General features: G+C 46.0%; 2 protein-coding genes across 2 annotated transcripts in view; one reads left to right on the forward strand and one right to left on the reverse strand.

The window, feature by feature from the left end:
• The first annotated feature begins 1,250 nt into the window (after positions 1–1,250).
• On the forward strand, positions 1,251–47,128 carry SUSD5 (sushi domain containing 5). The gene is made up of 5 exons (XM_040246309.1): positions 1,251–1,662; positions 10,722–10,899; positions 20,882–21,000; positions 32,304–32,492; positions 45,178–47,128. Exons 1-5 carry the CDS (start codon positions 1,572–1,574, stop codon positions 46,473–46,475), a joined length of 1,875 nt encoding a protein of 624 aa, XP_040102243.1. The 5' UTR covers positions 1,251–1,571; the 3' UTR covers positions 46,476–47,128.
• A 3,471-nt stretch (positions 47,129–50,599) lies between these two features.
• LOC120867860 (cartilage associated protein) overlaps positions 50,600–72,089 on the reverse strand; it is a 39,583-nt gene continuing 18,093 nt past the window's right edge. Inside the window, exons 5-7 of the mRNA XM_040246310.1 lie at positions 62,947–63,092; positions 61,946–62,029; positions 50,600–55,196 (exon numbers count right to left, since the gene is read on the reverse strand). Of these exons, the coding sequence (XP_040102244.1) occupies positions 55,143–55,196; positions 61,946–62,029; positions 62,947–63,092 (284 nt within the window). The 3' untranslated portion in view covers positions 50,600–55,142. The remainder of the gene's footprint in view (positions 55,197–61,945; positions 62,030–62,946; positions 63,093–72,089) is intronic.

Here is a 72,089-nt window from a genome sequence, read left to right on the forward strand (position 1 = left end):
AACTCGTTATTTTTGAAATAGTTATTAAGGTAAAAATAACACGCAACACAATGCACAGAGTTTAAGTGTACGGTTTACACTTAAACTGACCATCATCCCCATCGTACAGAATGCTCTCATTTCTTCAGAAGCTCTGTATGCTCCCACCTCCTCAAAGCGGGGACACCATTGTTTCCACCAGAGATTAGTCCTGCCCCTTTGTGAACTTCATATAAAAATGGAATCATGCAGGGACTCGCCTGGTGGTCCCCTGTACAGTGTGAACTCTGTTGCTAAACCTTCTTTCACTCATCATATCTTCGAGACTCATCCATGTGGTTGAGTGCATCAATATTTACTTCCTCTAACTGATGAAGGGTATTCTATTGCATAAACGTGATACAGTTTGTTTTTCTATTCAGTCAATGGATGACATGTGGGTTGCTCCCAGTTTTTACTTATTGCGACTAAAGCTGCTAAGCTGCTATGAAATTTGAGTATAAATCTTTTTGTGGACATTCACTTTTTTTTTTTTGGCTATACACACAGGAGTGGAATTCTCTGTCTTTGGGGAGGTGTATTTTCACTTTATATGAAATAACCAAACAGTTCTCTAAAACAATAGTACCAATTAAACCTTTAGAGCATGCTATGTCTCCAAATCAGGCCAGGCCAAGACAGGGCCTGAATAAACACAAACTTGAAAATGTCATTCGGATTCGCTAGTAATATCCAATGGACTATTCTAAAAAACGGTGGTAGGCACAGTTTCTGAAGCAAGCAAAGCGCAGCTCCTCCTACAGGCGCCTCCTGTCCCCTCCCCACCGTTCTCAGCGATCACCAGGCGTCAGAAGGTCCCCTCCAGCCCAGACGTGTGAATTCTCACTCCTCAGCTTACCAGCTAGCTGTTAGAAGATGAACAGTTCAGTAAATTCATTTACCCTTACACGTGAATGACTGTCAGGCCTTTTAGGGGAAAAGGAGTCTCATTAGTCGGTGTGTGTCACTCCTCGGAATGAGGTTGGCCAGTTAGTTTTCTTAAAAAAAAAAAAGTCTTCCACTCCAGGAGGACTCCAGCTGCAAAGTCAAGAAGCAGAGGACAGAGTTAGGCATCCGATTTTTCCCGGTCCTCCTGGAGGGGCTAGGCCTCTCAAGGCTGCGTCCCCCTTTCTCAGCGGGTCCCCAGGCAGGCGGGGATTCCCTGAAGCCGGTGCTCCGGTCTCCCGCCTCCTCAAGCCCTTCCCCTTCGTCCGGAAGGCGCCCTGGGAGCCTGCCGTCCGTCCGGCGCAGCCTCCTTTGGCACCGAGACCTCCAGGTGCCCAGCGCGAAGGCGGAGCCGGGCTGCCGCCGCCTCCCCGGCGCCGCGGACGAGACCCCCGGGAGTTTGGGCCCCGCGCTGCGGCTCCGGCGTCCCCAGCCTCCCAGGCCCGCCGCGCTCCCCCCTCTCTGCGTGCGCGGGGCTAAGCCTGCGACGCGCGAACACAGCGCAGCGCGCGGAGCCGAGGGGCGCGCGCCGGGCAGCGGCGCCGGCAGCGGGATCTCAGCACGGTCGGAGCCCGCGCTCCAGCTGCGGGCCCACGGACGCCCGCACCATGGCTGCCGAGGGACCCGGCCCCGGCGCCCGGCTGTGGGCGGCGGCGCTGCTCCTTCTCGGCCTGCCGCGCCTCTCCACGCCGGCGAATGGTGAGTGTCCGTGGATGTCCACGAGGCGGCGGGCCCCGGGTGGCTCATGGGGTCTCGGTGGGGAAAGCGAAGCTCGCTTGGGCTGCCCCCTGGGACGAGCCCAGATCACGGCCATCTGGGCGAGAACGAGGCGAGCTGCCGTCCTGCCACCCTGCGTCCCCTCTCCCGGCTCCTCGAGTAGCCTCGAGCCGGAACGCGCCCCGGAGCCCCTCAACCACCCCTTCCTGCGGGGCGCGCACCGGAGAAAGCCTGTGCTTTGATCTCACAGCCCTGCCTCTAGCTTTCCAAGATCTCCTTGAAAAGTCTGCAAAATGACATCACGTCTAGGGCGCCTGGAACCTCTGCTGCAGAGATACGATTTCCCACGTCTATCAAATGTGCTCCTAATTGCACCGCCGGTGATTACAAGACTCCCTCATGGTTTTGGCTTGGTCCAGGGAGAGCTGAAAGATGAGGGGCAATCAGCTAGGCGAAAGAGAGAGGAGAATATACTGGGGAGAGACGATGGCACGTGCAAAGGCCCTGTGAGTGGCAGGGGAAATGGGATAAATGATAGAGTGGCTAGAGTGCAAAGTTCAAGGTGAGGCGATCCTTCCACAAGAAGCTGGAGAAATAGGTAAGAACCAGATTATTGCAGATTTTTGAGAATTGACCCATCTTTTTGTTCGTTTGTTGAACCTGAATTCAGCTTTCAGTACTTCTCTTAAATTAGCAGAACCACAACCTTAGATTAGTTCAGTTTCAAAAAGCTAATTTAGCTGTCTTTTGATTTTGGAACAAAATCCCTATTGATTTGTGCAGAAGGATATGATGAAAAAGAAGCCATGAGTTCTCACATCCATGAGGGGTTTTTAGTAAATCAAGCTTGGGACAAGTTAGGTTGATGAAGTAAAAAAACCCTTGGCTGATTCAGGATGCTTTGTATATCTTAAAATGTCATCACTATTTTAGTAAACAATATTGGGTGAAAGGAGAAGCTTTGACAAAAAAGAAGCACAGTGGTTAGGGAAAGGAGAAAGCCAGAGGAAAACCTCCAGGTATTATCTTAGAAGTTTTGTCTTAAGTGCCAGTTTGTAGGACTCTTTCTCATAATTAAGGTCAGTGTCTTATTTCTCCATATTCTCAGAGAGAGTGTGTGAGAAAAAAAACCACTGTTAACTTTGAAAGCTTCTAGTGAACACGGTTAATTTTTAATTAAGATAAAATTCATGTACAATTTACCATTTTAAAATGCACAATTCAAGTGTTTTTTAATATAGTCATTTTGTTTTACAACCATCACTACTCTCTAATTTCTGAGTATTTTCATCACCCCCAAAGAAATCCCATTCCTATAAGCAGCCAAGCCACTCTTTGTTCTTTGCTGTAGTAGTTTTTGGCCTGACATTGAGTCATGAAAAATTAAGCTGATTTTAAAGAATGCAACTAGAATAAATTGGAGCTAGTACTAACTTTTGAACAATGTATACTATTGTACCCATTTTATTTCCTTTTAAAGAAATATCCTGCAATCCATGAGACTTTCATTTCACCCCATTATAAGTGCTTAAGTGGAATGCCAGATGGATATGGAGCCATATGGATATGGATATGGCTTGATTTGGATCATAGAAAATTTAAGACAGAAATATCATCAGACAAGGAGAAAGTATCAAGCCTGGCTGTTGTTCAGTTGCTAAGTTGTGTCCGACTCGCTGCCACCCCATGGACTGAAGCACACCAGGCTCCTCTGTCCTTCCCTATCCCCCTTTTCTTGTTAACACTTGCCAGAAATGCCTCCCTTTCTCCCTTTCTCCTTTTCTTCTCTCTTCTTCCCCGATGGCGAACTATAGGTACCTTTGCTTTCAAGAAACTCCAATTGCTGAGCTCCAACTTTTATAACAGAGCCATTGAAGAAATTAGAATCTATTTATGAAAGGAATCTTTTCTTTACTAAATATATGCTTAACTACCACCACTTTTCACACTTAGGGATTTGTGTTCTACAGTGATGGAAGCAGGAAGATGAAATGTGCAGCTAACCTGATGTGTTAGGACTTTTGAAGAGAGAAGTTGGTGTTATTAAAAATTCCATAGACCTATTAAAAAATAAGTCAGACTCAAATGACAAATATTTAGTTTTCCATTGGACTAATTAGATATGTATCTTATACATAAAAGAGACCTGCTACTGTAATTTTAAAATACTTTTGAAACTGAAAAAAATCTTCTCATTAACTGGATGCAAATTAACTGTGTTTGGGTAATGATTGCAGGAAAAGATCATTAATTCAACAAGTAATTTGAGTGTCTATCTTATGCTAGGTTACTACCCTTGCTGTTGAGGATAAAATGGCAAGGAGAAAAAGGTCCTTGTTATCAGGGAGCTTAAAATCCAACAGGGGAGGGACTTCCCTGGTGGCTAAGACTCCATGCTCCCATCGCAGGGTCCCAGGTTCAATCCCTAGATCCCACGTGGTGCAACTAAAGATCCTTTGTGCTGCAACGAAAAGATTCCACATGCTTCAGCTAAGCTGTGGCCCAGCAAAAGAAAAAAAAATCCAGTGAGGGGAAGAGACTCATTAAGCAATAATTATGTGAACAAAATGTGAAACTGCAGTTCTGATAAGATTAAAAGACAGAAGTACTATGACAGCATGTATTAGGAGATTTTTTTCATTTGGTGTAGGAGGATCTGAAAGATGAGCAAGAACTGACCAGGCAAAGGCGGGAAGAAAAGGGATCTGAATAGAAAATGATGTACAAAGAAACTGTGAGTCACAGAGAAAATGGGACATGTGATAAGAAACGGAGTTCTAGAGTCCAGAGTCCAAGGTGGAAGTAGTTTGAGATGATGCTAGGAGAATTGACAAGGGGCCAAGTTTTGTTCAATCCGCAAACGGAAAGGAAACCATTGAGTGGCTTCCAATAGCAGAGTGACTGATCAGGTTTGCATTTTTAGAAGCCCATCCTGAGAGTAGGAAGAATGGATAGGACCAGGGCAAGACTGGATGTGGAGAGACCATACAGGATGGTATTTCACTTGTCCAGGTGAGAGAGGCTGGAGGTGGAGAGAAGGCTGGGGTGAACAGAACGGGTCTGGACTGAAGAGAAAAATGTGAGTCATCATCTCAAGATGGTGTGTGAAATGATGTGTGTAAATGGAATCCTAGGGAAAGATTTTATAGCAAGATGACCTATTTTAGTTTCTCCACATATTCACTGAAGTATAAATACTGAACTAATTCTAGTAGTTTTTTAGTGGATTCCTTAGGATTTTCTACATTCCAAGGTTATGTCGTTTGCAGATATATTTTTCTTTTTTCCAGTCTGGATGCTTTTTATTTCATTTTCTTGCCTAATTGCCTTGGAGAGAACTGCCAGTACAATGCTGAATAGACGTGGCAAGAGTGGATAATCCTTGTAGACAAGGATCGTAGCAGAAGGCACTCAGCAGTTCACCATCAAGTGTAATGTCAGCTATGGGATTTTTGTAGCTGCTTCTATCAGGTTGAAGAAATTCCTCTTCATTTCTAGTTTGTTGAAAGGGTATTGAATTTTGTCAAGTACCTTTCTGTATCTATTGAGATGATCGTGTAGTTTTTGTCCTTTATTCTACTGATAAATTGTATTGCATTAATTGATTTGGGGGTATAAGTCAACCTTCCTGGGATAGATCCCACATAGTCATAGTGTATAATTCTTTTTTTTTTTTTTTAATTCTGCTGGACTTGGTTTTCTGGCATTTTTGTTGAGGATTTTTGTGTCTCTATTTATGAGAGATAATGACCTATGATTTTCTTTTCTTGTGTCTTTTGTCTGGGTTTGGCATTAGGGCAATGGTGGCCTCCTAGATCAAGTTGGGAGGTGTTGCTCTCTGCTATTCTATTTGTTAGTTTTTATATTCTAACCGTTTTTTAAATTGAAGTCTAGTTCATTTACAGTGTTGTATTAGTTTCAGATATAGAGCAAATGATTCACTTTTTAATAGTCTTTTCTATGATAGGTTATTACACTATATTAAGTATAGCTCCCTGTGTTACACAGTAGGTCCTTGCTGTTAATCTGTTTTATATATAATAGTGCATATATATTAATCCCAAACTCCTAATTTGTCTCCTCCCTCAAAAAGGATGGGGGCATCCTTCTCGGTAACCATATAAGTTTGTTTTCTGTGTCTGTGAGTCTATTTTTGTTTTGTGAATAAGTTCCTAGCACCAAGAGGACTCCTCCAGCAGTCATCAGAATGAGGGGAGGGGATATAGTTTACCCTTGTCCACTCTTTCATCTCGAGAGTTGAACGTCTCAGACTCTCAGATTCACGTGTGCATGTAGCAGTGCTGGAGCAGGGAAGAGAGGTCTATCAGATTTCTTGCATCATGTGAACCCTTGGCTTTCACGTTTATCTCCGGGGTTTGACCATCAAACCCTGTGTCTAATTTCACAGCCCTCTTTTTTCCAGATACACAAATGCTATTGATACAAAAGTGTCTTGAGGGTGCATGCTTGCTTCTTCAGGTAGGACTACCAAGGATTAATAGAGTTATTCAGGTCGTTTCCCGCACACTGGTACCATGTCTGAGGGAACTCCAGTCACCTACAGGTATGTTTACTGTGAGAAGTTTTTGCATTTCTTTTATTAAAGCTTTTGGTTCCAAAGCTGGGAAGATTACTGTGTTTGTGGTAATAATTTTGCAGTAGATGACAGCTAAGTTTCTTATTTGATTAAGATCAATATTTTATGGTAATTTTGCTAACGGAAGTGAAATGTGACGTTTTAGGTGGGCTTTTTCTCCCTGCCTTTACCTTAGATTTGACAGGGTCTCGACTTGGTCCCTTCAAGAGGTTGCTGGGGGCCCCAGCACTCCCTCCTGCACCATGGTTTTCTTGCCTAAAGCTGTCCTTTGCTTTTAGACTCAGCTTTCACCTCTCCTGAGTTCACGTCCTATTCTACCCATCTCCCTATGTTTCTTGAGGCTTCTTGCGCATAGATTGATGTAGTGCCGGCAGCCAGGGTGCAAGAGACGAGGCTACTGCTCTCTTGGCCGGGGGGGAGAAATGCAGCAAACACGAGCACACTCATTGTGGGAAGTGACGATGTCCTGAGACAGGAGGGAAGCAACCCGCTGGGTGTGAGGTCACCCTCCAGGGCAGGGCAGCAGAGGAAGGCAGAGCTGAGGCTGAATCAGGGCCTTGGACACCAAGTGACCCTACCCAGGGGAACCTAGGACACTTAGCCTTAGCATATGCTGTTTGTAAAATGCCTTTTTATTTATTTTTATTCAGTATTTTGATTTTTATACAATTTTGAAGGTTACTTTCCATTTACAGGTGAGTGATCACACCATCATGATTATCTGGGTCGTGAAGATCTTTTTGTATAGTCCTCTGGGTATTCTTGCCACCTCTTCTTAATATCTTCTGCTTCTGTTAGGTCCATACCACTTCTGTCCTTTATTGAGCCCATCTTTGCATGAAATGTTCTCTTGGTATCTCTGATTTCCTTGAGAGATCTCTAGTCTTTCCCATCCTAGGGTTTTCCTGTATTTCTCTGTACTGATCACTGAGGAAGGCTTTCTTACCTCTCCTTGCTATTCTTTGGAACTCTGCATTCAGATGAGTATATCTTTCCTTTTCTTCTTTGCCTTTAGCTTCTCTTTCTTTTCTCAGCTATTTGTAAGACCTCCTCAGACAACCATTTTGCTTTTTTGCATTTTTTCTTTTTCGTGGGGATGGTCTTGATCACTGCCTCCTGTACAAACACGAACCTCCGTCCATAGTTCTTCAAGCACTCTATCAGATCCAGTCCCTTGAATCTGTCACTTCCACCATATAATCGTAAGGGATTTAATTAAGGTCATTCCTGAATGATCCACTGATTTCCCCTACTTTCTTCAATTTAAGTCTGAATTTGGCAATAAGGAGTTCATGATCTGAGCCACAGTCAGCTCCCGGTCTTGTTTTTGCTGACTGTATAGAGCTTCCCCACCTTCGGCTGCAAAGAATATAATCAATCTGATTTTGGTATTGACCATCTAGTGATGTCCATGTACAGAGTCTTCTCTTGTGTTGTTGGAAGGTTTTCTGCTATGACCAGTGCGTTCTCCTGGCAAAACTCTATTAGCCTCTGTCCAGCTTCATTCTGTACTCCAAGGCCAAACTTGCCTGTTACTCCAGGTATTTCTAAACTTCCTACTTTTGCATTCTAGTCCCCTATAATGAAAAGGACATCTTTTTGGGGTGTTAGTTCTAGAACGTCTTGTAGGTCTTCATAGAACCATTCAGCTTCAGCTTCTTCAGCATTACTGGTTGGGGCATATACTTGGATAACTGTAATATTGAATGGTTTGCCTTGGAAACGAACAGAGATCATTCTGTTGTTTTCGAGATTGCATCCAAGTACTGCATTTCGGACTCTTTTGTTGACTATGAGAGCTACTTCGTTTCTTCTAAGGGATTCTTGCCCACAGTAGTATATATAATGGCCATCTGAGTTAAATTCACCCATTCCGGTCCATTTTAGTTCAGAACCATTTTTAGTTCACTGATTCCTAAAATGTCAATGTTCACTCTTGCCATCTCCTGTGTGACCACTTCCAATTTACCTTGATTCATGGACTTAACTTTCCAGGTTCCTATGCAGTATTATTCTTTACAGCATTGAACTTTACTTCCATCACCAGTCACAGCCACAACTGGGTGCTGTTTTCACTTTGGCTGTGTCTCTTCATTCTTTCTGGAGTTAGTTCTCCACTGATCTCCAGTAGCATACTGGGCACCTACTGACCTGGGAGTTCATCTTTCAGTGTCATATCTTCTTGCCTGCCCATATGTTCATGGGGTTCTCAAGGCAATAATACTGAAATGGTTTGCATTCCCTTCTCCAGTAGACCATGTTTTGTCAGAAATGTTTTGTCCAGACATCCTGGAATGTGAAATCAAGTGGACCTTAGGAAGCACTACTACAAACATAGCTATTGAAGGTGATGGAATTTCAGCTGAGCTATTTCAAATCCTAAAATATGATGCTGTTAAAGTGCTGCACTCAATATACCAGCAAAGATAACTCTGCAGTGGCCACAGGATTGGAAAAGGTCAGTTTTCATTCCAATCCCAAAGAATGGCGATGCCAAAGAATGTTCAAACTCCCGCACATATTGCACTCATCTCACACGGTAGCAAATTAATCCTCGAAATCCTTCAAGTGAGGCTTCAGCAGTACGTGAACCGAGAACTTCCAGGTCTTCAAGCTGGATTTAGAAAATGCAGAGGAACCAGAGATCAAATTGCCAACATCCATTGGATCATAGAAAAAACAAGAGAGTTCCAGAAAAACATCTACTTCTGCTTTATTGACTACACCATAGCCTTTAACTGTGTGGATCACAACAAACTGTGGAAAATTCTTCAAGAGATGAATACCAGACCACCTGATCTGCCTCCTGAGAAATCTGTATGCAGGTCAAGAAGCAACAGTTAGAACCAGATATGGAACAACAGACTGGTTCCAAATTGGAAAAGGAGAACGTCAAGGCTGTATATTGTTACCCTGCTTATTTCACTTCTATGCAGAGTACGTCATGCAAAACGCCAGTCTGGATGAAGCATAAGCTGGAATCAAGATTTCAGGGAGAAATATCAATAACCTCAGATACGCAGAAGACACTACCATTATGGCAGAAAGTGAAGATGAACTAAAGAGCTTCTTGATGAAAGTGAAAGAGGAAAGTGAAAAAGTTGGCTTAAAACTCAACATTCAAAAAATTAAGATCATGGCATTTGGTTCCATCACTTCATGGCAAATAGATGGGGAAACAGTGAGAGACTTTATTTTCTTGGGCTCCAAAATCACTGAAGGTGGTGGCTGCAGCCATGAAATTAAAAGATGCTTGCTTTTTGGAAGAAACACTATGACCAACCTAAACAGCATATTAAAAACCAGTGATGTTACTATGCTGACAAAGATCCTCCTAGTCAAAGCTATGGTTTTTCCCATAGTCACGTATGGATGTGAGAGTTGGACTGTATAGAAAGGTGAGTGCTGAAGAGTTGATGCTTTTGAACTGTGGTGTTGGAGAAGACTCTTGAGAGTCCCTTGGACTGCAGGGAGATCCAACCAGTCCATCCTAAAGGAGATCAGTCCTGGGTGTTCATTGGAAGGACTGATGCTAAAGCTGAAACTCCAATACTTTGGCCACCTGATGTGAAGAACTGACTCATTGGAGAAGACCCTGATGCTGGGAAAGATTGAAGGTGGGAGGAGAAGGGGACGACAGAGGATGAGATGGTTGAGTGGCATCACTGACTGGAGGGACGTGAGTTTGAGCAAACTCCGGGAGCTGGTGATGGACAAGAAGCCTGGAGAGCTGCAGTCCCTGGTCTTACATTTATAAATGTTACAAAATACTGGCTGTACTCTCTGTGTTGTGCAACACATGCTTGAGCCTGCCTGACACTCAGTGGTTTGTGCCTCCCCACCCCCGCACCTCCCCTCCCCCTTTCATCCCCCCACTGCTTTGCTCTCTGTATCTGCGAGTCTGCTTCTTTGTTGTTATATTCACCAGTTTGTTGTATTTTTTAGATGCCACATTTAAGTGATACTGTACAGTGATATTGTCTTTGTCTGACATGTTTCCCTTAGCATAATGCATTTGGATTCCACCCATGTTGCTGCAAATGACAAAATTTTGTTCTTTTTTATGGATGAATAGTATTCCGTTGTGTATATCTCTCTATCCATTCATCTACTGATATACAGTTAGGATGTTTCCTTGTCTTGGCAAGGAGATTGCCAAGCATTGTAAATAATGCCTCTAAGCATCTTTTTAAATGGAAGATTTAAAGGACTTATCCAGATAAACATGCCAGCGCACTTAGTTAATTTTTTTTTAAGAGTAAAAAATTGTGATTGTCATCACTTGGTCCCAGGGATGAGTGCACTGTGGTAGTTGCTGTGCTTCAGTCTTTAAGCAAGTGGGAGAGACTACAGTCCTGACAGGTGTTTGCCCAGGGGGTGTCTGCTGAGGTTAAATTCCCTTGGATCCTGGAATCAGCCTGTGTCCGTGCTTGTCCTCACACAGGGAAGCTCTTCGTGCTGGAGTCTCAGAACGGCTCTCAGGGCCTGGCACTGGAGGCCGCCCGGCTTTCCTGCAGGAGCAGAGGTGCTCACCTGGTGTCTGCAGATGAGCTGCGGAGGGTGGTCCAGGACTGCGCCTTAGCGGTGTGCACCACAGGCTGGCTGGCGGATGGCACCTTAGGGTAAGTCAGGCCAGCTGGGGGCACTCTCCTTCCAACTTATCCCACTACCCGATCAGGGCTGATTTGGTGGCTCAATAATTGTTCTATTGAGGCACCAGGATAGACAGAGTGCAGTGGGCTATGGCTTGCAGTTTATTTTTTGTTTTGAGTTCTCATATAAAAACATATCTCTGGAGTTCTGTTGCAGTCTTTTCCCCCTTGCTTTGTTATTTTGAATTGCCTTTCAGGTTACAAAAATAATACATGCTCATAAAAATTTCAGATAATTCATATATATAAAGCACAAAGTGAGTTTCTCTCTTCTTCCCTACCTCTGAGTTAATGACCCTTAACTGTCTGACATATGTTCTTTATCTCTTTTTCTCTGTGGATGTTCATCTGCATCCATGAGAAAAGAGGAACACGGCATGGAAGTTTTAAAATATAATTACAAATTCTTTCACGTTACTCCCATTGAGAAGTGGGGTCAGTGTTCCTTCCCTTTGTATTTTGTTTGTTTTTATATCACTCCTTATTTTTTTGGCCTCACCGTGTGACCTGCGGGATCTTCATTCCCCACCCAGAGATCAACCCTTGCCTCCTGCAGGAGAAGCACAGGGTCGTAACCACTGGACTGCCCGGAAAGTCTCAGTGTCCTCTGCCTTGGAATGAGGGACAGCATAGAATTGCCTCGACCAGTAGAACACAGCAGGAGTGATACTCTGAGGCTAGGTCAGAAAAAGCCACTCTCTGATTTCTGGAGACATTTACTTTTGAGATGCTACCACTAAGCCCTAGGAAGCCCAGGCCACATGGAAATGCCCTGTGTATGTACTCTCGCCAATAGCCCCAACTGATTTCCCAACCACTAGCGAGCATTAACTGCCTCTGGGTGATTCCAACCCCCTGCTATTGAGTGAGCCAGCCCAGCTCAGCCTTAGACATTGTATAGCAGAGACAAGCCTTTCCCATCGTGCCCTATCTGAATTCCTGACCCTTGGAATCCTTGTGGAGAAATGTCTGTGGCTGACTCGGAGAAAACATCCCATTAGTGCTGCTAACTGCTCTGTTTATTAGTCATAAACAGAGAGGGCAGGAACCACCCCACTTTCTCCTTCATGCCACAGGAATGTGAGAGAACAGATGGGCTCCAAGAACTGCTTGACCCTGAAGATGTCTGGCTGGGAATTAGCCATAGAAAACACACACAGCCATGCTGATTCACATCCCCAAAGGTGAAGCAGCAACTGGATAAAGAGAAAAATGAAACCACCTCCAGAACTGTTCAGTGAGTCTGGAACTGTGACTCTGCCTCGTATTTTACCTCCAACGTCCTACATCAACAAAATATGACCAGTGAAAATACATGTTTCCCTAGTGTAGTTAAGTATGGATACTTTTAATAACTCTGTTACTATCATTGAATCAGATAATCAAGGTATTCAGAGATTCTAAAGAGCCAGCTTGGAGCCAGACTTAGGTCTCCTAGGCATTACAAATAGAAACAAAGTCATTGGAAAGGTTTATCTTCTCTGGGTTTGCTGTAATGTGTTAAAACATATTACACAGTGGATCTCTACCTTGCTTAGATGATATTTCTTTATACAGTAAACATGCTTATTTGAAATATTTACTAAATGACATATTAAAATAGTTTTCCATGTTAATATTTCTGGAACCATGAAGTATCTGACCATTAGTAGTACATTTCACTGTGGGTCCATCTCTCCTCCCCACCAAAACCTATTAAATGCACAGTGCAAGGACTTCCCTGGAGGTCCAAAGGCTAGGATTCCAAGCTCCCAATGTGGGGCCCTCAGGTTTGATCCCTGATCAAAGAACTAGATCCCAGATGCTGCAACTAATAAAATAAAAAATCCTGCATGCCACAATGAAGATCAGAGATCTCACATGTTACAGTTAAGAGTTGGTGCAGCCAAATAAAATAAATAAATACATATTTTAAAAAAACTTCTCTAGAGGAAAATAACATTATCCTAGACAATTTATTTCTACAAACTATGTTAGCAAATAAAAGACTTGTCACCTAGTATAAAATAACCAGTCACATGGGGAGGCACCAGTCACATGAGGCCAGTTTCCATTCCAATCCCAAAGAAAGGCAAGGCTGAAGAATGCTCAAACTCCCACACAGTTGCACTCATCTCACACCCTAGCAAAGTAATGCTCAAAATCCTCCAAGCCAGGCTTCAACAGTACGTGACCGTGAACTTCCAGATGTTCAAGCTGGATTTAGAAAAGGCAGAGGAACCAGAGCTCAAATTGCCAACATCCGTTGGATCACTGAAAAAGTAAGAGAGTTCCAGAAAAACATCTATTTCTGCTTTATCGACTATGCCAAAGCCTTTGACTGTGTGGATCACAACAAACTGTGGGAAATTCTTCAAGAGATGGGAATACCAGACCGCCTTACCTACCTCCTGAGAAATCTGTGTGTAGGTCAAAAAGCAACAGTTAGAACTGGACATGGAACAACAGACTGGTTCCTCATAGGAATTGGAGTACATCAAGGCTGTATATTGTCACCCTGCTTATTTCGCTTATATGCAGAGTACATCATGAGAAACGCTGGACTGAATGAAGCACAAGCTGGAATCAAGATTGCCAGGAGAAATATCAATAACCTCAGATATGCAGAGGACACCACCCTTATGGCAGAAAGTGAAGAGGAACTAAAAAGCCTCTTGATGAAAGTGAAAGAGGAGAGTGAAAATGTTGACTTAAAGCTCAACATTCAGAAAACGAAGATCATGGCATCTGGTCCCATCACTTCATGGGAATAGATGGGGAAACAATGGAAACAGTGTTAGACTTTATTTTGGGGGGCTCCAAAATCACTGCAGATGGTGACTGCAGCCATGAAATTAAAAGACGCTTACTCCTTGGAAGGAAAGTTATGACCAACCTAGATAGCATATTCAAAAGCAGAGACATTACTTTGCCAACAAAGGTCCATGTAGTCAGAGCTGTGGTTTTTCCCGTGGTCATGTATGGATGTGAGAGTTGGACTGTGAAGAAGGCTGAGCGCCAAAGAATTGATGCTTTTGAACTGTGGTGTTGGAGAAGACTCTTGAGAGTCCCTTGGACTGCAAGGAGATTCAACCAGTCCATCCTGGAGGAGATCAGTCCTGAATATTCATTGGAAGGACTGATGCTGAAGCTGAAACTCCAATACTTTGGCCACCTGATGTGAAGAACTAACTCATTTGAAGATCTTGATGCTGGGAATGATTGAGGTGAGAGGAGAAGTGGACAACAGAGGATGAGATGGTTGGATGGCATCACCAAGTCAATGGACTTGAGTTTGAGTAAACTCCAGGAGGTGGTGATCGACAGGGAAGCCTGGCATGCTGCAGTCCATGGGGTAACAAAGAGTTGGACACGACTGAGTGACTGAACTGAGCTGGGGAGACAAGGCAACAAGAATAATAATAGCCAATAGAAATTCTAGTGTTAACACTGGTAGATGCAGACTTTAAAATAACTCTTTAAAATGCTCAAAATACAAAGGACAAAAAGGAGAATTTTGGCAGAAGACTGAAAATTATAAAAATAACCAAATAAAAACTCTAGAAATGAAAAATACAGTAGCTGAAATTAAGAACTTAATGACCAAATCTAACAGCTGATTTTAAGAGTCAAAGAGCAAATTAATGAACTGGAAGATATTTTAGAGGAAAATGTCCAGAATAAAGAACAGAAGAAAAGGGATGAAAATATAGAAGAAAGAGTACAAAGCAAAGAAGATGCATGTAATTGGAAATCCAAAAGGACAAGAGAAATAAGATGAAGCAAAATTAATATGAGATATAGCCACAACTGTGGAAAAATACTCACACCGATTTAAGCAGCCCTGCAAAGCCCAATCAGGATAAATAGGAGTTTCACAACCTGGAACAAAACAGTAAAACTGGTAAGGATCAAATATGAAGAAAAACTATTAAAAGTGATAAGGAAAAGAAAGAGTACCTTCAAAGGAGCAGCAATAAAGTGACAGTGAGAGCCCAAAGACCACTGAATGATGCCTTCAAAGTGCTGAAAGAAAATACTACCAAACAGGAATTCTATACCCAGTGAAGATATCTTCAGAGAATAAAGGTAACATAAAGAATTTCCAGACAGATAAAAGGTGAGAGAATTCACTACATATGATCTGCACTAAATGAAACCCTGAAGCATGTTCTTCTGGCAGGAGGAAAATAATTGGAAGTGGCCAACTGGAGAAGCAAGAAAGAATTGAGTGGTAAAAGTAAATATAGGGGTGAATTGAAATTACATACAGATGGTTCCTGACTTATGGTGGTTCAGCTTACAACTTTTTAACTTTATGATGGTAGGAAAGCATCATGCTTTCAATAGAAATGGTTCTTCAAGCTGTGAATTTTGATCTCTTTTTAGGCTAGTGAAATACTATCATACTTTTTTGTGATGCGGGGCAGTGGCAGTAAGCTGCAGCTCCCAGTCAGTTGTGTGATCATGAGAATAAAAAACTGATACACTTATAGCCATTTCGTGGTGAGACGACCATTCAGCTTTTTCACTTTCAACATCAGTTCAGTTCAGTCACTCAGTCATGTCCAACTGTTTGCGACCCCATGAATCGCAGCATGCCAGGCCTCCCTGTCCATCACCAACTCCCGGAGTTCACTCAAACTCACGTCCATCGAGTCGGTGATGCCATCCAGCCATCTCATCCTCTGTCGTCCCCTTCTCCTCCTGCCCCCAATCCCTCCCAGCACCAGGGTCTTTTCCAATGAGTCAACTCTTTGCCAAAGTATTGGAGTTTCAGCTTTAGCATCAGTCCTTCCAATGAACACCCAGGACTGATCTCCTTTAGGATGGACTGGTTGGATCTCCTTGCAGTCCAAGGGACTCTCAAGAGTCTTCTCCAGCACCATAGTTCAAAAGCATCAATTCTTTGGTGCTCAGCTTTCTTCACAGTCCAACTCTCACATCCATACATGACCACAGGAAAAACCATAGCCTTGACTAGATGGACCTTTGTTGGCAAAGTAATGTCTCTGCTTTTTAATATGCTATCTAGGTTGGTCATAACTTTCCTTTCAAGGAGTAAGCGTCTTTTAATTTCATGGCTAGAGTCACCATCTGCAGGGATTTTGGAGCCCCAAAAAATAAAGTCTGACACTATTTCTACTGTTTCTCCATCTATTTCCCATGAAGTGATGGGACCGGATGCCATGATCTTCGTTTTCTGAATGTTGAGCTTTAAGCCAACTTTTTCACTCTCCTCTTTCACTTTCATCAAGAGGCTTTTTAGCTCCTCTTCACTTTCTGCCATAAGGGTGGTGTCATCTGCATATCTGAGACCTATAAGACCTTTTAGAACTAACACCCAAAAAAGATGTCCTTTTCATTATAGGCGACTGGAATGCAAAAGTAGGAAATCAAGAAACACCTGGAGTAACAGGCAACTTTAGCCTTGGAGTACGGAATGAAGCAGGGCAAAGGCTAATAGAGTTTTGCCAAGAGAACGCACTGGTCATAGCAAACACCCTCTTCCAACAATATAAGAGAAGACTGTACACATGGACATCACCAGATGGTCAACACTGAAATCAGATTGATTATATTCTTTGCAGCCAAAGATAGAGAAGCTCTATACGGTCAGCAAAAACAAGACCGGGAGCTGATGGTGGCTCAGATCATGAACTCCTTATTGCCAAATTCAGACTTAAATTGAAGAAAGTAGGGAAAACCACTGGACCATTCAGGTATGACCTAAATCAAATCCCTTATGATTATATAGTGGAAGTGAGAAATAGATTTAAGGGACTAAATCTGATAGACAGAGTGCCTGATGAACTATGGACGGAGGTTCGTGACATTGTACAGGAGACAGGGATCAAGACCATCCCCATGGAAAAGAAATGCAAAAAAGCAAAATGGCTGTCTGGGGAGGCCTTACAAATAGCTATGAAAAGAAGAGAAGCGAAAAGCCAAGGAGAAATGGAAAGATAAGCATCTGAATGCAGAGTTCCAAACAATAGCAAGGAGAGATAAGAAAGCCTTCCTCAGTGATCAGTGCAAAGAAATAGAGGAAAAGAACAGAATGGGAAAGACTAGAGATCTCTTCAAGAAAATTAGAGGTACCAAGGGAATATTTCATGCAAAGATGGGCTCGATAAAGGACAGAAATGGTATGGACCTAACAGAAGCAGAAGATATTAAGAAGAGGTGGCAAGAATACACAGAAGAACTGTACAAAAAAGAGCTTCACGACCCAGATGATAATGATGGTGTGATCACTCACCTAGAGCCGGACATCCTGGAAGGTGAGGTCAAGTGGGCCTTGGAAAGCTTCACTTTCAGCATAGCATTCAATAAATTACATGAGACATTCAATGCTTTCTTGTAAAATAGATTGTTGGATGATCTTACCCAACTGTAGCCTAATGTAAATGTTTGGAGCATGTTTAAGGTAACCTAGGCTAAGCTCTAATATACAGTAGGCTATGTGTATTATATGCATCTTTTACTTACCATATTTTCAACTTATTACAAGTTTTGGGAGATATAACCCCAATTATAAGTTGAGGAAGATCTATGATTATATAAAGCAATAGTAAAGACTAAAAAATGGCATATAAATCAGGAAGTGTTTGAAGTATGTTAATACATAGTATTTTAAGCTGTGTTGTTGGGAAAAAGGGTAAAAGAAACATTAAATTTTAATAAATCAAAGAAGCATGTTATAACCTCTGGAGTAACCACTAAAATCATTCACAAAAAAATCACATATTGTATGAGTCCATCTATATGAAACATCTAGCATAGACAAGTCTTTAGAGATAGAAAGCAAATTAGTATTTGGTTAAGGTGGTAAGGGGAATGAATTGAGGGGAAATGGAAAGTGACCTAATGAGAACAGGGTTTCTTTGGGAATGACAAAAATGTTCTAAAATTGCAAGAATGGTTATGCAACTCTGTGCACTGAAAACTACTGAATTATATACTTTAAATAGGTGAATTGTATGTTATGTTAATTATCTCAAAAAATATATATAACTATAAAATTAAAAAAAAGAATTATAAAAGGACATGTAACTTCCAAACCAATACAGAAGAACAGATTGCCGAAAAGGAATTCAAACAATCAAACTCTGGAAGAGAAAAGAGGAAGAAAGAATGGGCAGGACTAATAGAAATATGGCAGATTTAAATTCAAAGAGATATGTGATTAAATTAAGCGAATGTGATGCTCTGATTAGAAAACAAGGACCATCACCTCCTAACCGGTTGGTGGGAATGTAAGTTAGTACAGCCACTCTGGAGAACAATGTGGAGGTTCCTTAAAAAAAGTAAAAACAAGAGCTGCCGTATGATCTAGCAACCCCACTCCTGGGTATATACCCCGAGAAAACCGTGATTTGAAAATCGCGGTATACCTCAGTGCTCAGTGCAACACTGTTCACAGTAGTCAGGACATGAATGCAATCTAAATGTCCGTCAACAGGGGAATGGGTAAAGAAGTGGTACATGTACGCAATGAAATACTACTCAGCATAAAAAAGAAACAGTACCTTTGGCAGCAATGTGGGTGGACCTAGAGAGGCGATGGCACCCCACTCCAGTACTCTTGCCTGGAAAATCCCATGGACAGAGGAGCCTGGTGGGCTGCGGTCCATGGGGTCGCAAAGAGTCGGACACGACTGAGTGACTTCCCTTAAACTTTTCACTTTCATGCATTGGAGAAGGAAATGGCAACTCACTCCAGTGTTCTTGCCTGGAGAATCCCAGGGACGGGGGAGCCTGGTGGGCTCTATGGGGTCACACAGAGTCGGACACGACTAAAGTGACTTAGCAGCAGCAGAGATGATCATACTAAGTGAAAAAAGTCCAACAGAGGAAGACAAACATCATATAATATCAATCATATGTGGAGTCTAATTTTAAAAAAGATACAGAACTTCCCTGGTGGTCAAGTGGTTAAGAATCTGCCTGCCAACACAGGAGACATGGGTTCAATTCCTGGCCCAGGAGGATTCCAGATGCTGCAGGGCAACTGAGCCTGTGTGCCACACTACTGAGCCCACGTGCCGCAACCACGGGATTCCACGGTCTCAAGAGCCTGTGCTCCACAAGGGGAGCCACTGCAATTAGTAGCCCATATACTACAAATAGAGAGTAGCCCCACTTTCCACAACTAGAGAAAGCCTGCATGCAGCAGCAAAGACCCAGTGCAGCCAAAAATAAATAAACATTTTTAAAAGATACGAATGAACTTATTTACAAAACATAAACAGACTCAGCTGCAGCTCTTTCCTCCCTTTCTACCTCCATCACCCGTTCATCCACCTCTGTGCCCAGATAGCTACTGCTCGGGTTTCTGACACCTGAGGCTAATTTGTATTTCATATAAATGGAGTCATACAGCATATGCTCTTTTTCTGACCTCTTTCACTCAAAAATTATTTTGATATTCATCTATATTTTATGTTATTAATGGTTCATTGTTTTTTTACTGCTAAATAATATTTGATTGCATCAAGTATGCTACAATTTATTTATCCATACACTTCCTGATAGGCATTTGGGTTGTTTCCATTTTTGCTCTGTAACAAATAAACCTGTTGTGAACATTTACGTACAAGCTTTTCTATGAACATGTGTTTTCATTTATGTTAGGAAGTACATAGATGTACTGTGTGTCTACATCATACAGCACAAATGAAAAAAGAAAAGGAAAACAAGAACCATCAGGTGGATTTTTAAAAATTCTATTTGTTGATTTAAGTGATACCCCTAAACAAATCATGGGACAAAAATAAATTATAATGGAAATTTACATATATGGAGAAATGAATGATATTAAAATATAACGGGGACTTCTCTGGCAGTCCATTTGTTAAGACTCGGTGCTCCTAATCCAGGGGGCATGCGTGCCAACCCTCTTGGAACTAAGGCCACACAGTGTGGCCAAAAATTATACACACACACACACACACACACACATATGTGCACACACATACATGCACACACATATATAGCACACCCAAATTCATGGGATGCTACTAGAGCTATACCTGAAGGAAAATGCATTAAATGCTTTAACCAAAACATTAAATGCTTATGTTAGAAAAGAGTCTGAAGGTTCAGGAACTAATAATGATCTATCTTAAGAAATCTGAAAAGAACAGCAAAACAAACCCATCCCCCCAAAAGAAGGGAGCTAATAAAGAGCAGAATTTTATGAAATAAAAACCAAGCATATACTGGAAGAGATCAGCAATATATTTTACCTGAAACTTTAATCAATTTCAGTTCAGTTCAGTTCAGTTCAGTCACTCAGTCGTGTCTGACTCTTTGTGACCCCATGAATCGCAGCACCCCAGGCCTCCCTGTCCATCACCAACTCCCGGAGTTCACTCAGACTCACATCCATCAAGTCAGTGATGCCATCCAGCCATCTCATCCTCTGTCGTCCCCTTCTCCTCCTGCCCCCAATCCCTCCCAGCATCAGAGTCTTTTCCAATGAGTCAACTCTTCGCATGAGATGGCCAAAGTACTGGAGCTTCAGCTTTAGCATCATTCCTTCCAAAGAAATCCCAGGGTTGATCTCCTCCAGAATGGACTGGTTGGATCTCCTTGCAGTCCAAGGGATTCTCAAGAGTCTTCTCCAACACCACAGTTCGAAAGCATCAATTCTTCGGCGCTCAGCCTTCTTCACAGTCCAACTCTGACATCCGTACATGACCACAGGAAAAATCACAGCCTTGACTAGATGGACCTTAGTCGGCAAAGTAATGTCTCTGCTTTTGAATATACTATCTATTTATGTGACCTGAACTCAAGCATCACCTACAACTTCCTGCTTTTAGACGGATCTCTGGGAAGAGTATTAATACTTTCAGCCAAAACTCCTGAATCAGAAAAATATCTGCTGATTCAGAGCTGATGGCAGAGGAGAGTTCTTTTCCCAGTTTTGGTTAGCTCTCCTAACCCACTGTCTTCTTTGTTTCAGGACAACTGTGTGCAGCAAGGGGAGGGGTGAGCAGCAAGCCGTGCGAGCTGTCGATGTGAGGGTTGAAAGCAGCCCGGTTCCTGGGGGTACCTACAACGCGCTGTGTATTAAGGATGAAGGTCAGTGCTGGAGCCTCTGCAAAGGTTTTGGAGGGTGTGCTTGTGGGGGTTGACCTCTAGGTTGTGTTCTATTAGAAGCCAACTTTACGATGAGGATTCACTGAACATTGTGAATCAGGAAGTCTTCTGAAGAAAAGCCAGCAGGGCAGTGGGGACAGGGAAAGGAAGAGGGCCAGGAGGGGCGGGCACTAATCAATATCCACAGGGGTTGGGAGGTGGGTGAGGTGGGGAGTAACTCTGGTGCGGTCCTTGATGGCCCCCTGGAGACAGTGCCCACAGGTCATCATGGGATTCCTGATCAGGAGCGAGAGCAGGGCTATCTATACCACTGCTTCTGTCAGTCACTGGGTAAGGGCTGCTTCAGGGAGCTGTAAATTCCCAGACTCTTCTGGATTTCGGTGTGCTCAGACAAAGCGTTCCAATAGGCAAGCCAACCTCCAACAGACATGCACAGATGCCTACCTAGAGCCCCCGTCCATGGATCCCTGACAACATCTGCTACAGTTGCTGATACTGCTTGCCCTTCAATCTGCCTTCATGGTGGAAATTTTTCTACGAAGAAAAGAAAAAACAAACAAAACTTTTTCCCTGAAAAGAAATTTATAGGATTTAGGAAACTGCTCCTAGAAAGGAAAATTGGACTTTCTTATGGGAAATCAGCTGAATGATGAGGAGAAAACCATAAGGGAGTCTCCAGGGCTGCGTATCATGAGCTCTGGGAAAAGGACACCTTCACTGTCAGAAATTCACGCCACTGAAAGGGAATGTCCGTGCACAGCGGGAGAAAGCAAGCTGCTTACTCATCAGTCATAGACATCACCACAGCTACTGCCTGGCTGCACGGTGTTCTCACCTGGGAAGTTTTAAGAAATACTGAAGCCTGAGGGCCAGCCCTAGAGATTCAGATACAAATGCTGTGGACGTTGGGGCTTTTTAAAGCTTTCCCAGGGCTTCCCAGCGGGCTCTAGTGGTAAAGAACCTGCCTGGCAGTGCAGGAGATGTTAAGAGATGCAGGTTCAATCCCTGGATCAGGAAGGTCCCCTGGAGGAGGACATGGCAACTCACTCCAGTATTCTTGCCCAGAGAATCCCATGGACAGAGGAGCTTGGCAGGTCGCATAGAGTCGGACACAACTGAAGTGATTGAGCGTGCACATACGCACTCAGTGGTTATAAGACATAACCCAAGTTGGAGAAATACTTCACTAATGCAGTTTCCCAAAGCTCTTTGATGGTGAGCAATACCAGATGAACATACTAGAAATACAAACCCTCAGGCTACATCCCAGAGGCACCAAATCCCAGTCTTTAGGGAAAGGGGTCAGAGGAGTTGACAAAGCAAAGAGCCAGGAGGGGATTTCCCTAGAGGTCCAGTGGCTGAGACTCAGCACTCTCAATGCGGGGGGGCTCCAGTTGGATCCCTGGTCAGGGAACTAGACCCCACATGCTACAACTAAGAGTTCACAAGCCAAGACTAAAGATCCTGTGTGCCGCAACTAAGGCCTGGGGCAGCCAAATAAATAAATACATATATGTATTTTTTTAAAAAGAGCCACAGTGAACCCTACAGCCCCAGCTGGTGCCTGTTAGATGTGTCTTGGTGGTAGATTTCTCTGCTGCTACGGCATCTCCCTCCAGAAAAGATTCTACATCTGTTGGTTGCAGTCCAATGACTGAACGACGTGCCCTGGAAAGGTCTGGGGAGAACAATACCCGTGGTTTGTTTTTAAACCGCATAAGTAAATGAAAATGATCTTTTGAATCTCAAACCGAGGCAGAGGTTCAGGTCTCTGAAGGAGACAGGACAGAGCTAAAAGAAAGCCAGCATGACCTTCTTTCTTTCGTGATCTCAACGGAGATGCAGGCCTTCTGAGTCTGAGCTCTTTCCCCTGATAAACAACGGGTATCTGCTCTCCTTTGCTGTGGAACATACCATCCATGGGAGAAGGAAATGGCAACCCACTCCAGTATTCTTGCTTGGAGAATCCCAGGGACAAAGGAGCCTGGTGGGCTGTGGTCTATGAGGTCGCACAGAGTCAGACACGACTGAGGCAACTTAGCAGCAGCAGCAGCAGCATACCAACCATAAATGTAGTGGCTTAAAGCAACAACCCTTTGTTTAGTTCACTGTTTGGGGGATGGGGTGACAGCGATCAGTGTTTCTCTGCTGGGCTCAGCCAGGCTTATTCATGAGTCCACCATCAGCTGCTGGGTGGGGGCCTTGCTTCTGGACGTTGGCTGGCTGTTGACTGGGGTGATGGGGGCCACTGATCATCCAACCACGTGTTCCACACCATCCAAAAGGAAATCCTGGGCCTCCCACCTCACAGGCCTTCAAACAGGTTGTGTGTCTGTGAGTGTGTGCCTCACTGTCCACAGCTGTAGTGCAGGAAGAAGCCAGAGGTTGGAGATAGCTGTTCACATCCTATAGGGCACCAAGCTAAAACCCATGAGTGTGACTCTAAAACCGGGTTCTTGTCAAACTGATGAGATGTGTCTCCTGATATCTTGCACTCTAAGGAGCACAATTTGATTTCAGTAGCCAAAAATGCATACCTCGAATCTGATCATGAAGAGACAGTAATCAGACTCAAACTGAGAACCATCACACAGAACGACTGGCCTACAGGCTTTCCAAAACATCAAGGGTGAGAAAGATAAAGAAGGGCTAGGGAACTGTTTTGAATTAAAATAGACTAAAAAGACTTGACGGGCTTCCCTGGTGGCTCAGAGGTTAAAGCGTCTGCCTCTAATGCAGGAGACCTGGGTTTGATCCCTGGGTCGGGAAGATCCCCTGGAGAAGGAAATGGCAACCCACTCCAGTATTCTTGCCTGGAGAATCCCATGGACGGCGGAGCCTGGTGGGCTACAGTCCATGGGGTTGCAAAGAGTCAGACACGACTGAGCGACTTAACTTTCACTTTTCTTTCAAAAAGACTTGACAACAAAATGCAGTCTGTGATCCTGGATCAGCGGAAACAGCTATACTTGATGAAGTCTGAATATGGATTATGAATTAGTAGTGTTGTATCAGGGCTTAAGTTCTCTAACTTTGGTAACTATACTGCAGTTATGCAAGAGAATATCCTTGTTCTTGGAAATGTGTACTAAAGTTTTTGGGGACAAAGGGACATCACATCTACAAATCATTCTCAAGTGGTGGAGAAAGGAATTACAGATACGCATATATACATATTTGTACATGTATATATACACAACCATGCAGCCATGAAATTAAAAGATGCTCACTCCTTGGAAGGAATACTATGAGAAATCTAGACAGCGTCTTAAAAAGCAAAGACATCACTTTGCTGATCAAGGTCCATATAGTCAAAGCTATGGTTTTCCCAGTAGTCATGTATGGATATGAGAGTTGGGCCATAAAGAAGGCTCAACACCAAAGAATGGATGCTTTTGAATTGCGGTGCTGGAGAAGACTCTTAAGAGTCCCTTGGACAGCAAGAAGATCAAACCAGTCAACCCTAAAGGAAATCAACCCTGAATATTCACTGGAAGAACTGATCCTTTAGCTGAAGCTCCAATCCTTTGGCTACCTGATGCAAAGAGGCAGCCAGTGGAAAAGACCCTGACACTGGAAAGATTGAAGGCAGAAGGAGATGCGGGTAGCAGGGGATGAGACAGTTAGATAGCATCACCAACTCAATGTACATGAATTTGAGCAAACTCCAGGAGATAGTGGAGGACAGAGGAGCCTGACATGTTGCAATCCATGGGGTCACAAAGAGTTGGACATGACTTAGCAATTGAACAACAAAGCCTACACATATATGTATGTGTATACGTATATATGATATATATTTTCTCTATATATAGATTCTATATACATATCTATATCTATCTAGAGAATGATAAAGCAAATGGCACAAAATGAAAACACATTAGTAAATGGGGATAAAGCATTTATGGGAGTTCCTTATTCTTAGAATTTTTCTGTAACTTTGCGATTATATGTAAATGAAAATTTCCCCTCAAAAGGTCTACATACTCCTCCCAAAACAACAAAAACAATAGGGAAGCACAAAAGAAAGGAAAACCAAAAAAAAAAAAAAAACCAAACTGAAGCAAATTCATGACATTTGTCAGCTTATGTGAGGACTGCTGCCACTTTAGCAGAGTGAGCCCTGTGTGGGGGTCTTTGAATCACAGCGCTTGAGCCCTGCACCCCAGGGCAATCTTCTGGAGCCTAGCTTGTCCACCCCCATCACCTCCAGACCAACAGGGAGAGGCTTAGGTGGGAAAATCTGGGCTCAGGAATGCATGCTGAGGCGGGATTGGGTTCAGAGGGATGCTGTCTCTTGGGCTTTCCAGGAAAGCAGGATGGGTTCCCCAAGTTTTCCTCAGAGAGCTCTGTCCCTGATCCTCTGCCTTTGGCCCTTTAGAAAGAGCATGTAAACCACTCCCATATGGCTCCCCACTTTTCCTTGGTTGGAACCTTGTAGACAGTCAACAAGAGATTATCATACTAAGAGAGGTAAGTCACACAAAGACGAATACCATATGATATCACTTATATGTGGAATCTGAACTTTGATACAAATGAGCTTCTTTACAAAACAGAAACAGATTCTCAGACCTAGAAAACAAACCCATGGTTACCAAAGGGGAAGAGGGGTGGGAGAGGGGTAAATTAGGAGTTATTAGCACGTACAGACTACTATGTGTGTGTTTGTATATATATGTGTGTGTATACATCATGGAATCACTTGGCTGGACACCAGAAACTAACACAGCATTGTAAGTCAACTATACTGCAGTTAAAAACAAAAAATCAAAAACAAGGGATATCTGTGTGCCGAAGGAAGGTGGTGGGAAGCGAGAAGAGGCTCCTGGGGAGTGCACATGAGGTCTGGTTCAGCAGACCCCAGGTGCAGCATCACCTCTAAAGGTTGCCTTTTTCCTAAAGATGCTTCACGACACTTTGCCTTGGGCTGCCACTTCTTCTCAGCAAGACAGGGAAAATGAAGGGTGCTCGCTCCAAAAACGGCAGACATGTGCCTCACAAGCCCCAAAGGCAAACAGAGCCTGTGGCACGGGCAGGCAACTTCCTCCTGTGTGTCTTTTTTTGAACTAAAGCTCACCATGAATGTAGACGTTTCTGCTTCCTTCTAGTATTTGTGTTTCACTGACAGTGAATTTCCAGCCTTGTGGTGATCTCACTTAAACTAATAAGGGAAGTTATTTTTAACCAACTGGATGCTGATTAAATGAGCTGCCTCCACTTGGGTTCTCCAGCTTTGCTTCTCTTGGCAGCTTGTTTATGGGGCCAATGGTGTGGGGTCTGGAGGATTCAAGTCCCCTCTCGCCTTCTCCCTGTTGTACCCCAAGGCTTACTTGGGGTGTGCTTCTCTTTCTCCCCGTCCAAGCTAGGGCTGGCCTGGCTGCTCTCTCCACCAGCCCACCTCATTCTCTTAGCACTGCATTCCACCCTCCCCTGCACACGCTACTCCTGCCTGTATTTCCCATAAAAACAGAAATGGAATGATCTCTTCATTAATGTCTTCAGACAGAGAACTGAATGCTCACCTCTCAGGGCAAGCAAGAATTTTTGAGAACAGCTAATTCCCAGATCTGCCTGCAAGAGGGGCTGTGCCTCCAGGTGGGCTTTGGGGAAATTCTCCAGTGGTGATGGGAGACTGAGACCAAAAAATCGCAATACTTTGAGCAGCTGATAGAACTTATCCAGTTTAGGGTCTCCCAAGGGAGTGTGGAAAATTCTGTACTCATTACCAGTTGGCACTGGCCAATTGTTAATTTATTTGTCTAGGGTAATGCAAAGCAGTGCTCAGACTTAAAGGGGCTTTCAATGGATAGATAGATATACAGACTGTTGGATGGATGGATGGATAGATGGGTGGATGGCTGAGTGGACAGAGAGATAGATGAATGGATGGATAAATGAAGAGATAGATGATAGGTAGATAGATGAATGGATAAATTGAAGATAGATGGATTGTTGGATGGATGGATAGATGAATGGAGAGATAGATCAATGACAGGTAGACAGATAGCTGGATGGGTGGCTGGCTGGCTGGATGAATGGATAATTAGAGAGAACGATGAATGGATAGACAGAGATAGAGGACTTTTTCACCCTTCAAGGAGTTGACAGTGTATAACAACAAGTAAGAGCCGAATGACACAAAGGAGGAGGATAATTAGGGAGACTTCCTGAGGTGGTGGCAGCTGAGGTGGAATTTCATGGGGACTGTGGTTAGGCAATGGAGGAGAGGACACTCCACACAGAGAACAGCCGGAGCACGGGCCAGACGAGGACCTTGCAGACAGAGAGAACAGTGGTTCCGGGGAGACGAGCTCTGGGTGAGCCCTTGTCCTAGTGCTTCAGAGAATGAACTGGGCTTGGAACATCCCTGAGGGCATCCCATCCCTGCTGGGCAAGTCTGAGGAGGCTGCAGAGGGCAGCCCAGATAATCCTATAGTAGTTAGGATTCCCAACTTGATCTATAGATTCAGCTCAATCTCAGTCATGATTCTAAGCAAGTTACTTTGTGGATATGAACAAACTAATTCTGTAATTTGTAAGGAGAGACAAAGACTCAGAATAGCTCACTCATTATTGAAGAACAAGGTTGAAGAACTGACATGACGACTTCAAGACTTGCATTAAGATGCAGAAGCCAGGACCGTGTGGTGCTGGTGAAAGAAAAGACAAATATCCGTGGAAACCAATAGCCCAGAAATAGACCCACAAAAATGTAGCTGACTGATCTTTGACAAAGGAGCAAAAGCTATACAATGGAGCAAAAATAGTCTTTTAAACATAGATGCTGGGACAACTGAACATCCACATGCAAAAGAAAAGAATCTAGACCCAGACCTCAGACCTTCACAAAGTTTAACTCAAAGTGGATCATGGACCTAAATGTAAAATGCAAAACTACAAAAATCTTAGAAGATAATACAGGTGAAAACCTAAAGACCATGTGTATGGTGATGGCTTTTTCAAGACAACACCAATGGTACAATCCGTGAAAGAAATCACTGATAAGCTGGACTCCCTTAAAATTAAAAACTTAAGCTTTGCAGAAGACTATCAAGAGAATGAAAAGACAAGCCACAGACTGCGGAAGTTCTTTGCAAAAGACATATCTACTGAAGACTCTCATGCAAATATACAAAGTGAAGTGAAAGTCGTTCAGTCGTATCCGACTCTTTGCAACCCCAAGATTCCAAGACTATACAGTCCTTGGATTTCTCCAGGCCAGAATGCTGGAGTGGGTAGCTGTTCCCCTTCTCCAGGGGATCTTCCCAACCCAGGGATCCAACCGAGGTTTCCCACATTGCAGGCAGATTCTTTACCAGCTGAGCTTACCCGAGAAGCCCTAAAATATACAAAGAACTCTTGAAATTCAATATTAAGAAAATGAACAACTCAATTACAAAATACACAAAAGGCATTTCCCTGATGGTCCACTGATTAAGACTCCGTGCTCTGAATGCAGGAGGCATGAGTTCAATCCCTGGTCAGGGAACTGGATCCCACGTGCCGCAACTCAAACCCAGTGCAGCCAGATAAATAAAAAATAAGTATTAAAAAATATGCAAAAGACCCAGACAGATACCTCACTAAAGAAGATATACGGATAGCAAGCAAGCATATGAAAAATTGCTCCATGTCATATGTCATCAAGAAAAGGCAAATTAAAACAACAAGATACAACTACACCTCTAGTAAAGTGGCCAAAATTCAGAACACTGATGACACCAGACAGTGGCGAGGATGTGGAGCAACAGGAACTCTCATTCCTTGCTGATGGGAATGCAAACTGACACACCCCTTTGGAAGACAGTTTGGCAGGTTCTCACCAAGCTAAACATCTTTTACCATGAGATCCGGCAGTCACAGTCCTTGATATTTACCCAAATTAGCTGAAAACTTTGTTGTTTAGTTGCTCAGTTATGTCCGACTCTCTGTGACCCCATGGACTGTAGCCCGCTGGGCTCCTCTGTCCATGGGATTCTCCAGGCAAGAATACTGGAGTAGGTTGCCATTTTCTTCTCCAGGAGATCTTCCCAGCTCACAGATAGAACCCACATCTCCCCCACCTCCTGCATTGCAGGTGGCTTCTCTACTGCTGAGCCACGAGGAAGGCCCAGCTGAAAGCTTAAGTTCACACCAAAACCTGTACATGAATGTTTATAGCATTTTTGACAATTTTCATAATTGGTAAAACTTGGAAGGAACTGTGATGTCTCTTCGGTAGGTGAATGGATAAATAAACCATGGCACTGCCAGACAATGGAGTATCATTCAGTGCTCAGAAGAAATGAGGGGACTTCCCTAGTGGTCCAGTGGTTAAGATTCTGTGCTCCCCATGCAGGGGGCCCAGGTTCGATCCCTGGTCGGGAAACTAGATCCCACATGCCACCACTAAGACTGGCATAGCCAAATAAATGAATAAATAAGAAAAAGTTATTAAAAGAAGTGAGCTATCAAGCCATGAAAAGACATGAAAGAAACTTAAATGCATATTATGAGATGAAAGAAGCCAGTCTCAAGAGGCTACCTACTATATGATTCCAACTATACGACATTCTAGAGAAAGCAAAACTAAGGGGACAGTAAAAGGATTGATGGTTGCCTGGAGTTAGGAGCAATGAACAGATGAAGCACAGAGGATTTTTAGGGCAGTGGAACTGTTTTGTGTAATACTACAATGGTGGATATATGTAATTACACGTTTCTCAAAACCCATAGAATGTGGAACACCAAAAGTGAATCCATAGGTAACTGTGGACTGTGTGTGATAATGACATGTACACTCATCAGTTGCAATGAGCATTCCACTGTGGGTATGCTGTGCCCGGTGGAGAAACCTCTGTACCTGTACCTTCCACTCAATTTTGCTGTGAACCTAAACCAGCTCCAAAAATTAGTTTATTTTTTTTTAAAGCTGGAACTCAGTAATAAATATTCAGTTCAGTTCAGTTGCTCAGTTGTGTCCGACTCTTTGCGACCCCATGGACTGCAGCACGCCAGGCTTCGCTGTCCATCACCAACTCCTGGAGCTTACTCAAACTCATGTCCATTGCATCAGTGATGCCATCCAACCATCTCATCCTCTATTGTCCCCTTCTCCTCCCGCCTACAATCTTTCCCAGCATCAGGGTCTTTTCCAATGAGTCAGTTCTTCGCATCAGGTGGCCAAAGTACTGGAGTTTCAGCTTCAGCATCAGTCCTTCCAATGAATATTCAGGACTGATTTCCTGTAAGATTGGCTGGTTGGATCTCCTTGCAGTCCAAGGGATTCTCAAGAGTCTTCTGCAATACCACAGTTCAAAGGCATCAATACTTCGGCGCTCAGCTTTCTTTGTAGTCTGACTCTCACATCAATACATGATTATTGGAAAAACCATAGCTTTGACTAGATGGAACTTTGTTGGTAAAATAAGGTCTCTGCTTTTTAATATGCTGTATAGTTTAGTCATAGCTTTTCTTCCAAGGAGCAAGAGTCTTTTAATTTCATGGCTGCAGTCACCATCTGCAGTGACTGATCTGACCCATTTATGGGCTTTCCCAATGGCTCAGCAGGAAAGAATCCGCCTGCCAATGCAGGAGACATGGGTTTGATTTCTGGGTTGGGCAGATCCCCTGGAGGAGGGCATGGCAACCCACTCCAGTATTCTTGCCTGGGAAATCCCATGGACAGAGGAGCCTGGCGGGCTGCAGTCCATGGGGTTGCAAAGAGTCAGACAGGACTAAGCACACACACACACACAGATGCACTGACACACACACATATATAATTGTCTGTGTGTGTGCTGTAATGTAAAGGTTGTTGAGTCACTAAGTCCTGTCTGACTCTTTGCGACCCCCATGGACTGCAGCCTGCCAGGCTCCTCTGTCCGTGGGATTTCCCAGGCAAGAATACTGGAGTGGGTTGCCATTTCCTACTCCAGGAGATCTTCCCAACCCAGGGATTGAATCTGCTTCTCTTAGTCTCCTGCATTGGCAGAAGTATGCTTACTCCTTGGAAGAAAAGTTATGACAACCTAGATACTAGAGCATTACTTTGCCAACTAAGGTCCATCTAGTCAAGGCTATGGTTTTTCCTGTGGTCATGTATGGATGTCAGAGTTGGACTGTGAAGAAGGCTGAGCACCAAAGAATTGATGCTTTTGAACTGTGGTGTTGGAGAAGACTCTTGAGAGTCTCTTGGATTGCAAGGAGATCCAGCCAGTCCATTCTGAAGATCAACCCTGGGATTTCTTTGGAAGGAATGATGCTAAAGCTGAAGCTCCAGTACTTTGGCCACCTCATGCGAAGAGTTGACTCATTGGAAAAGACTCTGATGCTGGGAGGGATTGGGGGCAGGAGGAGAAGGGGACGACCGAGGATGAGATGGCTGGATGGCATCACGGACTCGATGCACGCGAGTCTGAGTGAACTCTGGGAGATGGTGATGGACAGGGAGGCCTGCTGTGCTGCAGTTCACGGGGTCGCAAAGAGTCGGACACAACTGAGCAACTGAACTGAACTGAACTCCAGGAGATCTTCCCAACCCAGGGATTGAATCTGCTTCTCTTAGTCTCCTGCACTGGCAGAAGTGTTCTTTACTGCTAGTGCTCCCCAGGAAATGCTTTATATCTGTATCTGCATTTATTTGTAAAAACCAAACCGGTAGCAGTGTTATCTTCAGGGTCAAGGTTGGGGGAAGGGAGAGGCAACTTCTATAGTTTGTAACAGTTTGAAAGTGAAAGTGAAAGTGAAGTCCCTGAAAGTGAAAGTGAAGTCCCTCGGTCGTGTCCGACTCTTTGTGACCCCATAGACTGTAGCCTGCCAGGCTCCTCCATCCATGGGATTCTCCAGACAAGAGTACTGGAGTGGGTTGCCATTCCATTCTCCAGGCGATTTCCCGACCCAGGGATCGAACCCAGGTCTCCCGCATTGTAGGCAGACGCTTTACCATCTGAGCCACCAGGGAAATCCCTCCGAGTTTAGTATTTGTCAAAGAGCATCTACCATTTATGTAAATAAAGCCAAAAGGAACTTGCTGCTGGGCGTTGCCTCTGGTCCTGTTGCCTGGCAGTTTAAAAATACAAAGCTATATTGGAGCGCACACAATTCAGTCAACAGTATTGAGTGCCTCATCTGAGCCAGGCACTCGACCAGGTGTGGGGGATGCCAGGGTGAAGGCGATCTCCGTTCGGGGTGCAGGCAGCACCCATGAGGGAAGAGGGGTCGCTTTTTCGGCTTTTTATTTCTCTCAGGCTGAAAAAGTTCTGCAGAGTCTGGGGAAACTTACTGTGCTTCCTTGTCCGCAGAGAAGCCGTGTGGAGACCCGCCCTCGTTCCCACACACCATCCTGCAGGGCCGCACCGGCTTGGAGATGGGGGACGAGTTGCTGTACGTGTGTGCCCCGGGCCACGTGACTGGCCAACGCGAAACGGCCTTCACCCTGCTGTGCGACAGCTGCGGGGAGTGGTACGGGCTGGTCCAGGCCTGCGGGAAAGGTAAGCAGGAAGACAACTCCATGACCGCTGTGTGGATGGCTCCCCTGCGGCCTGGCTCTACCCCCTACGCTGCCCCTTGTGTCTGAAATTATATGGTGGTGGTGGCTTAGTAGCAAAGTCGTGTCCAACTCTTGCAACCCCATGGACTGTATCCCACCAGGCTCTGATGTCCATAATCCAGGCAAGAACACTGGAGGGGGTTGCCATTTCCCCCTCCAGAGTCGGATAGGACTGAGCATCTTCACTTTCACTTTTCACTTTCATGCACTGGAGAAGGAAATGGCAACCCACTCCAGTGTTCTTGCCTGGAGAATCCCAGGAACGGGGGAGCCTGGTGGGCTGCCGTCTATGGGGTCGCACAGAGTCAGACACGACTAAAGCAACTCAGCAGCAGGGGGTCTTCCCAACCCAGGGATCAAACTCAAGTCTCCCGCATTGGCAGGCGGATTCTTTACCACTGAGCCAGCAGGGAAGCCTGAATGAAATTATAGCTGAGACTAGAAAGACTCCTGGTGGGCAGAGCTCCCGAAACCTGATCTGACTCCCCGAGATGTTCCCCATTCCTTCATCAGCATTTACCTGCAGGGGTGAGTCTTCTGCATCCCACCCCTGCCCAGGCCCTTGGGAATTCTCCCAGCGAACTGAATTTCTCTCTCTCTCTCCTGTGACTCCTGCACCATGGACCTCATGCCGACCCTGCATTGTTCCCTGACCTCACAGTTCTCCTCCCTCCCCAGGACTCCTTCAGGGCCACCTTCCTGATGCCCCATGACATCTGAGTACCAAGTGGAAGTTGGCTCTATAGAGCGGGAGGACTCCAGCACCATGATGCTACTGAATTTATAGGGCAGCTTGTCCCCAGGATGCCCAGCAGATCATGCGGTAGAACCGTGATGAGACTAGGGTGCTGTCCCGTCTGTGAGCTTCACCCGTGTTGCGGCCTGAGCTGCGGTTTGTTGTGTTCATTGCAGTTCACTCTCCATGGTGTGAACACACTGCCCATGGCTTCTGCTGATGGTCATTTGCCTGTCCTCACGTTCTGATCGTCACAAGCTTGCGCTGCCATGATCGTTCCCGTCTACATCATTCATTTCACACCTGAACACCTTTCTGTTAGCTTTTGGGAGAGGTGTCACTGCCCATGGAATAGGTGGGTGTCCAGCTTCTGTGGACGCTGCCAGAGAGTTTCCTAAAGGGTTTTGACCATTTTCCTCTCCCACCAGCTGTGTGGAAGAGTTCTGCTTCAGCATCCTTCCTCACCAAGCTTCAGGAGCGTGAGACTTTCTACCTTTCTGCTAAGCTCGTGACTGCTCCGTCAGATCCATTTCTCTACCCAAGTAGAACCTCTGTCCAACATATTTGCCCGTTTCTCTGATTGACTTGATTAGGCATCTTCCTGGTGGCTCAGATGGTCAAGAATCTGCCTACAATGCAGGAGTCCCCGGGTTCAATCCCTGGGTAGGGAAGATCCCCTGGAATAGGGCATGGCAACCGACTCCAGTATTCTTGTCTGGAGAATCCCACGGACGACGGAGGAACCTGGCAGGCTATTCTAGTCTGACTCCAAGAGTTGGATACAGCTGAGGGACTAACACACATATAATGTAGGATTTCTTCTTTACATAAAACCTTATGTGTTAAAATTTTCTCTCTCACTCTGTGGCTTATGTTTTTCCCCTTGGACTGTTTTTTGATGAATACTGAGATTTCGTCATTGTTGTCTCAAACTGTGTGCAACTTAAAATTTTTTTTTTCTGTGTGCAATTTGTAAACAAATTTCTGTTTTTTAGTTATTATAGACTGACAGGTTTTGGTAAACTGCAATAAAAATAAATTAGCATAAACTAAAGCAAAGATATTCCAGATATAAATAAAAATAGACATAAAATTCCCCCGTCAAATTGTTACAAAAACTTCTAAAAACTTCCTACTTGCTTGTCACATTCTCGTAACAAAGTGACAGCCTGGGACAAGTCCTTGAAACACAGTTTGAGCCATTTCCCAGCACTTTCCTCGGTTGCTGGTGTCTTGTGGCAGGCAGGAGCTCCACCAGTCCTAATGGATTCACCCGTCCGAGAACAATCAGGCTGAAGACCTGCCTTCCTGTTTGCTGAGGGTGTCACCTCACAGCAGACCTGCGCGCACCCCGAGGTGTGAGTGAGCTGGCTGCATCTCTGGCGCTGTATCATCCCACGAGCCACACCCACCACGCCAGCAGGCTGTTTACTGGCCCCAGCAGAGCGAGCACTATAATGCAGGTCTTGTGTGTCTGAAATGGTGTTTATTTTCTCACCGCAAAGCAGAGTTGTTGGGGCTTTCAGTTGCTGGTCAGGAATTTTGATTTCTACACTTGGCTGAACACACGGACTGTTATGGTTTTCAGTATCTGTATCATTGCAAGTGTGCGTTACAAGAACATTGTCACCAGCTATTTGACTCCACCTTTACATGTTCATTTTTCCAGTGAACTTTTCTGATTAAGGAACTTTTTCAAATTGGAGAGGAGTCATCTTGGGGAGGGTGGACCAAACCAGATTTTGGAGTTGGATGTGTCTGACTTTGAACAACAACATGCTTTGGACGACTGCCCGGCCATTCATTCATTCACTCTCTCGCCCTCCCTTCATCTGGCAGGGTCCGAGCTACTGTGTAATCAAGATTGAGCAAAATTGTCCCAACCCTAAAGGTAACTAGTAAACTGAGTGCCTTAGAAGAGATAGGAAAGCCACAGATGATGAGGTAAAAGGCAAAGCTAGAAAACGAGGCTTCATAGAAGGTGAAATTTTAAAGGAAATGTGTTGCCAGGTGGAAGAAGTACTCAAAGGATGTACAGATCCAGTCCATGGAAGCTAAAAAGTGTACACTGGCTTCCAAGTATAAGAAGATTCTGGAAGCCTCGTGTTTTCAGCGTGTATCTGAGGCATGGAATATACCTAGGCAGCACTGCAGTGATCACAGGAACAAGCTGGAGGGAGGAAGACAGCCAAGGCAGACAACTACTGCTGTTCACCAGGGCAACGTGGGTGGGGTGGGGCACAAAGGGTGGAGCTGGAGGAGGATCAGGCGCCCAGCGAGGAGGCGGGGTGGTTTTGTTTTGTCTGCCTCCTGGGTGCTGTTATTCTAAGATGGGAAGTGTATCACTCAGAACAGGACCTGTGATATGGTCTGAGCCCAGTGGAGCCCAGTGAAGCTCCAATCTTTTGGCCACCTGTTCCGAAGAGCCGACTCATTGGAAAAGACCCCGAGGCTGGGAAGGATTGAGGGCAGGAAGAGAACTGGGCAACAGAGAGTGAGATGGTTGGATGGCATCACTGACTCAATGGACGTGAGTTTGAGCAAGCTCCGGGAGATGGTGAATGACAGGGAAGCCTGGTGTGCTGCAGTCCACTGGGCTGCAAAGAGTCAGACCTGACTGAGCGACTGAACATGAAGGGTCCTTCTTTCCCTTTCACTCTTGTGCTGATGGAGGAGGGTATTAGGCCCCCACACTGAAGGATGTAAAGATCTGTGTGATGCTGGCCTCGTTTCCCCGTGCATTATTGACTCCAGCCCCCTGCACAACAGACAGTCAAAGGCAGGCAGTGACTCTAGGTGTCTAATACTTGGGTGAGAAAGTAGTCGCCGCCAGCAGGCGTCTCAGATTCTGGAGACAGCCACTGATCCTTCCAGAAAGGCATGGCCCGTGTGGCTTTATGACTCAAGGGAGACCCCGTGGGCAATCAGCTGGTGACTTTCTAACATGTGGCTCCCAGGCCCTCCAGACCTGTGGCCCTGCTGTCTCACCTCCCCAGGGAGCACGTGTCACCTCTGCCCTGGGCTCAGCCACTACCCCACCCTACACATCAGAGCACCCACCACAGAGCATTTCCTTCGGTTCCCTGTGAGCTGCTGGAGCCCACTCCAAGCCCTCCGGCAGAACCTGCTCCAGAGGCTCCTGCCCTTTATTTCCCTCACAACCTCTCCAGATCCAGAGAGCCTCAAGGCTCAGGAACCTTGGAGGTCAAGTGTTAAAAGAACCTGGAGCTCAGATGACTTTGGTCTGAGATTCTAGGGGCTTGGAGGCTCTGGGCTACTAGGAAGACTGTTTCACTCAAATTTGTCTTGTTTGGGCATGTTGAAGACTTGAGTTAGATTCTCTAAAAGCAGAGCCTATTCACAGTAGACGGCTTGTTGAGGGGGAGTAAGGGAGGCAGGGAAGGTGAGAGGGGAGGAGTTGAGGATGCACCCTCAGGTGGATTCTTGCTTTGCCTGATCCCTTGGGGAGCTAGGGAGCATGCACCGCACCATGTGGTCACACTTGGAAGCAAGGGGACCAGCCTGAGTGCCTCGGTTCTAGTCTGTCATTGGCTGCAGGCTGCTGTCCATGGAGGGCAAAATGAAAGTGTTACTCACTCAGTTATGTCCAACTCTGTGCTACCCCATGGACTGTAGCCCGCCAGGCTCCTCTGCCCATGGAATTTTCCAGGCAAGAATACTAGAGTGGGTTGCCATTCCTTTCTCCAGGGGATCTTCCTGACTGAGGGAATCGAACCCAGGTCTCCTGAACTGCAGGCATCAGGTGGCTTGTAATTAAGGCTTCCATTCCTCCAAGGATATGCATGTTTATTAGTGTTTTATGAATCTGTAAGAATAAAGATATTTAACCTACTGTTAGTAATGCCTTATACTGCACATTTTCCCATTTACAGAGAGTTTTCAAGTGTATTATCACACTGACTTCAGAGATACTGTAGGCACTAGAAAAAATTATTTGCTATATTCTAGATAGGTAAACTGAGGAACAAATAAATTGATAGTATTGAATATATATCAAATACAATTTTGACTTGGGGATATTTAACCTAATGACCTCTGCTACCCATATATTGAATATTAATAGAAATGAAGATTTAGTGATATTACTCTTCTTTCCTTTTTCATTACTTGGGTTTTTATTAAAACCTTCTTTTTCTCATCACTCGTATAGAAATTCTCCCTTCTCTAGAGGAAGGGCAGCTGTTGCTTATGAAGGCATCAGTTCAGTAGAGCAGATGTTAAAAAAAATTTTTTTTTAATCCATTAGTAACGTGGGGACTGCCTGAATGTGCGTGATGAAATCTGAACTTTGTAATGGTGGTCACTGACTTGATGGACATTAGTCTGAGCAAGCTCCAGGAGTTGGTGATGGTCAGGGAAGCCTGGTGTGCTGTGGTACATGTAGTCACAAAGAGTCGGATGTGACTGAGTGAACTGAACTAAACGGTGAGCAGGCGTGAATGCACAGGGGCATATCCACCCAGAGGGGTCAGACAGTAGCTGGTGCAGGAGGGCGCCTCAGCCACACACCAACCACCCAGGGTGTCCGTTCACTGTGACATAAAGGTCCAGCCTCAAGTGGTGATGGTGAGGTCTCTCACTGAAACACAGGGACTTCAGCCTTGACCGTCAACCTGAGGGGTGGGGGCTTAACTGCCATTTTTTCCCTTCTCTGTGTTGGTATTTCTCTAGTTTTGGGTCCTAGAGTCCAGGGTTGGGTCTGGCCATTTTGTTTTCCCTTCTATCTGAATCCACAGATCTTCTTGGTTTACGTTCCCCGTTGGGCAGCACAGAACATCCGTCATACCTCTCTAATGTCCTCAGTGTTAGTTGCTCAGTTGTGTCTGACTCTTTGTGACCCCAGGGACGGTAGCCCACCAGGCTCCTCTGTCCATGGAACTCTGCAGGCAAGAATACTGGGGTGAGCTGCCTTTCTCTTCTCCAGGGGATCTTCCCAACCTGGAGATCGAACCCGGGTCTCCTGCACTGCAGGCAGATGCTTTACCACTGAGCCACAAGGGAAGCCCAGTCTTCTCAGTGCTACATGCTCAGCATCTGACTATAATTGGTTATTGCCTCCTCATAGGAAAGTCCCGGTGCTTTGCGCTTTAGCTGTGTGTGCAGATTTCCATGTTACGTTGGGTTTTCCTTGGGCTTTTTATTATACCAAATCCCATACAGTCTTCAAGGCCGTATCCATCTCCGGCCACTGGTACCCTAGGGACAACTGACCTCCCACCACTCCACGTGGCTGCCCCTGGCCACATGATCACAGGGCCACATGCAGTTTCCAGGGCATGCTGACTACTCTCTGCTCACTGTCCTGGCCCCTCAGTGCCTCTGACACCGCTGCCCTCTGGTTTCCCTGCCGTCTCCTGACTCAGCACCCTGTGGTCCCGTGGCCTCTGCAGAGTAGCACAGGATTGACACCCCAGGATGGGAGAGACTTATAGACCCTTGCTCTCTGATTTACCCCATGTTTCCCCCTGGAGAAGGAAATGGCAACCCACTCCAGTATTCTTGCCTGGAGAATCCCATGGATGGAGGAGCTTGGTGGGCTACAGTCCATGGGTCGCAAAGAGTGGGACACGACTGAGCGACTTCACTTTCACTTTCTCCTTTAAAGGTGGCATCCCTGGTGACTGAGACAGTAAGGAATCTGCCTGCAATGCAGGAGACCCAGGTTCAGTCTCTAGATTGGGTAGATCCCCTGGAGAAGGTAATGGCAACCCACTCCAGTATCCTTGCCTAGAGAATCCTATGGACGCAGGAGCCTGGCGGGCTACATACAGTTCATGGGGTCACAGAGTGCAACACGACTGAGTGACTAACACTCCACTTCTCCTCTAAAACTTGCCCTGACAAAGGGTATCTGCTAGGCTCTGAAAAGCCTTTGAGATCTTCCACCCCAAGCTCCATGGTTCTGTTTGTACATTCGGGTCTGTGGTATCAGGAAAGTGAGCGACCCCAAGCTTGACCTCAGTCTGCCAGCCCCACCACCTCTGAGTCCCACAACAGTTAGACTGAGGTTCTCGCTCCCTTCCCAGGTCTGCTGCGGCTGTGGCAACAAGACTTGTTCCCCCACTGGGGACTGAGGGAAGAGCTATCATAAACAGTGCCAAACCTGTCCCGCGTTATCTCTGTCTTGGGAGTTGTCTTTTGTTTTTGTTCTGTTTTTTGACAACTCTCTTGAGGCTTAATTTGCATACAAGAAATGGTACCCATTTAAAATGTAGAAGTCCTGGTGGTTCAGTGGCTAAGGTACCATGCTCCCAAGGCTGGGGGCCTGGGTTTGATCAGTGGTCAGGGAAGTAGATCCCACATGCTGCAACTAAGATCTGGTGCAGTCAAAAACAAACAAAAAAACCCCCCACATGCTGCAACTAAGACTCGGCCTAGCTAAATAAGGTAAACCACCCGCAGAAGCGAATTACAGAATATTTCCATCTTCCCCAAGCCTCCTCATGCTCCTTTCTGATAGGGGAGTTTTATATGCTTTATCCTAGCTCATCTTCACAAGTCTGAGTAGAAACAGCCACCTCCCACTGACAGATGGGACGACTGAGGGACAGAGAGGCTCAGCAACTTCCTGTGTCAGCCAGCCAGAAAGCAGCAGAGCCAAGATGTAAAACCAGGCATGTCTCATTCCGGCATCTGCGTCGTGTCCGTGTGCTTCTCTGGGGCCTCTCGAAGCGTGAGGGCAGAGCAGGGCTTGCTTTGCAAATGAGCTGTTCTCTCACCAAGTTTCTTTGCTATTTTCTCTCATTTCTGAAGCCCTTCTTTTGTTTTCTTAAATTAGCTTCAATGTCTGTTTTTCTCCATCTTCTAGACTTCCTTCATGGAATAAAAGCCAGAGACTGAACTGAATTTAGAATTGCCTTGTCAATGTTGCCATATTTGTTCAGAAGTTCATTGAACCGGTGGTTATTTCTGGCTTGTCTGGTTGCCTTTTTTCAAAATTACTATTTTTAAAGGCTGTGTAGCCAAGACCAGAGGGGAAAAAAGAAGGCATGTGTGGGCTTCCAGAAACGCAACGACATGAAAAAGCATGAAAGCGGCAGCACTTGGAAAGCCCAGCGTTCTGGGCTCCGGCTTGTACACTCCTGCCCTGGATAAAGGCACGGCCTGGGCGCCCCTTTTTACCCCTGACACCTATTGATCTGTTGTCTTGTGTTTTCCTAAAGTAACAGTTAATTATAAACACATAGGGAGGGGTTTGATTTTTCCCAAGAGAGTCCATGAAGTTTACATTTCCTGGACCCGTTGGTCTACACCAGAAGGCTGGGCATTGTGCAGACCAGGTTTCAGGAGAGTGTGGGGGAGGGGAGGGTGGGGCAAGGGGAGGGGGGCACAGTTGCTGGATGGCTCCGGAGAGCTCAGACTGGAAAGCAGGGAGAGGCGAGAGAAATAGCACCTCGACAGGCAAAGAGCTGGTGTTCCCCATCGTGATGGCAGAATGTAACTTGGGGTTGACATTCAGTGAATAACAAACTTTACCGTTACTCAGGAGGAGAAAAACAGCCTTGGGATACTTTGTCATGAGTAGACTCTTTGTAAACAGTTGGTGTCTGTGTCTTCATTTGAGGTTTTGGTGTGGCTGAGGCTGTGACATAATGAGAGCCTGTTTCTGAGTCAGACCTTGACCTGAGAGCCTGGGCAGACAGGAAAGGCTTGGCTCTGAGCCCTGGGCTGCTGTCCAGGGATGCTCTAGACCCAGAGAGCCCTGAGGGCAGAATCTCCAGATGGGCAGATAGACACACACAGAGCTCAGAGTGACCGTAAGAGTCCAGGTCAGGGCAGGCCCACCAGGCAGGAGGGCCTTATTGTTGTGATTCAGTCACTAAGTCGCGTCCTGCTCCTTGCGACCGCATGGACTGCAGCATGCCAGGCTTCCCTGTCCTTCACAGTCTCCCGGAGTTTGCTTCAGTTCACATCCAATTGAGTCGATGATGCCATCCAACCATCTCATCTCAAATCCCCAGCTCTAACATCATACACTAGGCCAGTGTTCCCTGTATAAGACACCAGAGTGGAGGAGAACATGGCTCCTTTCCTGCCCATATTCCGGGTGCCTTTTGACTTCTTGAGCTCATAGGGTGGGTTACATGGGAAAAGGAATTTAGCTGAGATTGATTGTGTCCATTACTGGGACTCAGAGGTTGTTTACTGTTCTTTAATACTGTCATGAACCAAATAATGCCCTGGCTGAAGACAGCCAGTGCCGAGCAGGGGAAAAACAGGGAGGACCCCTGAAACAAATGGTTTTCGGCAGCTGCTAGGAACATCCCCCAAACCCCCTCCCGGGGCCAGCAAACCATGAGCATCAGCTCCTTGAATCCACCTTGTAGCGTCATCATGGCAGCAGCTCTGCTCGTGGAAACCTAGGGAGCCAGCTATCGCGAGAGAGCAGCCTCACCTGGGCACCAAAATCTGTTCTCTAAAGTGGGTCCAGGTGCTGGCAGCTCCAAAGCCAGTAAAGAAAAGGTTGATGGGAAGGTAAGTTTGCATTATTTTGGAGGCCGGCAACTAGGGGTAGGGTGTTGTCCAAAGGCTGACTCCTTCCCCGACCCCCAGCCCCAACAACCAGTGGGCAAAAGCTTTTAAAGGGGAATTTGGGAGGCATGTGGGCAGGAGGAAGAAGCTACATGCAGAAACAGCACAGTCAGCTCCGAATCTTCTTGATTGATTTAAGTACCGTTAATCTTCATTTCCAGGGTTGGCTGGTTCCCATTTCTTTGAGGCCAGTTCTCACAATTGTGGCAGCTCATGTCAGGCTACAGTCTAGTCTTCTTCCACCTGCTGGGGGTTTCTGTGTCTACAAAACAGCCTTCATCAAGTTGTAGTAGTAACATCAAAGATCACGGGTTGAGCTACCCTGGTGGTCCAGTGGTTAAGAGTCCACCCTGCAATGCCTGGGACACTGGTTCGATCCCTGACCTGGGAGGATCCCACGTGCTGTGGAGCAACTAAGCCCGTGTACTGCAACTACTGTGCCTCCGCCCTAGAGCCCAGTAACGGCAACTACTGAAGCCTGCATGCCTAGAGTCCGTGTTCTGCAACAAGAGAAGCTCCCACAATGGAAAGCCTGTGCACCCCAACTGCAGAGTAGGCCCTGCTCTCTGCAACTAGAGAAAGCCCTCGTGCAGCGACGAAGACCCACCATAACCAAAAAATAAATAAATCATAGAAAAAATCGTGGATCACCATAACAAATATAATAAGGAAAAGTAAAATGAATAGGCAAATGAGTGTTTTAAAAGATACATATTTAGTTAAACATACAATTATGCCACTTATGTGAAATCTAAAATCTAAAACGAACTAGTGAACAAAAACAAAATAGAAGCTGAGTGGAACTTCCTTGGCGGTCCAGTGGTTAAGACTGTGCACTTCCACTGCAAGGGACACAGGTTCAATCCCTGGTTGGAGAACTAAGACATCACATACCATGCAGTATGGCAAAAAAAAAAAAAAGCCAACTCAGATATGGGCAATGAATGGTTACCAGTGGGGAGAGGGGAGTAGGGTGAGCAACATAGGGGGAAGGGATAAAAAATGAAATCTTCATTATGGAATTTTATGGACTCGTGTGTGAAACTGTTGAAAATTGTAGAGCACTATAGAATTTAAAGAATCTTTCATTCAATTAAAAAGTTTGAAAAACCATACATCCAAATCATAAGAGAACAGGTTAATAAATGGTCAAAAAAATACAGCAATTTAGCCACCACACAGGTCAAGAAGTTGAATGCTGCCAGTGCCCCCAGAAGATTGTGCTCTTGTGCAGGATTTCATGGTGGTGGGAGTCCATGTTGTGTGTGCCATTTCTGCAGTTAGTGGCCATTTGCAGTATGTCCAGCTTCTGGTTATTATGAACATGCTTGCACGTGTCTTTTGGTGCCTATGTGCACACAACTGCTGTATGTCATAGCCGCTGGAAAAGGGATAGCCTGCCCACTCCAGTATTCTTGTTGTGGCTCAGCTGGTAAAGAATCTGCCTGCAATGCAGGAGACCTGGGTTTGATCCTTGGGTTGGGAAGATCCTCTGGAGAAGGAAAAGGCTACTCACTCCAGTATTCTGGCCCGGAGAATTCCATGGACCGTTTAGTCCATGGGGTCCCGAAGAGTCGGACATGACTCAATGACTTTCACTTTCATATCCTTGTTAACACTAGAGACTGTTGGTCTGTTTAATTTTAGCCATTCTGGTGCTAGATAGTGGAATCTCACTCTGGCTGTGATTAGCATTTCTCTGTTACTAATGAGGTTAAGCATCTTCACACATGTATAATGACTATTTAGATTTTTTTTTTTTTAAGCCATGCTGCATGGCATGCGGGACCTTAGTTCTCCAGCCAGGGAGCAAACCTGTGCCCCTTGTAGTGGAAATCTGGAGTCTTAACCACTGGACCACCAGGGAAGTCCCAATACCTCTTCTGTGATATGTTGATTCAAGTATCTTGCCAACGTATCTAGCGTTTGTCTGCCGATTTATTATTGATTTGTAGGATTTCTTTATAAATTCTGGAACCCTCCAGAGGTTATATGTGCTGCAGTTATCTTCAAATATGTGGCATGCATTTGAACGCTCTTCATGGTGGCTTTTGACAAACAGACGTTCTTAAAGTTAATGTAACTTGATTGTCTGTCTTTGTGCCAATACCAAACACAGTCTTTGAAAGTACTCCAATTTTATAGTAAATCTTTAAATCTTGTAGCATACCTGCTACAGCATTTCTCTTCTTTTTTCCTTGTCTCTTCTTGGCCCTTTGCATTTCCATAAATTTTAGCATCAGCTTGTCAATATCTGAGATTTTTATTCAGTTTCAGTTCAGTTGCTCAGTCGTGTCCAGCTCTATGCAACCCCATGAACCGCAGCACACCAGGCCTCCCTGTCCATCACCAACTGCCAGAGTCTACCCAAACCCATGTCCATTGAGTCGGTGATGCCATCCAACCATCTCATCCTCTGTCGTCCCCTTCTCCTGCTGCCCTCAATCTTTCCCAGCATCAGGGTCTTTTCAAATGATTAATTTGGGCAGATTGACAGCTTAACAATTAAACTTCCATTATACTACCGTGGGATAGCCCTTTACTACTTATGGTGACAATCGCCCAGTCGTGTCCGACTCTTTGCGACGCCATGGACTGTAGCCTACCAGGCTCCTCTGTCCATGGGATTTTCCAGGCAATAGTACTGGAGTGGATTGCCATTTCCTTCTCCAGGGACCTTCCTGACCCAGGGATCGAACCTGGGTCTCCCACATTGTAGACAGACGCTTAACTGTCTGAGCCACCAGGGGAGTCCCTTTACTACTTAAGTCATCTTTAAATTTTGCTCAGAAATACTTTGTACCATTCCATGTACAAAATCTTACACATCTTTTGTTAGATTTATTTCTAGGAATTTGGGGTGGGGGTCGGATATGCAATGACAGTCGGGCTTCCCGGGTGGCACAGTGGGAAAGAATCTGCCTGCTAACGCCAGAGATGATCCCCTGGAGTAGACAATGGCAACCCACTCCAATAGTCTTGCCTGGAAAATTCCATGGACAGAGGAGCCTGGTGGGCTACAGTCCAAGGGGTCGGAAAGGAGAGCACATACATGCGATGGCAAACAGTATCTTTTAACTTTTTTTCTGTTTATTGCTGGTATACGGAGACACAGTTGGTGTTTTATGTTGCCTGTAGAACCGGTGTCCTTGATAAACTCATCTGTTAATCATAACAGTTTGTATGTAGGTTCTTTGGGTTTATCTGTGATACAGTCATAGCATCTAAGAATAACAGGTTCATTCTATTTGTTCCAGCCCCTGTGCTTTTTATTCCCTGTGTTCCATGCTGGCTCTGTGCCTTGGACCTCATGAGGCTTTTCCCTCTTTCCTTCCAGATGAGGCAGAGGTACATATTGACTATGAAGATAATTTTCCTGATGATAGATCCGTGTCATTCAGAGAGCTCATGGAGGACTCCCGCACAGAGGCAGAGGAGGACCGGAGTCAGGGAGAACCCTCTGAGGAGGCTCCAAGACAGGACCGTCTGGTCTCTATGCCTGTGGCAAGGGAAGACAGAGCCCAGGATACAGGCTTTGTGCCAACCACAGGCCTGCTGGGCGCTGGCAGCCCTGTCCCCACAGAGCTTCTGGGATCCCAAGGCAGCGGGAAGGACATGCTCTGGTCTCCTGCTGGGACCTTCCACAAGCCTGAGTGGGAAAAGGAGATGGATGATGACGCCAAAAAGCACCTTCCTGCTGGAGACCACCACAGGGGCAGCACGTTGGCCCCAGGGGAGCCAGAAACCAGGGTCATCTACCACAGCACTGATAGTCCCTTGGGGCCCCCGGTGGGCAGGAATGACAGCAGGGCTGGTGGCGCCATGGTGAGCAGCAGCGATGAGTCCTGGTTAGATGGCTACCCTGTGACTGATGGGGCCTGGAGACAGACAGAGGCAGGAGAGGAGGAAGATGAGGAAGAGGAGGACAAAGGGAATGGATCAGCAGGGCTGGAAGAAAGCATGCTGATTACGCCCAGCCAGCCTGCTCTTGCGGAAAGGAAGGGGTCCAGGAGCACCGCCCGCACACCCAGTGAGGACGTGACTTCACTTCTTCCATCTCAAACGCTAGATGGAGAAGCTTTGGCTCTCAGACCCATGAATGTGTCTGAAACTGAGGGTCCTGGCAAAGGGGCTGGTGACTTGACCGGAAATCAGTCAACCGTTCCCTGGAGATATGCCGCAGAGAAGCCTCCCACGTCCACCCTGCCCTATGACCTCACCAGCTCTACCCTGGAGACCGAGACAACCGCCGTCCAGAAGAGGCCCAGCCTCACTCCCTCAACCGTCGTGGCGGCCACCCAGACCCCCCCGGAGACCACTGCCCCTGCCGTCCAGGACACCTTCCCGTACCTGCTGTCGGAGGACTTCCTGGGACAGGAAGTGCCCGGCCCGGGTGCAAGCGAGGAGCTTCTCCCGACCTTGGAGCCCTGCGCTGGGGGCAAGTGTCCCAGCCTCGGCAGAGGCCCCATCGTTGCCACGGTCGTCACAGTTCTGTGCCTGCTGCTGTTCCTGGCAGGCGTGGGGGCCGTGTGGGGCTACCGAAGGTGCCAGCACAAGAGCTCCGTGTACAAGCTGAATGTCGGCCAGCGGCAGGCTCGGCACTACCATCAGCAGATCGAGATGGAGAAGGTCTAGCCGCCTTGGGGCGGGGGGCTCCCCCGAAGCCCCCCTGGGAGGAAAGTAAACGGTGACACATCACAGTGAGAACCGCTGGCCTTTCACTAGCGCAGGAGACAGGGGAGTAGGGCGGCTCTGCCTCCTCTCAGGGCTTTGTTTTCTAGGCTGAGACGTGGGTCTGGAAGCACCCGGCAGGCTTGGGCGGGGTGGGCACACATCAGCAGCCCCTGCACCACCTGTCCTGGGCCCTGTTGCCCTAACCCCAGACCTGTGCTTTGGCCCTAATTCCAGCCGGAGGTCAAAATTCACCTCTTTATCATACTATTGTCTTCTTCTTCTTTTTTTTCTTTTAAAGAAAGAAATGAGTCTGCAACCTGAAATTTTCGAAATAGGCGTGACAGAGTATTTGAGAGCAGCATTATTTTGGATCAGGTATTTAATTGTTGGGAGTGGGAGAGGGAAGAAAAACAATGAGTTATTTCCTTTCAATGGTGCAATGTTGCTGAGGGCAAATAAGCCAAGATCCAGGACACAGTCTAGAAGCTCTGAGACTTTTTCAAAATTGCTTGTTGCAATTGGAAAGAATTTACAACTGACATTTGTTGCGGGGAGGCGGGGACACTCATCCACCCTGTTCCCTCTGTCCTGTGAGTCCATCTTTTTTTTTTTTTTTTTTTTTAACAAGGTTAGCTTTGTACCGGTAAGCACCATTTCCTCTCAGAAGCAGTGGCCTGGTTGTCCTTGACCAGTCTGTGCCTAGGAATGTCTTAGAGTTTTTGCCAGGACTAACAAAACTCAGTCCTCGGCTTCCTCTCTCAGGATTAACCATTTCTCTGAATGCCAGGAAGAAAGAATGACCTAGGAGGGAGAAAATGTTTAAAGAGGGCCGAGGACTAGGATATCAAGCACGGGTACCTACTTGATGGAGAAGCAGAGGAATTACAAAGGAATATGAAGTGATCTGTGCCGACCTAATCTTTACCGTCGTGACGACTGTGAGCTGTCTGGAAACAGCCTGAGTGCATCGCGGGCTCCCCCGGCTGGTGAGCATCCAGTTCATGGCGTCCCAGGCACCTTATGGTGACTCAGCGCGTCTCACTTATGACAGCAGTGCTCAGACCAGCGGCACAGGTATCACCTGGGAACTTGCTGGAGATGCAAGGCCTCTGATTCCACCCTGGATGAAGGGGAGGCCCTAGGGGTGGGGCCCAGCCGCCTGTGTGCGGGCTGCCATGTCCGACCCTGTGGACACATGGGCCGTAGCCCACTAGGCTCCTCTGTCCATGGGATTCTCCTGGCGAAAATCTTGGAGTGGGTTGCCGTTTCCTCCTCCTGGGGATCTTCCCAACCCAGGGATCGAACCTGCATCTCCTGGGGCTCGTGCATTTGTAGGCAGATTCGGGACTGCTGAGCCACCTGCTGCTGCTAAGTCACTTGGCGTGTCCGGCTCTGTGCGACCCCATAGACGGCAGCCCACCAGGCTCCCCCCTCCCTGGGATTCTCCAGGCAAGAGTATTGGAGGGGGTTGCTATTTCCTTCTCCAGTGCATGAAAGTGAAAAGTGAAAGTGAAGTCGCTCGGTCGTGTCCAACTCTTGGCGACCCCACGGACTGCAGTCCACCAGGCTCCTCCATCCATGGGATTTTCCAGGCAAGAGTATTGGTGGAGTGGAGTGCCATTGCCTTCTCCTAGGAAGCCCATTTACTGATTTAGTGTCATCTAAATTAATGTAAAAACACATGTAGAAAGGGAATGATTAAAACAGTGTAAACTTCAATTGTATATCATTATGCATGTTTTGAGGTTGCTAAATGTTCAATGTTCACGAAAATCTGGGGTGGGGGATGGGCAAGGATCCATTAACACAAAGCTTCTGAGATATTTAAAATAAATAACTATTTCCCCAAATAGTTACCTAGTGTATTTTATATCTGGGTTACATCACAGTTGTTGCTGTTCAGTCGCTAAGTCGAGTCCGACTCTTTGCGACCCCATGAACTGCACTATGCTAGACTTCCCGGTCCTTCACTATCTCCCAGAGTTTGCTCAAATTCATGTCCATTGAGTCATTGATGCTATGTAAGCATCTCATCATCTGTCTCCCTCTCCTCCTGCCCTCAATCTTTCCCAGCATCAGAGTCTTTTCCAGTGAGTCAGCTCTTTGCATCAGGTGGCCAAAGGACTGGAGCTTCAGCTTTAGCATCAGTCCTTCCAATAAATATTCGGGACTGATTTCCTTTAGGATTGACTGGTTTGATCTCCTTGCAGTCCAAGGGACTCTCAAGAGTCTTCTCTAACACCACAGTTCAAGAGCATCAATTCTTCGGCTCTCACAATAAGTTTTTTTTAAAAAAGGATTCTCTAGTAATCTTGAAAGTAGTCTTAATACTTGCTGGATCTAAGACCAACTTTTCTAAGCCTAATTCTCAGCCACATGACTTCCTGGATTTTAGGGTGTCTGCTGAGCTCCTACCCCTCTTCCGTCTTCCTAACACCAACCAGAGACCATGCTTCTCAGTACAACAAAAAGCCCAGGATCTTGCTACTCAAAGTGTGGTTCCCAGGCCAGCAGCACAGACACCACTTAGGATCTTGTTAGAAATGCAGAATCCGGGCCTTCCCTGGTGGCCCAGTGGTTAAGACTCTGCATGCCAGTGCAGGGGACATGGGTTTGATCCCTGGTTCAGGAAGATCCACATGCCATGAGGCAATTAAACCTGTGCTCTAGAGCATACTCATACCCTTCTCATCCAGAGAATTGTCCTCAGCCTAATGGGAGTTCCCTCACCCAGGAGTCAGGCCCCTCTCCCCCACTCCCACTGGCTGGGCAGCCTGCGTGCAGCCAGTAACTAATGGACATGGTCACACGGAAGGTTGGCCTCCTTGCCTCCAGGTGGGAGAGCTCCCGTGAGATCAGGCGGAGGCTGGTCTCCAGTGACCACACCCTTGCCAGCTCCTTCCTGCTCCCCTTCTCCTGAGAGCACTCCATCACTCACACAAGGCTTTGCATCAAGAGATCTAGACCTGGACTTAGCCGGTGGTCCACTGGATAAGAATCCGCCTGCCAATGGCGGGAGACACACAGGTTCAATTCCTGGTCCAGGAAGATCCCACATGCCCTGGAACAACTTAAGCTCGTGCAGCACCACCACTGAAGCCAGCACGCTCTAGAGTCCATGCTCAGGAATGAGACCAGCCCACACACGGCAATGAAGACTAGCCTCGGCTTGCTGCAACTAGAGAAAGCCCACGTGCAGCAATGAAGACCCAGCACAACCAAAATTTTTAAAATATTTACTAATAATAACTTTTTAAAAAGTGATCTGGAATTAAGACGTCCACTGATGGGTACACTCTTACTTCCTACTCCCCCCATTCCTGCTCGACCCAAACTTTTCCACTGTATCCTCCGAATTCTTGGGCTGACATCAACAGAATCCCCATCCTCCCCCTCCTCTTCCAGTAGCTGATGTGTGAGTTCTCTGTGCAGAAAGTCTGCTTTTGCCCTAACTGGCTCCTTACTCTTCCCACCTGCCTCCTTCTACACTTCTCTTTCTCCTCACTTGTCCTTGGGTGACAGGGATGGAGCACAGTAGCTGTCAGCCGTCATGCTTGGATTGGTCCTTGTTGGAAACAGTAAATACTTTGTTACTTCTCAGACCTTGGCAGGAAGGGGCCAGCTCATTGGATCCAAAGCAAGCCCTAGATTCCCAGTGTTATCCCTTCGTGGGATCCCAGGTATCTGAAAGAGAGCCTTACTTGGGGGGGAGGAATGAGCCTGCATCTCCTGAAGGATCCGGGTGGGTAAGGTTCACCCCCCTCTCTGTCCCGCCAACAGTCTTTGGGGTGAGGACTCTGCTTCTGTAGATGCATGTCGGAAACCTCACAGACCTGAGAAAACAGCTCATGAGACACGTCCTAGGAATTCCCAGGTGGCCCAGTGGTTAGGACTCTGCATTTTTGTTGCCTAGAGCAGAGTTTCAATCCCTGGTAGGGGAACTAAGACCCTAAGATCCCACAAGCAGCTCAGTGTGGCAAAAATAAACACAAACAAAAACAAAACACCACTCAACACGTGTCCTAGAAGAACTGGGTGTGGTTAGGACAGTCCCACCACTGGACAGAGAAAGAAATAGTCAAGAATAAGCAAAGTAAAACATTTAATGTGATTTCTTGTAAAAAGTTTTGTTTCCAACCATTTTCCAAGTTCTAATTTTCCAAAGAGTGAGACCATACCCACTGCCCTGATCCCAGGAGGGAGGTGGAAAAGACATTGGTGACAACGTTTCAGTGTGGGCTTCGGACCACAACTCTACAGCGGGCCATCTTGGATCTGTGGGTACAACTGAGAAACTGCATCAGCATGGCGGCCTGGGTGGGAGGGGAGTTTTGGGGAGAATGGATACATGTGCCTGTGTGGCTGGGTCCCTTCACTGTTCACCTGAAACTGTCACAACATTGTTTGTTAATCGGCTGTACCCCTGTACAAAATTAAAAAAAAAATTTTTTAATCAATGAAAAATAAACAGACAAGAAAAAGAAGAAATTGCTTCATTTCCTCCCACTCTTTTTCTTGCAAAAGGAGGCACCATCATCTTACTCTGTCAGCTCCAAGAAGATAGCCAGCCAACTCACTCAACAAGACACCCAAGCCAGATCTGGGAGGTAGAGTGGGGGGATTCTTGAGTCTGAGGCCTGCCTCGGGGAAGATGCTGCAACAGCCCAGGCCACGGCCGCCCCTGACTCGGGTTTCTGGGTAGGAGAGGGTCAGTGAGGACGAAGCTGGGCTGTCCTGGTGGCATCCCCCTCAAGGAGAGGCCCCGGGGACGGGGCAGCAGGCACAGGAAGTCCTTGCACAAAACCTTTGGCCAAGGCTTGCTTAAGGTCCCTTCCCTTCCCACCCCCCTCCCTCTCCTTGTATACAGTTTAAACTCTCCACACTAGGTCATTCAAGCCTGGAGTCCCCAGAAAAAAAGAAGTCGCTGTTTGGGGGATGGCAGATGGTCAAGAGTTGGGACAGCTGCGATGAAGGATTAGTTGTGGGTTTTTCTCGGAGCCTCGCTACAAACTGTGTTGCCGTTCCATGTGCAAACACTATTAAATGAGAATGTTTTCTCTGGCTCCAGTCCACCTTCTCCCCACAGTTTAAGTATTGAATTTTTTTTTTTTTAAACCAAAGTAGCTTAGGTTTACAGCTCACATTTAAAACTTAAAAACGTTATTTCCATCCGTGTTGGCAGAAACGGGCCACTGTTGATTCCACCGGCAGTCATAATAAACCCTTTCCCACTGACAATCGAACAAATCATTTTCTGTTTGCTGCTGAGTTTGGTTCAATAAAATTTTTGTACTCTTAAAATTCCCTTAGTAAGGACTCCTAAAAGCAACATTTCCTAAGGCGGCCTCTGTGGGTGACGGCCTCAGTGGTTCTGGACCCCAGAGGTGAGCCTGACAGGTCGGTGGCAGTAATTAGAAAGCCTCAAACCCAGAAAGACATTACTGCGCTGAATACGCTGGTATATGCGACATTTCCATTAGTTGCTTTTAATTCTTTGTGTACACCCAAACCTCCGCCCAGCCCCATCCTTCCCTGCTAACCAAAAATCTGAACATTAACATGGGTGCAGGGGGTGCCTTTAGACCCTCCCCAGGGGGGGTCCTTGCCTGGGCTGCCTGAAAGGCCTTGGGGCTGGACAGACTCCATTGCCCCATGGTGGGCAGCCTCCGTGGGCAGAGACCTAACTGATACCCACTGGGCTGAGTGCAGGTGGGTCAGAGGGCAAGCCAGACATCTTAGCCTTGGTCTGGAAACTCCCACACAGCTTACAAATGTGCTTCTTTTTTTCCCTCCAAATGGCTGGCCAGACAAATGCTGAGCCCACGAGGTCTCAATCCAGGATTCTTCTAGGCTCTTCCAAGAAAACCCACTCAGGGAGGTACTGGGCTGAGGTTGCTGAGTGCAGCTGGGCTTTCATGTTACATTTGGAAGAATTGGCCCACCTTTTTCTTTTTTTAAAAAAATTGGTTTGGTTTCTTTTAAAATAAAAACTTAGTAACTTGGTTCCACAGCCTTCAATCAAAGCAAAGGGCTGACAGTATTGACCCCACTGTCCCCAGGGGACAGTCCCTAGGATGGGGGTGGGAGGGGCTTTCAGCCCCCAGTGGAAAGAAGCCAACCTCAGATACCGCCTGCAATGCGGGAGACCTGGTTTCAATCCCTGGGTCAGGAAGATCCCCTGGAGGAGGGAATGGCTACCCACTCCAGTACTCTGGCCTGCAGAATTCCATGGGCAAGAGGAGGCTGGCAGGCTATAATCCACGGGGTCGCAAAAGAGTTGGACGTGACTGAGTGACTTTCAGATAGTAAACCTGAACCTCTGCCCACACCAGGCAACCCTGTGGAGACACCCTTGCCCCCAAAGTCCCTGGGGAGGCCCTGGGGGAACAGAGAAGTGGAGAGAGTCAAGCCTCCTTGCCTGTCCTCACGCAGCTACAGAGAGCTGAAGCCTGGAGCTTTGAGGACAGTCAAGCGTCTGGGGCCCAGAGCCTCCCCTGATGGGATCCTGGGGAAGGGTGTCCATGCCTGAGGCCCCCCACTCTGCTTTATAGCTCCTCCCTGAGATCCCTCCTCACTGGATCCCTGACTAAGGCTCTGCCAACCACCTGACCTGGGAAAACTCTCAAATCATATCTGCAGCCTGAAGCCGGCATCCCAGCCTCAGATGGCTGCAGGCACCAAATGCCCAACTCACCAACCACCTGCCTCCCCATCTCAGTCAATGGCAACTCAATCCTTCCCATGCGTCGGGCCCCAAACCTTCAGGTCGCCACCGGCCCCTCTCTTTTCTCTAATGCTCTACAGTCAACCTGCCAGCAACTGTGACTGGCCCTGCTTTCAGATCCATGACGGGACCATGCCTCACCATCGCCCCCGGCTATGCCCGGCGTCGCGCCTTTACCCCCCTGCCTGGACCTCTGTAGCCATCCCCCGATTGACATTCCCGATTTTCCCCCTGAGTGCTTCCAGGTTTCTCACGGTACGGCAGCAGGCAAGCTCCCTGTAAAGTGCCAGGGAGCCCAGGCTCTGCTCTGCTGCACGGCTCCCGCCCCACTCAGGGCAGAAGCCCAGGGCCTCACTTACACTGTCTGTCAAGGCTAAGCAATGCCCCCTGCCAGCCACACACTTACACCACCTTCCACTCTGCCCATGCCCACGCCTCCCTGGGCTGTGGGCTGTCCCGACGGAGCAAGCGCGTCCCTGCCGCTGGGCGCCGTATATGCAGCCCGCTCTGCCTGGAAGGCTCTGTCCTGAGACCCACCTCCCCAGGACTCTGCTCTGCTGTCATGCTCTCAGTGATGGCTTCCCCGACCACCCTATTTAAAACCCCAGCAGGGCATGAAAAGCCTGGGTCGACCCAGAGGGATAGGGTGGGGAGGGAGGCAGGAGGGGGGTCAGGATGGAAGGACACATGTGCATCCATGGGTGATTCACGTCGATGGATGGCAAACACCACCACAATATTGTAAGGAAACGATCCTCCAATTAAAATAAATAAATTCAAAACAAAACAAAACACTGCAGCCTTGGGACTTCCCTGGGGGTTCACTGGTTAAGACACCACACTTCTAATGCCAGGGGTGTGATCCCTGGTGGGGGGACTAAGATCCCACATAGGGCACCACCAAAAAATTAATGAAACAAACAACCCTGCAGCCTCATCTCCCAGCTTCCTTCCCCCTCACTGCTTTTTCTCCATAGCAATGATCACCCTCCGAGGCCTTGTATATATTTATTCTTGTTTACCTGTTGTCTGTCTTTCCCTGTAGAATGTAGGCTCTGTGAGGACAGGGTTTTTTTTTTTTCCTTTCTGTTATGCTGTGCAGTGTCTCCAGCGCCCAGATCCAGGCCTAGCACGTAGTGGGTGCTCAATAAATATCTGTTGAAGAGTGAATGAAACTAGATTCCCTCTCCTTCCTTCCATTTCCGACTCTGAGACTAACGGCTGAGCACTGTCCTCAAAGGGGATTGACCGGCCACTGGAAGACTTCGGACACGCGCAAGTATTAGGCAAAAGTCACATGTCTGTTCTCCATGCTGTTGCCCCAACTCCGTTCTCAATGGGCGCCAGCAATGATGCAGGTCACACGGTGTGCAGACCATTATGAAGAGAAGCTTAGCCTTTGTCCTCAACATCTTTGCTGGATCAGGGGATGGGGAGAAAGGAAACCAAAAGGGGGAAAGCAGAAAGGCCAGAGTAGGTTTTTATAATTACCATATTTTAGGATTATTTTTCTTATTTAAAAAATAATACTGATTTTCGAGGGGGCGGGGGGCGCGAATTCCATGGAAAACTGTCCTAACCCAAATGGTGAGAAAGGCAGGTATAAAAATGGAGAAGGCAGGTGTGAAGACGGGGAGGCAGGTGTGATCATGGGGAGGCGGGAATGACGATGGAGAGGCAGGTATGAAGATGGAGTGGCAGGTGTGAAAGGTTGGGGAGATAGCTGTGGGCACGGGGAATGCAGGCTCACCCCTTGTTAGCTGTAGCGAGAGACGGGGGCTTCCCTTTCACTTCACAGAGAGAAGAGAAGGTTCTGAGGTATCAACAGCCTGGACTATTAGGAAAAGGAAGACAAAGAATTTTGTTTTCTGAACATGGAAGGAGCAGCTCTCTGGCTTCTAGGGCTAGCTGGTCTCCTCCAGCTCCAGCAGGTCATCCACGTATTCCAGGACCTCTCCCTGCAAGAGCAACAGGACACCTCCGTTAGGCGGCTCCCTGACCTTCACAGTGTCGGTGAGCAGGGACTGCAAGAGGCCGCTGCCACCCGGCCCCGGGGCTGGAGCAGCCTTTTCCCTGCTGCCCTCGGGCCCAGAGGATCTTACTTCTTCTGGGGGAGACATGGCTTCCACATCATGTGAACTTGGCGTCAAGTGCTCCAAGACCCCCACAGATGGCGTGTGAAGTGGGGGGCCCAGCACCTTCTGAAAGATCCTGCTTAGCACCCCCTTTTCTGTGCATCCCTCCCTCACCCTTACCCCCTCCCAACAGCAGTTACCCCTCAGGGAGACCTGTCTGTGCCCCTTCTGCCTTGATTACCAGACCATGAGCTTTTCAAGGGACCACCACCTGGGCTCAGGTTCTTTCCCAGAGCCTGGCACACACAGGTCTCCGTAAACCTGCTAGAGGAAGGATGGCTGACTGCGTGGACATGTGTTACTGCTGCTGCAGCTGAAGCCACCACGCACTTTCTTATCTTTTTTGCATTGGTTTCTCTCCCACAGCGCACTTGGCCAACCCCCAACCAAGCCCTTTACTGCAGAGAAAGAGTGAACACCAACAAGGCCCAGCTCCCAGGCCCTGGGGTCAGCCCAGGCTGACCTGCGTAGCTCCTCCTTTGCCCCTCAGCTCCTTTCCCAAGAGCCTCCCTCAGTCAGTCACTCCAGCAAATTCTAATCTATTTCTTTGTCAACTACAAATGGGCACTCACCGTGGGCACTTGTCATCTACCACCACAAGGATTAAGTCAGGTGCTGCTACAGCTACTGACCTTCAACACTCCCTGAAAGGAGTTCAGGGCGGAGAGCAGAAATGAAGCACTCTGTGCTCTGGGAAAGACCAGCAGACCAGGGCTTCAGATACTTAAGATTTTATGAGCCCAATTCTTATATCTCTTCATTTCTAGAAAAGCACTAAAATCCTTCATGGTGACTAAAGACTAGCAGAAAGCTTCTGTGAAAAATGCGTGCTTGATTGCATGTACTCCCACCTCACCACAATCACTTTAATATTGACCGTCCCTCTTGCTTCATTAGCGCAGTTTCTCAGAGCCATCTGAAATGCTGTCGCCCGGGTTATAGTCCTCATTTTGCCCCCAACAAAACTTAACTCTCAACTCTAATGCTGTGCAGTTTTTAAAAGTTAATACCTTTTAGACTTTCCCAGAGCAAACAATTATCCGAACCTGAAACCTGAAACATCTTGTTGCAGTTTATAAACTTTCTGAAATGGTAACAGGGCCTCTGAAAATTTTTAACCAGTGTGCAAACTTCCAGATGTTCTTACACACATTTCAAGCCCAGAAAGCTATGAAGAACAATACCACAGATATCAGTAGGCTGTATTGATGCTTTGTTTCAAGGTAGCTTTTGGTCCTTTGAAACTTTTAAGGCTTAACTAAGAATTTCATTGTGTTAGTTACAGTTTATTTCAAATAAATGATGACTTGCCATCATTTGATCTATAATTTAAAAAACAGGTCATTCTTTAGAAATTATTTCACAATTCTAAAGCCTTGATTAATAACCTAATAATTAATAACCTACTCTGGGATCTTCAGTGGACCCCTGTTATCTTGAGAGCACCAAGTTCAAGAATCCTAGGAACTGTAAAGCCTGGAAGAAACCCAGTCAGTTCACCAGATGGTTACTAGGCAGCTGTGTGACTTTCAGTAAGTCACGCTACCTTTCTGAGTTTGTTTCCTCATCTGTGACATGAAAGAGCTTTACTGTCTCATAAAGGGGCTCTTCTTGTTCTAACACTTGTGATTTTTCTAGGTCTGCTCACAGATAAACATGATCTTACGCACAGAAACTCCTGAGGAATACACACACAACAAAAAAAGGTTAAAACTGATAAACAAGTTCAATAAGTTTGCAAGATTACACTATCAATATACAAAAACCAACAGTATGTCTATATACCACCAAGACACAACTAGAAACTTAAAAAAAAAAAAAGGAAAACAGTTCCATTTACAACAGGGCTTCCCTGGTAGCTCAGCTGGTAAAGAATCTGCCTGCAATGCAGGAGACCTGGATTCGATCCCTGGGTTGGGAAGATCCCCTGGAGAAAGGAATGGTTACCCACTCCAGTATTCTGGCCTGGAGAATTCCACAGACTGTATAGTCCATGGGGTCACAAAGAGTCAGCCATGACCGAGCAACTTTCACTTCACTTCCATTTGAAACAGCATCCAGAATAACAAAATTTGAGAAAACTTTATTGAAGGAAGTTATTTTCCAGGCAAGAATACTGGAGTGGATTGCCATTTCCTTCCCAGCTCAGGGATCAAACCTGGCTCTCCTGCACTGTAGGCAGATTCTTTACCACCTGAGCTACCAGGGAAGCTCCTCAAAGGAAGTTAAAGAAGACCTAAATAAAGAGAAAGCTATCCCATGTTCATAGATCAGAATATTTGATATTGTTACAATGTCTACAGTACCTAAAACAATTTTCAGATTCAGCACAATTCCTATCAAAATCCAAGCTGCTTTTGGAGAAATTGGCAAACTGATCCCATATCTCATATGGAAATGGAAGGGACCCAGAACAGCCAAAACAATCTGGAAAAAGAAAATGAAGTTGGAAGACTCGCATTATCCAATGTCAAAATGTAATACAAAGCTATAGCATTTAAATCAATGCAGTACCAAACTTCCCTGGTGGGCCAGTGGTTAAGAATCTGCCTGCTAATGCAGCAGATGAGGGTTTGATTCCTGGTCCAGGAAGACCCCACATGCTGCAGAGCAACTAAGTCTGTGCACCTCAACTACTGAAGCCCACAAGCCTAGAGCCCGTGCTCTGCAACAAGAGAAGCCTGTGCACCGCAACTAGAGTAGCCCCTGCTTCTTCAACTCGAGAAAGGCCACACAAAGCAACAAACTCAGTGCAGCCAAAATTAAAACATACATAAATTAATGGGTTACATTGGGAAAAAAAAAAAATGAATAAAAACAAAAAGTGCAGTACCAGCATAAGGATAGAAGTCTAGATCAGCGGGATAGAATGGAGAGTCCAGAAATGAATCTTCACATTTAACGTCAATTGATTTTCCTATGAAAGTACCCAGACAGCTGAACAGGGAGAGTCTTTTCAATAAACAGTGCTGGAACAACAGCATTTCCACATGCAAAAAAATGAAATTGGACCACTGCCTCATATCATATGGAAAATTAACAAAAAGTAGATTATAGATAAAAATGAAAGTTAAAACTATAAAAACTTTAGGAAAAAAACAGTATGTTTTAGTGATCTTGGATGAGTTTCTTAGATATGACACCAAAACACAAGTAACAAGAAAAAAATTGGTAAGTTGGATTTCATAAAAATCTAAAACATTTGAGCTTCAAGAGTAAAGTGAAAAGATAACCAACAGATTGAGAGAAAATGTTTGCAATTAATGTATATGACAGGGGACTTTATAACCAGAATATATAAAGAACTCTCACAACTCAAAACGAAAAGACAAATAACCCAATTTGAAAATGGGCAAAGGAAAACAAAAACACTCCTCTCTTTAAAAAAAAGTGGGCAAAGGGTTTGAATAGAATCAACACTTCTCCAAAGAAATATACAAATGGTTAGTAAGCATGAGAAAAGATGCTCAACATCATTAGTCAAGAGGGAAATACAAATGACAACCACAATGAGGTACCAGATCACACCTACTTCACACCTATAATAAAAAAGACAGACAGACACACACACACAAAGAAAGACAGACGCCACAAATGTTGATGAAGATGAAGCAAATTAGAACTTTCCTACATTGCTGGTAGGAAATGCAAAATGGGTCAGCCACTTTGGAAAACAGCCTGGCAGTTCCTTAACAAGATAAACAGAGTTATCATGGGACCCAGCCATTCCACTTTTAAGTATAAGAGAATGGAAAATTCTTACCCAAACAAAAATCTGTACACAAATGTACACTGTATCATTATCAAAGTACCAAAGAGTGGAAACAACCCAAACATCCATCAGTCAAAGAATAAACACCACGTGGCATGTCCACACAGCAGAATATTATTCAGCAATGAAAAGGAATTTTTTCATGTACCGTGATCCATGTTACAACATAGCTAAACCTGGAAAACATACTCAGTGAAAAGGAGCTAATCACAAAAACCAAAATCCATTTGATGCCACTCATAGGAAACGTCCAGAACAGGCAGATTCAGAGACAGAGAGAAGGTTAGTGGTTGCCAGGGGCTGGGGGCACAGGCTGTGTGGACAGAGGGGAAAGAATGTAAGGTGACGACTAATAGGTTTCGGCTTTTGTTTGGGTGAGGAAAATGTTCTCAACTCTGATAGTAGCATGAATATACAACTTTATGAATACACTAAAAGCCACTGAATTGTACACTTTAGAAAGGAAAATTGTATGGTATGTGAGTAGTATGTCACATACTAGTTTTCTGTTCTAGAAAAATGTAACAAGGGAAACTGCTCACATCAATGTTAAATGGAAAAGCTCTGATATATAATTACCATCAGGTTTATGGTGAATATATTAATATATTGGAAATATATGGAAAAAACTGGAAGTATAAACACCAAAATCTCAATAGTAGTTTTGCCTTTAGATAATCAGGAACGCAATCCATCCCCATTTTCCCGAATATATTTTTCTCTACTTCTTAAACCACAGCAGCCAAGCTAGTTTGTGTCTGGCCTGTGTTCCTTCCTTTTCAGCATCCCTGTGATCTTATTCCAGGATCTGCCTCCAGAGAACCCAACCCAAGACACAAGGCATGTGCGTCACTTCCTACTCTGTAAAGCACTTCCATGTCCAAAGTGGTATTTTCTTCTTCCAACCCTGCCAGGTCAACGTTATCAGCTGCATTTTACACAAAAGAATTGAGGCTCAGGGCAGCTAAATGCGTGGCAGTGGTCCATCCAACTCATGTGAATTTGTCCACAAAAAAACAAATTTCATGATGTCATTTTACTTACAGGTGCTTCACTGAAAACTGGGGCAGAGGAAAGAGCAGACGTGGAGGCTCGGGGCTCTGGGTCTGGCCGAGCAGCTTCCAGACTTTCCTATTCTCTGGGGTTCCTCTTCTATGAAGTGAAGGGTCAGCTGAGAACAAGCCCTCAGCTGTCTTCCAACTCTGAAGGATGGTGAGTCCTCAGCTGTCTCAGAAAGCATTCCATGGTCTGTTCCAAACACATCTCTCTAAATGCTACTCCTGCATGAGTGCTCGGTCAGTCGTGTCCGACTTTTTGCGAACTGTAGCTCTCCAGCTCCTCTGTCCATGGGATTCCCCAGGCAATCCCTGGAACGGGTTGTCATGTCTCCTCTAGAGAATCTTCCCAACCCGGGGATTGAACCTGCATCTCTTACATCTCCTGCACTGGCAGGCAGGGTCTTTACCCACTGAGCCACCTGGAAAGCCCAAACGCTAACCACGATGATGGCTTTTCTGTGACTAGACTGCCCCAACACAGAATGACTGCCCCATAACCAGCAGAGTCTCCATCAGTAAAGGAGTCAGCTGGGTAAGACTTAATCAGGAATTTCAAGAAAATCCTAGAGAAGGATAAAATGCTTAACTCATAAAAAGACACACACACACACACACAGACACAAACTGACAGAAAAATTGGGATGTAGGTTTCCCAGAGTCTTCAGAGTGCTGAGTAATTGAATATTCACTGTTTTTATAAAGTTAAAAAATGAAGCTTGTTGCTCAGACACAAAAAGGAATGCAATTATGCCATTTGCAGGGACATGAATGGACGTAGAGATTTTCATACTAAGTGAAGTAAGTCAGAAAGAAAAAAATAAATATCGTATATTAATTCATGTATGTGGAATCTAAAAAATGGTACAGATGAACCTATTTGCAAAGCAGAAATAGAGACACAGACATAGAGAACAAAGGTACAGATGCCAAGGGGGAAAGGGCCAGGTGGGAGGAATTGGGAGGTTGAGATTGACATATATACACTATTGAGACTATGTATAAAATAGATAACTAAAGAGAACCAGCTGTATAGCACAGGGAACTCAATGCTCTCTGGTGACCTAAATGGGCAGGAAATCCAAAAAAGAGAGGATAAATGTATATATATGGCTGATTCACTTTGCTGTACAGCAGAAACTAACTCAATACTGTAAAGCAACTATATTCCAATACAAATTAAAAAAACAAAAAAAACGATGCCTGGGAGCTTCCCTGGTGGCTCAGTGGTAACAAATCCACCTGCCAATGCAGGAGACATGGGTTTGATCCCTGATCCAGGAAGATCCCACATGTCATGGATCCTATGTGCCACAACTATGAACCCCGTGCTCTAGAGCCCCAGAGCCTCCACTACTGAGCCCACTTGTCCTAAAACTCATGCTCCGATACAAAAGAGGCCACCACAGGGAGAAACCCGCTCACCACAACTAGAGAAAGCCGACACAGCCTCAAATAAACAAATAAACAAATACAACAAAAACGATGTCTGGATGGCTCCTGTGACGGTGACTAGAGCATGGCTCCAAACTCTGCCAGGAAACGTGGTGCTTCATCCTGGGTTTCCTGGAAGCCCTTCTTGTCCAGGTCAGTCCACTGACATGTTAAAACACTCACAGAAACCGTGTTTCCCAAGGTCTCTTCTGGGTCTCATTTCAGGAATGACCGGGCCTCCCAGTGATTTTTAACAAAGATGTAAGGAATATTTTGTCTCAGTCAGTCGTGTGCTAAGCATGAAAGCTCACCTCATCATCATCCATGAGATTTTCCTTAGCAAAGTCATACAGCTCTTTCTGGAGTGTGGTCACGTTAAAGAACTGGACTGCTTCCTGTTCAGACACAAACAGAGAACAGTGTATACAACCAACCACTTAACAGGAAAACTGGGGTGCAGAGGGAACAAGGGGTTGGGGTTTCTCTGGTGAGGGGATGATGAAAATATGCAAAATTAAATAGTGGTAACAGCCAAGCAGTGCTGTGAATACAAGAAAACCTCTGAATTGTGCACTTAGAATGCGTGAACTTCCAACTATATGAATTCTATCTCAATTTGAAAACAGTGGCCAATCCCGAGTGAATGAAAGAGAAATGTACGTGTGTGTGTCTGAACAATGAGGCTGAAGGAAGATGTATGTACAGCAAACCAGGACAGCAAGTATAAATCTCAATGAAAATACAACTTAAGGATCCTCTGCAAGTGATAAATAATCCACAAGTTTCCCTGAACACGTGCAAAACTGTGTGTATCAAAAGAATGAAATGATGATCCATCCATAAACAACCCTGCCATGGAGGTGTTAATTACAGAAAAAAAAAAATATATATATATATGTATATATATATATATATGGTATGAGAGTAACAAGGGAAGCATTCATGATGAAATTCTTAGAACACACAAAGCAAGTTGTAGAACAGTATGTAGGACCCCATTTTTGTAAAAATAATTAATGCTGCATATACGCCAAACATACAGCTTTACCACAGCATGAGACAGAGAAAACATAAAATCAAGAGGCAGTGTCAATTCCTAACTGAAATGTTTCTGCAATGCTTGAAATTTCAAGAGAGTTTGCGGATTTAGAAAAGAGAACAAAGGGGTAAAGTGTTAAAAGACAAAAAAGCGACAGAAGCAAGTTGAGACTCCCTTGTTTCTGAAATAGCCCTTCTCTGCAGATGCCAAGCGTCTCCCGGAAGTGGGATAAAGCGAGAGCGGAAACGCGATGCCCGGTGCGCCGGCGCTCACCGGCCTGGGCTGGAAATGCTCGTCCGCCAGCGCCCACTTGTCCCTGTGGTACTGATAGTACACCAGGTTCTGCTGCATGACCTTGTCGCTCTGGTCAAAGAGCAGGTAGCTGACCGCACAGGGCGCCGCATTCTTCAGGTCGTTCACTGTGGGCGGAAGAGAAAAAACAGGAACAGGAAGTCAGCCCGCCTCTCAGAAGAACAGTTCTCCGGTGAAGAACAGCTTCCAGGAGAAAAAGATCACCGACAAGCCCCCTCTCCAAGCCCCTCCGACGAAACTCCTGCAATGACGAAAAAAACCCCAAAACTCGGGAACGAACAGGCCGTAGACAGGGTCTCCAGGGAAAAGTGGAATCCATTTGTGAAAATGACAGAAGTTCCTTGGTACACAGAGGCCAAGGCAGAAGCAACGAAATCAGTCCCCGTCAGGCCACCGTGACCCGGGCTGGTGTCGCATTCCTGGGGCCTGAGCAGGCCTGCGTCTGGAGGCTCAGCTCTCGTGGGTCTGACGGAGGATGTGCAAGCAAATGCGCCCCCCTTGCACCCGTATTGCCTGCTCCTCTCTTGACGGGACCACAATCTCCAAAGCCAGGCAGGTCCACAAAAAGCCAGCCACAAGAAGCCCAGGGCACCCAAAGATCTGTGGATCCTCCCGGGCTGGAAGAGCTTCATAAAGTCACCTGGTCTCCCCTCCTCGCATCCCGGTGCTGGGTTCCCACCTCCACCCTCCTTCCTGAGAGTTGCCCCCACTTATGGAGGAGGTGTTCCCTCAGCAGAGCCCTTTTCCAGGTGCTGAGATTTCTCCATGGGGGGAAAGAGAAAGCGAAGAAGGAATGAAACAGCGTACCCTGGGCGTTTCTTCTGGCATATTCCCCTCTCCTTGACAACCCAGGAACAGGACTTCCCTAAGGCTCTGTCTGCCCAGGTAACCGGATCTGGGTGTGAAGTCAGATAGGTCACCTTGTGGCCTTTTCCCATAAGGACAACTTTAAAACCCCCACTTAAGGCCATTTGCTGTTCATCAACCCTGCAAGGACTGGAAATGACACCTACCTTCAAGAAATGTACTGCAGTAGGCTATGAAAAAATATTCAACACTGGGCTGACTTTCAAAAAGCCAACTTCAAAAGGTAAATTTCATTCATACTGTTTTTTAAAAACTAATGGAAAAGCTGCTCCACATGACTCAGTTCAGTTCAGTCACTCAGTCATGTCTGAGTCTTTGCAACCCCATGGACTGCTGCGTGTCTGGCTTCCCTATCCATCAACTCCTGGAGATTGCTCAGACTCATGACTACTATTACATGTATGTGACATATACCCATATGACTACTATTAGAGAAAGGCAAATCAAAAATGCAAGGAGGAATCACCCCACACCCGTCAGCATGGCCATCCGCAAATGGTCTGTATACAGACAACAAATGCAGAGGCAGAGTGCAGCAAAGGGAATCCTCCAACCAGGTTGTTGCGAATGTAAATTGGGTATCAGCCACTCTGGAGAACAGTGTGGAAGTTCATTAAACAAACTAACAATAGAGCTAGCATATGATTGGGCCACCCCAGTCCTGGGCGTGTAACTGGAGAAAACCAGAATTCTGAGAGACAAGCGCACCCCAGCACTTGGTGCAGCCCTGATTACAACAGGCAAGACAGGGAAGTCACCACAGTGTCCATCGACAGATGAATGGAAAAAGAAGAGATGCCACATGTTTACAACAGAATATTACTCAGCCATACAAAGGATGAAATGATGCCACTGGCAGCCACACTGACAGACCCAGACATGATCATACCAAGTGAAGTAAGTCAGACTGGGAAAGACAAATGGTATACGAGATCACTTAGATTTGGAATCTAGAAAATAATAATTCATTTATGCAACGAAAGGAGACTCACAGAGTTGGAAAACAAACTTATGATCCACAAAGGGGAAATTAGGGCAGAAGAGATGAATTAGGAGGTTAAGATTAACAGATGCACTCTTTTATATATAATAAACAGATAATCGAGAGGGACCTACTATACACCACAGGGAACTCCGTGAAACACACTGTAAAACTACTGGGAAAGGATCTGAAAAACAATACATCCATGTGTGTGCATGACTGAACCAATTTGCTGTACAGCTCCAACAAACACTATGGTATAAATCAGTTCTATTTCAGTTATATTTAAAGTTTTTTAAAATTACATAAAAAAAAGCAATGCCTACCATATTGCCCTCAGGGCATGGGGACCTGGGCAGGTGTCACATCCTAGCACCCTGAGAGGCTTGGGTCTCAAGACTGGACTCTCATGGAGGCTGAGGGAGCTGGGGACTACATGCCATCAAAGCAGAGCCCCTTGCACCTGTAAGGACTGGTCCCCTCTGGATGGGACCACAATCTCCAGATGCAGGCGGGCCCTTCAGAAGCTACATGAGGCCCAGAGCATCCAAAGACTGGTGGGCCCTCAGGCTGGAAGAGTTTCCAGAAGCCAGCAGGTCTCCTGGACGTGTCCTGGTGAGGGAACTCAGCACCAACCTTGGACGACATCACCCTCAGCACAGTGGTTTTGCAGGGGCTGGGATTTGTCTGTGGGGAGAAGGGGTAAAGGAACGAGACACAGGCCCCTGGGCATTTCTCCTGGGACCTTCTGCTCCCTTGACAACCCAGGAATTGACTGGCTTTCCTGAGGTTTTGGCTGCCCAGGTGATCAGACCTAGGTGTGAGGAAGTGCTGCCGCCTTGTGGCTGTTTCTCATTACTACAACTTTAAAACCAAGGTTTATGGACACTTCGCCTTCAATAACCCTGCCCGGCTGCAAATGACACCTGCCCTCAAGAAATGCCTGAGGGTAGGCCACAGGAAAAAAAGTCAAAACAAGGTCGACTTTCAAGAAACCTGCTTCAAAATGTAAATTTCACTCATACTGTTTGAAACAAAGTATGAAAAAGATGCTCTCAATGTCTATTACTAGATAAATGTCAATCAGAACTACAAGGAGGTATTAACTTGCACCAGTCAGAATGGTCATCAGGAGAATGTCTACAAACAGTAAATGCGGAGACAGGGTGGAGCAAAGGAAACCTTCCTGCAATGTTCTTGTGAATTTAAATCTCCAGGAACTCTGGAGAACATCGTGAGGTCTTTGAAAACTACTGAATAAAAATAGAGTGGGCATATGATTTGGCCACCCCACTGCTGTACAAGAGGAGAAAACGGAATTTCAAAACACAAGTGCATCCCAACATTCGGTGCAGCGCTGCTTACAACAGCCAGGAATGGAAGCCACAGCAGTGCCCACCATTAGATGAACAGAAAACGACGTGGCCCACATATACAATGGCGTGGTACTCAGCCAAAAGGAAGGGTGAAGTGATGCCGTTGGCAGCCATCTGGATGGACCTAGACACCTGGATGGACCTAACTCGGACTGAGAAAGACAAATATTGTATGAGATCACTTACAGTTGGAACCCAAAAACTGATACAAATAATTTATGTAACACAAGGAGACTCACAGGTTCAGAACCAATGTATGATTCTATAAGGGGAAATTGGGGTGGGAGGAATGAAGTAGGAGGTTAGGATTAACAGATACACTCTCATATAGATAATATAGAAAATTAAAAAGGACCTCCTGTACAGCACAGGGAACTGTGAAACACTAACCCATAAGGGAAAAGGATCCAAAACACAATACATCTATGTGTGTGCATCATTGAACCAATTTGCTGGACACCTCAGACAACATTCTCCTTGACAACCCAAGAGATGACTTTTCTGACGCTCCGGCTACCCAGGTGACCAGACCTGCATGTGAAGTGGTGCTGTCTCCTGTGGTCATTTATCTTTACTACAACTTTAAAACAGGCTTTTATGTGCACTGTTAAGTGGGCTTTAGGAAGCATCACTACGAACAAAGCTACTGGAGGTGATGGAATTCCAGTTAAGCTACTTCAAATCCTAAAAGATGATGCTGTGAAATTGCTGCACTCAATACGCCAGCAAATCTGGAAATCTCAGCAGTGGCTATAGGACTGGAAAAGGTCAGTTTTCATTCCAGTCCCAAAGAAAGAATGCCAAAGAGTGTTCAAACTACCACTCAATTGCACTCATTTTACACGCTAGCAAAGTAATAGTCAAAATTCTCCAAGCCAGGCTTCAACAGTATGTGAACTGAGAATTTCCAGATATTCAAGCTGGATTTAGAAAAGGCAGAGGAACCAGAGATCAAATTCCCAACATTTGTTGGATCATAGAAAAAACAAGAGAGTTCCAGAAAAACATCTACATCTGCTTCATGGACTACGCCAAAGTCTTTGACTGTACGGATCACAACAAACTGGAAAATTCTTCAAGAGATGGGAATACCAAACCACCTCACCTGCCTCCTGAGAAATCTGTATGCAGGTTGAGAAGCAACAGTTAGAACCAGACATGGAACACAGACTGGTTCCAAATTGGGAAAAGAGTATGTCAAAGCTATATTGTCACCCTGCTTATTTAACTTATATGCAGAGTACATCATACAAAACGCCGGTCTGGATGAAGCACAAGCTGGAATCAAGATTGCCGGGAGAAATATCAATAACCTCAGATATACAGATGACACCACCCTTATGGCAGAAAGCGAAGAGGAACTAAAGAGCCTCTTGATGAAAGTGAAAGAGGAGAATGAAAAAGCTGGCTTAAATCTCAACATTCAAAAAACTAAGATCATGGCATCCAGTCCCATCACTTCATAGCAAACAGATAGGGAAACAATGGAAACAGTGAAAGACTTTATTTTGGGGGGCTCCAAAATCACTGCAAATGGTAACTGCAGCCATGAAATTAAAAGATGCTTGCTCCTTGGAAGAAAAGCTATGACCAACCTAGACAGCGTATTAAAAAGCAGAGACATTACTTTGCTGACAAGGTCCGTCTAGTCAAAGCTATGGTTTTTCCAGTAGTCATGTATGGATGTGAGAGTTGGACCATAAAGAAAGCTGAGTGCCGAAGAATTAATGCTTTTGAACTGTGGTGTTGGAGAAGACTCTTGAGAGTCCCTTGGACTGCAAGAAGCTCAAACCAGTCAATCCTAAAGGAAATCCACTCTGAATATTCATTGGAAGGACTGATGCTGAAGCTGAAGCTCCAATCCTTTGGCCACCTGATGCAAAGAACTGACTCATTGGAAAAGACCCTGATGCTGGGAAAGACTGAAGGCAGGAGGAGAAGGGGATGACAGAGGATGAGATGGTCAGATGGCATCAGCGACTTGATGGACATGAGTCTGAGCAAGCTCCGGAGGTTGGTGATAGACAGGGAAGCCTGGCGTGCTACAGTCCATGGAGTCGCAAAGAATTGGACATGACTGAGCAACTGAACTGAACTTGCCTTCAAAAATCCTGCAGGGCTGGAAATAACACCTGCCTTCAAGAAATGCCCAGGGAAGGTCAGGGAAAAAAAAATCAAATAGAGCCAACTTTTAAGAAGCCAATTTAAAGATGTAAATTTCAATCACACTGTTTGAAAAGAAAAAACAAAAAAACAGTGGTAAAAGTGCCCCACAAAGCTGTTATTAGAAAAATGCAAATCAGAACTGCAAGAAAGTAACCGCTCAAACCAGTCAGAATGGCCATCAGCAAAACATCTATAAACAGTAAATGTGGAGACAGGGTGGAGCAAAGGGAACCCTCCTAAGCTCTGGAGAACAGTGTGGAGGTTCTTTTAAAACTGAAAATAAAGCAGGGAAAAGGACCCATGCCACTCCTGGGAGTATAATCTGAGAAAACTAAATTTCAAAAGACACGCACCCCAACGTTCAGTGCAGCGCTGCTTACAACTCAAGGCATGGAAGCCAGCGCAGCGTCCATCGACAGGTGAACAGAAAAAGATGTGGCACGCGTGTACGATGGGATGTCACTCAGCCAAAAGAGAGAGACAGCGACACCACTGGGAGCCATGTGGACGGACCCAGATGTGATCATCTGCAGTGAAGCCAATCAGACTGAGACATACACGTGTCATATGAGACCATCTACAGGTGGAATCTGAAAACTGACACAAGTTCATATATGCAGAACAAAGACACTCACAGAGTTACAAAACAAACATATGATGCCCAAAGAGGAAATCTAGAAGGACCTATTATATAGCACAACTGTGCTCAACACTCTAATATAAGGGAAGAGGATCAAAAAAAAAAAAAAAAGAAAAAATCGTCCACAACTGAATCAAGATGCTGTATACCTAAAACATTCAATAGTAAAATTCTACTCCATCTAAGATAAAATATTAAAAAACCCAGTGCCTGCCATATTCCCCTAGGGCCTGGGGGATCTGAGCAGGCTAGGGTCTGAAGACTGGTCTCTCATGGGGCTGAGGGAGCTGGGAGCTGTGTGCCAGCAAAGCAGCACCCCTCGGATCTGTAGTCCCTGGAGTCCTACCGATTAGACCATAATCTCCAGATCCAGGTGGGCTCATTAAAAGCCACAGGAAGCGCAGTGCACCTAAAGACTGGTGAACTCTTCAAGCTGCAAGAGCTTGGAAAAGTCACCTGGTCCCTCCCCATGTCCTGGGGTTCCTACCACCAGCCTCCGACGACAGCACCCTTAGCGCTGCGGGTTTTCAGGGGCTGGGATTTCTCCGTGGGGTAAAAGGGTTAGGGAAGAAGGAATGAAACCCAAGCACTGGGAGTTTCTTTCGGCACATCCCGCTCTCCTTGACAACTCGGGAAGGCGACTTTTCTGAGGCTCTGGCTGCCCGGGTAAACCAGACCTGGGTGTGAAGAAGTGCTGCCTCCTTGTGGCCGGTTCTCTTTACTACAGATTTAAAACACCTAGGCTAATGGACACTCTGACTTCAATAACCCCACGGGGCTGCAAATAACACCTGCCTTCAAGAAATGCCCTGGGGTAGATCACGGGGGAAAAAAGTCAAAACAAGGTCGACTTTCAAGCAGCCTGCTTCAAAATGTAAATTTAACTCTTACTGTTTGAAACAATAACGCATGAAAAAGACGCGATGCTCTAAACTAGACAAATGTGAACCACAACCATGAGGAGGTACCAACACACACCAGTCAGGATAGCGATCAGCAAAACATCTACAAACAGTAAACTCAGAGACAGGATGGAACAAAGAGAACCTTCCTACACGGTCTTGTGAATGTGAACTGGTAACAGGAACTCTGGAGAAAATCGTGAGGTTCTTTCAAAACTATTGAATAAAAATAGAGGGGGCATGTGATTTGGCCACCCTACTCCTGGGTGTGCAAGTGGAGAAAACTGAATTTCAGAAGACACGTGCACCCCAACATTCAGTGCAGCACTGCTTACAACACCCCAGGAATGGGAGCCTCCACAGTGTCCATCGTTAGCAGGAAATGATGTGGCCTGTATATACAAGGGAATATTATTCAGCCATAAGAAAGGAGAGACGGTGAGGGACAGTGAAGCCTGGTGTGCTGAAGTCCACAGAGGCACGAAGGGTCGGACACGACCGAGCGACGGAACAGTAAGACAGGATGAAATGATGCCACTGGCAGACATGTGGATGGGCCTAGCCGTGATCACACTGAGTGAAGTAACTTGGACTGCGAAAGATAAGTATCGTATGCGATCACTTACAGTTGGAACCCCAAAACTGACAGAAATGAATTCATTTATGTAACACAAGGAGACTCACAGAGTTTCAAAACAAACATGATTTCCAAAGGGCAAATTAGGGTGGGAAGGATGAATTAGGAGGTTGGGATTAATAGATACACTCTCATATACATAATACAGAGGGTCGAAAAGGACTTCCTGTATAGCCGAGGAAATTGTGCAACACTCTAACTACCCTCGAGGGGAAAGGATCCAAAAAACAATACATCTATGTGTATGTGTACCACTGAGTCAAGTCGCTGTGCACCTCAAACACAACACTGTAAGTCCCCATAAACTAAAAATTACATGAAAAGGAAAAGCGGGGCCTACCATATTGCCCTCAGGCCGTGGGGACCCGGGCTGGTGTCCATCCCCGCAGCCTGAGAGGCTTGGGTCTCAAGACTGGCCTCCCACGGGGCTGAGGGAGCTGCGGACTACGTGCCATCAAAGCAGAGCCCCTTGGACCTGTAGGGCCTGGTCCCCTCAGGATGGGACCACAATCTCCAGATGCAGGCAGGCTCTTCAGAAGCTACGTGAAGCCCAGGGCACCCAACGACTGGTGGAACTTCTGGGCTGGAGGAGCTTGCTAACAGTCTCCTGGACGTGTCCTGGTGAGGGAACTCGGTACCAGTCTCAGATGACAGCACCCTCGGCAGAGTGGTTTTGCAGGGGGCTGGGATTTCTCCGTGGGGTGAAGGGAAAGAAGGGGTAGAATGAAAGAGACACAGCCCCTGGGCATTTCTTCTCCCACACAGCGCTCTCCTTGACAACCCAGGAACAGACTTTCCTGAGGCTGTGTCTGCCCAGGTGACCAGACGGGGGCGTGACGTAGTGCTGCCACCTTGTGGCCTCATCCCACAACTACAACTTATTTAATTTAAAAAAACCTGGGGTGTGGACCCTTTCTATTCACTAACCCTGTGGGGCTGGAAATGACACTTGCCCTCAAGAAATGGTGGCTCGAGGATAAAGCATCTGCCTGCAATGCAGGAGACCCGGGTTCGATCCCTGGGTTGGGAAGATCCCCTGGAGAAGGGCATGGCAACCCACTCCAGTATTCTTGCCTGGAGAATCCCATGGACAGAGGAGCCTGGCAGGCTACAGTCCACAGGGTTGCAAAGAGTCTGGACAAGACTGAAAGACTTCACTTTCTTTCTTTCTTTCTCAAGAAATGACCTGGGGTAGGGCAAAAAAAAAAAAAAAATCAAAACATGGCCAACTTTCAAAAAGCCAATTTCAAGAGGTAACTTTCACTCAGATGGTTTAAAAAAAAAAAAAAAAGTGGAAAAGATGCTCCACGAGGCTATTGTTAGAAAAATGCAAGTATGACCTGCAAGGAGATATCACTTCACACCAGTCAGAATGGCCATCAGCAAAACGTCTAGAAACAATAGATGTGGAGATAGCACGGGACACAGAAAACCCTCCTACACTGCCGTCTGGAATGTAAATTAGTAAGAGGCACTCTGGTGAACAGTACGGAGTCTCTTCAAAAACCTAAAAACAGAGCTGGCATATGATCCC

Source organism: Oryx dammah, unplaced genomic scaffold, assembly GCF_014754425.2.
Source record: "Oryx dammah isolate SB20612 unplaced genomic scaffold, SCBI_Odam_1.1 HiC_scaffold_9, whole genome shotgun sequence".
NCBI lineage: Eukaryota > Metazoa > Chordata > Mammalia > Artiodactyla > Bovidae > Oryx > Oryx dammah.

Coding starts and splice junctions, on each gene's coding strand:
- SUSD5 (XM_040246309.1), top strand. CDS start 1,572: ATGGCTGCCGAGGGACCCGGCCCCGGCGCCCGGCTGTGGGCGGCGGCG. Junction 1,663..10,721: donor CCTCTCCACGCCGGCGAATG/GTGAGTGTCCGT, acceptor GTCCTCACACAG/GGAAGCTCTTCGTGCTGGAG. Junction 10,900..20,881: donor CTGGCGGATGGCACCTTAGG/GTAAGTCAGGCC, acceptor TCTTTGTTTCAG/GACAACTGTGTGCAGCAAGG.